Source organism: Takifugu flavidus, chromosome 20 (assembly GCF_003711565.1).
Source record: "Takifugu flavidus isolate HTHZ2018 chromosome 20, ASM371156v2, whole genome shotgun sequence".
Lineage (NCBI taxonomy): Eukaryota > Metazoa > Chordata > Actinopteri > Tetraodontiformes > Tetraodontidae > Takifugu > Takifugu flavidus.
Genome location: NC_079539.1, coordinates 4,356,277 through 4,427,508, shown reverse-complemented (window position 1 = coordinate 4,427,508; position 71,232 = coordinate 4,356,277). Strand labels below are relative to the sequence as shown.

At 45.4% G+C, this 71,232-nt stretch overlaps 1 protein-coding gene across 3 annotated transcripts; it reads left to right on the top strand.

The window, feature by feature from the left end:
- The first annotated feature begins 16,899 nt into the window (after window positions 1-16,899).
- col5a1 (procollagen, type V, alpha 1) lies at window positions 16,900-67,199 on the top strand. 3 transcript variants are annotated; one of them, XM_057018526.1, is made up of 66 exons: window positions 16,902-17,299; window positions 27,645-27,812; window positions 32,442-32,655; window positions 32,928-33,090; window positions 39,599-39,730; window positions 40,067-40,171; window positions 40,249-40,578; window positions 40,726-41,385; window positions 41,481-41,537; window positions 42,516-42,557; window positions 43,094-43,156; window positions 43,262-43,336; window positions 44,392-44,484; window positions 44,599-44,655; window positions 44,740-44,793; window positions 44,960-45,013; window positions 45,091-45,144; window positions 45,248-45,301; window positions 45,389-45,442; window positions 45,781-45,825; window positions 46,367-46,420; window positions 46,544-46,588; window positions 47,140-47,193; window positions 47,286-47,330; window positions 47,829-47,882; window positions 48,671-48,715; window positions 48,829-48,882; window positions 49,005-49,049; window positions 49,345-49,398; window positions 51,214-51,321; window positions 51,749-51,802; window positions 51,973-52,026; window positions 52,642-52,686; window positions 52,829-52,882; window positions 52,955-52,999; window positions 53,076-53,129; window positions 53,209-53,262; window positions 53,343-53,396; window positions 53,500-53,607; window positions 53,760-53,849; window positions 54,134-54,187; window positions 54,347-54,454; window positions 54,544-54,651; window positions 55,527-55,580; window positions 55,661-55,714; window positions 55,796-55,903; window positions 55,991-56,044; window positions 56,121-56,228; window positions 58,325-58,378; window positions 58,459-58,566; window positions 58,703-58,756; window positions 58,868-58,921; window positions 59,049-59,102; window positions 59,202-59,255; window positions 59,357-59,464; window positions 59,539-59,592; window positions 59,670-59,723; window positions 59,808-59,915; window positions 60,021-60,074; window positions 60,172-60,207; window positions 60,292-60,345; window positions 60,420-60,687; window positions 60,894-61,006; window positions 62,546-62,614; window positions 64,479-64,712; window positions 64,927-67,199. In XM_057018526.1, the coding sequence occupies exons 1-66, from the start codon at window positions 17,185-17,187 to the stop codon at window positions 65,071-65,073; spliced, it is 6,084 nt and encodes a 2,027-aa protein (XP_056874506.1). In that variant the 5' UTR covers window positions 16,902-17,184; the 3' UTR covers window positions 65,074-67,199. The 3 variants fall into 3 exon arrangements, with proteins under 3 accessions (XP_056874507.1, XP_056874506.1, XP_056874505.1); XM_057018525.1 differs by lacking the exon at window positions 62,546-62,614 and adding an exon at window positions 62,425-62,493; XM_057018527.1 differs by lacking the exon at window positions 64,927-67,199 and having other exon boundaries at window positions 16,900-17,299; window positions 62,425-62,614; window positions 64,479-64,653.
- Window positions 67,200-71,232: the final 4,033 nt, after the last annotated feature.

Below are 71,232 nucleotides of genomic sequence, written 5' to 3'. Positions count from 1 at the left end.
CAGCTTCCTACAGTGGGGAGGGAAATATTTGTTAAGGCTTGGGATGACCTCCCAAGTGCGGTGGCATCTTTTTGGAAAAGCGCAGTAAGCCAGAGGCAGAGAGGACGACATCTGGGGGAAGTCTGGGGAGGGGTCAGCAGGGCCAGCCTGCCCTTGCCTGGAATGACTCATCTCTTTCCCTGCCAACATCCACATCAGCAATCTCCCACAAGCCCTTTGGGTCCTTTAAACTGCAGCGTGGATTGACGTCCCTTGTCTGCAGCGAGGAATGCGTCCATACCTGCATCTGTGGGAGAGGTCGACTCGCAACATAAAGCCAGAACGACATTAATAATAATCTGAATATAAGCGAGTCTCGACTTGACTTGACTAGAGTTTTTCCATCAGCCGCTGACGTGTCACGTGGTTCCCTACAATGGGACACGATGTATTTTTTCCTTAGGATGGATTCAGGAAATCTTAATAAAATGTGCAGCTGTGTTTTAGCTTAACCTCATATCACTAAATGCGGTGTGTAAAATATTTGAAATAATTTAACTGACATACAATAATTGCAAGGGACACATGAAAGATAATAGAACCAGACCGAGTCGATCACCTGACATCTGGAATGGCGTAAATATGAAACCACAAAGGTGATATTATGCATAATGTTTCCATCGAGGTCGCTCTAATTCAACTTTCAGCTGACTCATTTATTTAAGCAAAAGGTTGCACGTGACTGTTGTGACTGCATCATCGGTGGAAAAGAACCGTCTCGCTGAATCATGGAAGAAGCTACTGCAGGGTAATTGGACCACATTCCCAGACTCCATCCCACTAAACACAAAATGGTTTTCTAAAAAAAACCTCTTAAGTTTCATCTTCGCTGTGTGTGTGTGTGTGTGTGTGTGTGTGTGCTGTGTGCTAAAATTTGGTGGAAATGGAGATGTTGGGATGACAAAAGCAAAAGGAATATCAACAGCTGACCTTTGCGGACCTGCTGCGCTCTGCCTCGACCTCCGGCTGCGTGAGAGGAGATGAGGACGAGCTCAGGAATCCAAACACCCACCACAGACGAGAAGAAAGGGACAGACAATGGACAGGATAATGAAATCTGTCTTTAAAATATGACCTCTAAAGTGGGATCAGTCATTTTGCTCTCTGCTCAGTGTTTTTGAGTGGCTGAGTAAATGTTTGTACAGCAAAATGTGATCATGGATCCACTGGTATTTGACCAAAATTGAACTATTGTTCAGCTTTTTTCTTTCCAGGTTTGTTTAATTAGTAAATTATGTCAGAAATGAGACTCTGGCTGCTAAAAACTGTAGCCAATGATTCAGTTGTGAAAACCACATTATTAAAGTGTCCAACTTCTTTATCTTCTCCCAACACGATCTTCTGGCATCACAAAATGTGGGAATTCCTATTATTACGAGCAGAGTTAACGTCATTGAGAGGAGGTCTCTGAATAATGACCCTTAAAATGTTGCTGTTTACATTCCCCCCCTGAACGATGTTAGGCTGTGTCTGTTTCTTATCCTGGAGCCCAGAGACCTCCTCCTCCTCCTCCTCTTCATCCTTTTACAGTGAGCACCCTCCCAGCCAAAGTATACACTGGTGAGAAAACAGCTAAATTAACTGTCTCAGGCGAGATCTCTCCGACCCTCAAACGTCTGTCCCAGTTGTTCATGATTCCATCTGTCCATGGATGCAGCATCGTCTCCTACTGAGTGATCACCACATTTTTGCTCAATAATTCTGAGGTCAAGATATATAGCTAATATCTACATGTATGTAATATTCCACAACTGAATACCCCCCCGGACCGGTTTGACCTCCAAATCCGCTTAAAGGTGCATAGGTTGGACGGATAGTTTTGATTCGATGTAAAAGAATCATTTGAAAATGACTTGGATGTTATGGAGATCTCCTTCCCACTGGAAAATTTAGGCAAAACCCACCAGAAAATCCAAAAGCCAACACGGGTTTCTAAGAAAAAGAGGCGGAGCAGGAGCAGGAGCGTTTATCCTTCAGTTCATTGTGCCTCCCAATTATTTTCAAATGTCTTTTCTTTTATTTCCTCAAGGAAATGACAGTATTGGAACTTTTCCCAAGTTTATTATTAATTTAGTTTTTTAAATCCTTTCAGTGAGGACAACAACTGAGTGGATTGGTTCTTCTTGGTTCTCATTATCTGCAGCATTTCTTTTTTTTAAATTTAAATTAGAAAAAACACATGTGCATATTTCTATTTTATGCATTTCTAATTTATATATTTATCTGTAGACTGTGTTATTACTATATAACTCTTAAACTGTCCATTTTGAAAGGTTTATGAAGGAGGAGGGAACATAAGAGCAGGGTCATGACAGAACAGAGGTGAGCGAAGGTGTCATAAAGTAGGTGAGAATGGAAAGAAGGAGGCATCTGAAAGGCTGAACAAGGGGTGGGGGGCGAAGTGCAGCAGTGGAAGGAGGAAAAAATGTGGTGGAAAATGCGGGAGCTGTGAGAACGTGAAGGAGAAATGTGTGATAAAAAAAAGGGCAGGATGGAATTTGCTCCCAAAGGCAAAGGCACTGCTGTCAATAAGGTGTTTGACTGTCAGCGAGAGAAATATGTCTTTCGACCTTTTGGGTGGCTCTAAACTGCAGCTCCAGCGTTTAAAAAACACAAATGCAAAAGTGAGTCAGGAAATGGCACTGGGGAAAGAGAATTTTGAGAAAACTGGGCCGAGATCAGCGAGTTTGGCTGCAGATGGCTCTCAGATGGGAGAAATGTGGCGCGGTACGTCAAAAAACAAAAAAAGGCGCAGCAGACGAGAGGCGAAAGCAGAAGAAAAACAAGGAAAAGAGGAAAGGAGCAGAAGAATTAATAGTATTTTTCGCCGTGCACCGTGTATCCCTCACCCTCCCTGTGGACCCAGGGCCCGTGCACATGTCAGCACACTTGTGCGCATATGTTTCTACTATTACATGATAGGCTGCGCAGAGAATATAGGAAAACTGTATGTGCCTTGGGAGGGGGCGGGGAGAGGAGGTGGAGTAATAGCTGGAGCTTCCTCCCCAACAATGAGCTCCACCTTCCACTAATGTATCAGTGCACATGAAGTTTTCCAGTCATGTCTGTGGGGCCCGGCCCAGTCCTGTCTTCCCTCTAGATTACTTATTCCTCTCACTGCAAAAATAAATGGCAGCATAACCTCAAATAAACCGTAACAAATCAGGAGCATTTGTCTCCATCTCTGGTTTTGATCACAGCGTCCATATAACTTCACTGCCGGTCTATTTTAACAGGCCAACATGCACTTCTTCAAGGGAGATGTGGCTTCGGGGCTCATGTGTTATTATCGGCGATCACTTCGTTACAGCCGCAGCAACGACAACCGTTGTCCACACGAGTCGGGCTGTTCCGCCGTTAAAGTCTGGTTAACGGAGTATGTTGTGGTAGCATAAATGAAAGGGGCTCACCGATGCTATTTCTGTGATGTCATCCCATGAGGTCATACATGACGGGATGGAAGGTTTAGCAGTCGTGGAGGCTTCCACTGTATGAAACAATCACTCGCTTTTCCACATTTCTCTCCCCTCATTTGATGCCACCTTGACTCCCTCTTAAAAATGAAATTATGGCGAAATGCAGTGAATTTAAAGGGAAAGGGAGCAGGCTGTGGCCAAAGCAGACACTAAAATACAGTGCACTAATGCTTGCGCTACAATCTAGATGCTGTAGTTTTAACATTTGTGCCTTGTGTTTGGGTGGAGAACTTTTGAAGCGCCTGTTTCATCAAAAAATGTGTTTTTCTTCTACTTCCTGCAGCTGAAGGCTTAAGCTCTGCTGTGTTGAGTCAGACACTACACAGCTGTTCTTACATTCACTACAACAGCCTTGAAGCCTTTCTTGTTTTTAAGTTGGATTTATGGTTGTATGCAGGCTCTTAAGTAAACCCTGGCGCACACTGTGCACATAGCATCTTCCAGAGCGAGCACTTGTGTTAGCTGGCGATATCCGCTCAGCGCTTTTGCCTTTTTTTTTGTTGTTCTGAGGTTTCAGAAAAACACGCATATTTGCAGGCTGAGTTGCATCTGAGTTTTATTAAGGTGTAGTTTGTCTAAAGTTGGTTCAAAAGTAGCAAGAAATGAAACATTCAGTAAACAACAGCGTCGACGCTTGTTGCATTAGCGGGCCGTGTCGCCACCTGACAAACATCAACGACGCAAAATCCTGCAGCACACGCACACAAGCACGTCACTGTTTATGTCGAAATTATTAGCGGTCTCATTTTTTTTGGGGCCTTTAAGTTAAACTATATGTCCCTAATGTTTGCAAACCCCCGAGGGAAAAGCAAGGCGACCATCTCATCCAGCCACTTGTGGCTGATTAGCCTGTCAAACAAATCGTGTGTGGGACTGGATGTATATGAAAGACAGGAAAGAAAGAGAATTCCAGCAGTAATGAGTTTACGTTGTCCGGTTTCAGGATCAGCATGAAATTCGCCCTGATGTGTGCATGGGAGCATTTCCGCATTTGTTTCTGGGGGGGGCAGGGGGTGCGGTGGGGGGAGCGGGGGGGTTGAGGAGACAAGCAGACGGGGGGGAAAAAGGTTATGTGTGTGCCATGTCAACAGACCTTAAATATAGTTTCTACTTTGTATATATAGACAGACCATCCCAAACAAATGTGAGCTGACCTCCCTTTTTAAACTGCCTCTTTATCCAGGAGGAAACATGCACAGGTGGCTCTCAGGGTTGTTATACAGACCCTAATGTATTCAGGCTCTGACGGATTTGTGGTGTTTGGAGGGGACGGCGCTCCGCTCCGCCAGCCTTTGGCGAAGGGTGAGGAGGAGGTAAAGGTTTTGGATTGGATTGTCATAAATGGTACCATTTGCTATGAATTAAGGAGATTAAGGTGTAGTCTTATGGTTGAGTCTTATGGTGTTGTCACAACCTTTTCTCGCTACCCGTGACAGGCCAATGAGAGAGGGTTAAAGTTAGGGTTAGGGCTTACACAGATAAAAGTGAAAACAACACATTCTGATATAGAAAGAGCTTCTAGTGTAGCAAAATTTTAAAGCTTTTGGGCAAGAGCCTTTGGACAAGATGTGGGGTAGACCATGGACAAGTCACCAGCTCATCACAGGGCCAAATACAAACACAACCTCCTTCACACTTGTGTTCTCACCTAATTTGGAGTCACAATTCACCTATCCTTCAAATGCATCTCTTTGGATTATGGGAGGAAGCTGTGATACCCAGAGGGAACCCACATGGATATGGGGACGACATCTAAACTCTGCGCTGACGGGATACAAACCCTTCTTGCAGGAAGGCGACAATGCTAGCCATTGGTGGTGCCCTTGGTAGCAGAAGCTCTAGCAGCACCTCTCTGTTTTCATCATAATGCTGCCCTGTCCACTGTGTTTTCCTGTCTTGATGGGCTCCAGAACCCCAAGGAAACAGAAGATCCTGGATTTAAGTCAGAGTGCAAAGAAGCAACCCTTACCAGTGTGTCCGTCTACCATGGAATTCATACCCTGTTTCAGGTATTCACTGGGGCTGCCAAGACTACACGGGGAGAACAAAAATAAAGGTTGTTTTCAAAGAAAACAGCCACCTCCATGCTCAACGTCACAAGCACCTCGCCTGTTTTGATTTTGCATTTGTGTATATTTGCAGGAATAAAATTTATGCCTGGAAACCTTTCGCTGAAAATGAATCAAATTTCAAAAATAAAGTCAGCCTCCAAGGTGCAAATGTCTACCACATGGGTCTCTTGCACACACTGGCTGTTGGGTTCCTTTTGGTGGCTCTGGTGCTGCAGTCCCTTCCCTGATGTGTCCATCTGCCGCAGCGACAGAGCCTGGCTTTGGTCTTTATTTTGCAAAAAACAACAAGTCGTGATCAGACTTTAAGGGCATTTGCTCGGGTTTCCGTATTAGTCGTTGTGGCGGTTGGGGTTTGAATGCGATGCCATATTCTGAGGATGCAATGAGTCTTCCAGGAGGTCCAGATGGTGACCAGGGATTTATGTTGCCCATTTTTGGCTTTGCACTTTTTAATTAACACTTTTTTTTTTGCATGGGCTCAAACAACAGCGTTCACTTGAGTTCATGTTTAATCAACAGTTTCGGGTTCCTCTAAAAAATGTCCAGACCTGACTGGATGATTATTGATGAGTCATTTTATGCAACAAGTCAGCAGAATATTATATAAATAAGAGAACTTTTGATAAAAGATGCAGCACATCTGTGCTTATTGTTCTGGAAGAAGTTATAGAGCTGTTACATAATCCTTTGGTTGAACTTTAGGCTGCACCATCAGTACTGCACAGCATTTTCTCTCATTAGGAGGGGGGTGGGGCGGAGGGGGGGATTCATCCCTTACTCTGATTGCAGATGTTTGAGAGGGGAATGTTTTGGAACTGCGAAAAACTTTTGGGATAAACTAAAATGTCTACTTTTCTGGCACTTAAATCTGTGCGATTCTCACTTTTGCAATCAAATAAGATCCTCTAAATTCTCACTTATATCCAACTAATAATATACAAACATACATGATTGTATACATTTACATTTAAGCCTAATTTTTACCCTTCATGTGAACCCTAACTGCACGCAGCGTCCACTGCGCTTGCACTAATGTCAACACTGCTGTGCACTATTCCTGATTTATATATGACCTGACAGGGGAGACTCTCCTTTTTAAAGATGCTTATATCTTGATGTGTTCAGTCTTCCGCAAGACGGTTTTCCACGTTCTACTATACTGTGCATTTGCAGGTAAATGAGGATGCCTAACTGGTCTGAACCCATTGAGGAATGTCAGGAAAACTGCGCTCCATATTAAACTCAGTGACCTCCCGAGTGCCAGGAAGCAACAGAAAAGATGACTTTGTCTGTCTGTCAACTGGCAAACATCATCTGAGAGCGAGCCATTGTGCAGTTATTGCTCTGTTAGCCTGGGAGGACACATCTTACTTGTCACACGTCCTTCATCTGAAGGGCACACGTCTGCATAATTACGTCGTACTTTCTCCCAGACCTTCTTTCCCTGCATAAGCGGAAACATCGATGAAAGGCGCCAAATTACAACAAAATGAGCCAAATAAAACGTTTAATCATCCTATTTAATTCACTTAGCTCATGTTTTCTGAAAGCACGGATAGAACGACGTTTTGCCCGGCACCGTTTTTAATGAGTTTCTGGGTGCACATTTTTCAAGTCTGACTTAATAACTGCCAGCAGTTCTGGGTTAGTTGTAAAGAGAAAAATCCATCGTCTCATCCCCCCTCCTCTCCAGTCTTCTCTTCCTTCATCTATTTTCTGAAGACTCTGGAAAGTGCTACCTCACTCATACAATAAACCTCCTTTAAAATGGAGCAATATCTCATGAAACGTTTTCACCGACTGGTGGAGACCCAGTTTGTTTGTTCAACTACAGCTGCTGCTATCTCACTACTGCTGTCATGTTTTGTGCTCAAAGGATGTGGGCGACCGCCGAGTTCTTGGCATCAATCAGAGCACCCAGGTATGAGTCATCTGTGTTTTTGTGTCCGCATTTGATGAAAAGTGCGATCCCTCTCGGAATGCAGGGAAGGGGGTGGGGGCGGAGCCGCGGAGAGAAGGAAAAATGGCGTGAGAGAAATGGAGGGAGAGGGAGAGCGGTGGACGTGGAGGACGAAAACCTGGAGATGATTGTCCTCGAGCAGAAAATCTGGAGTAAGCCGTGGCAGAGCCGTGCACATATGCCCTGAGAGAGCAGCACGCATGACAAGCGCACTCATCAAAGGGCGAAGCTCAGGCAGGCCAGGAACCGTCTAGACACGCTCTTCCCTTCGCACCATCCAGTCTTCCCTCTGTTAATTTTGGCTGCCCTTCACCTGCATTAGTGTATTTTTCTTGTTTCTATTTTCCCCTATTTTTTTTAATTTGCACTCCGTTGGGGGCACATACAAGCAAAACAGCAACTGCAGCAGTTAGAGATGCAATAACATCAGTTATTTTTGGGCTCTCTCCATATGCCCACGACGGCCCAGAACCCCATCGAGACCTTGGCCACCCTCGAACATGGCGGCGATCTACCCAGATTGCCAATGCGGAAACTATAGACCTCCAGAGATGAACTACCCCAGACAGGCTTCCCCCGGGCAGTAGGCCAGAAGTCACACTGACAACACCAGACACGGTACCCCAGGAACTGCTACACTACGGTGTGGGAGAGCAAGGAGGGAGCAGCAAAGGCACGTTTCCACTGCGGGGGTTCTTGGCAAATACTGGGTGTAGGAACGCTAACCGTTCCGTTAACTACACCCTCTTGATGGTCTTGTCTCCAATCTGGGGCAGGACCCCTTGGCAACGTCACTAGTTTGTCGTTGTGCACCACTTTTGACCGCAACGTTACCCAGGCGAGCTGCTAAAAGCAAAAATCAATCTGTCGCTGTGAGCTATATTTGTGGACACATATGAGTGAATAAATATTAAGTAAACAGCACATGTTGTGTTTTCTGGTTTGTGTTTTTGTGTAAATGGAAGTGGATTCTATGAACGAGAGGAGAAGCTGTGTCGGCTCGCTAATGCTCCTCTTCTGCTGGGTCCCGAGTCACATCCTGCTCTAGGTTTAGCCAATCGGTGCTGAACCTCAAGCCCCACCCATGAGTTGTCCAGGGCCGACCTAAGTACCTACCCTGGAGCAGGGAATCAGTTAGGCCCTGTAAAAATTCCTATAAATGGCTGTTCAGGGGAGGTTCCTGCAGTGGTAATGCGCCTATAGTGGAAACCCTCATTTTGCTGTTCAAAGCCTGTGTGAAGGAGACAAGAGGCTGAATCACGAGTGGATGTAGGCTCTACTGAGGTGGGTGGGGGGCTGACCAGTTCTCCCAAGACAGCTCCAGAGTTGCTTCACAACTGACCCATGGTATGAGGGAACCAAAGCCTGGCCCTGGTCGCAGCAGAACCACATTGCATCTGCAGTAGAATCCACCTATTTGATCTGCTGAACGCCAGTGTTTAAAGATTTCAATTTATCAATGAAAAACACAGCTAAAAACACCTTTCACATGGTTTTACTAACAGTTGCACTGCTTACATGTCAAGCTCTGTCCCACACTTCTTCAGCATCAATCCTCAAACTCCAAATGTCTACAAAATATCATAAGTGGGGGAAAATGGAAGAAGAGAATTGAGGGGAAAGCAAACAACAGATGAATTGCTCTCAGTTTAAAGTGGGAAAGTCCCCCTTCATTCCCTCCCTCCACTTCCTCCTCCTCTCTTCCTCCCTCCACAGTGGTTCCAGTCCTCTGGGGGAAAGGTCTGAATGGAAGCGCTGGGCTGAATCACGTTCTGAGGCCCGATCCGCAGCTGAACGCCACGGAGCGCTCAGACATGTTACCACAGCGTATCCCTCCACATGGACGCTTGCTCAGGATGCCCCTTCAGACATTCTTTTGATAAAGAGTTTGGGAGTGTGGGCACAAAAAATGTGTCATCATCCACAAAAAAGCTAAACATTGGAACGTATGAGGTCATTGCCCCCCCGGCACCAACCTTTTCCCCCTTGTCATGGCCTGTGTCTGCCTACATCATCAAATGAACAACCCAGACCCTCCAAACTCTCCCCCTTCCTGCGTCTCGGTGTATCTCTCGCTAAAATCCAAATGTCCGTCCACCAGATGCACCTGGACTACAACTCTCTGACAATCCCTGCTTGAAGGAAAGGGAAGTAGCGGGCATGAAACACGTGCATCCTAAAATTCTCTTAACGTGCGCGAGAGAGTTCGGTTTTGTCCACAGTCCAGAATTTACAGTGTTTTTTTTGCACGCTGCAGCAATAAATTAACTCATAGAACTTAAAGCTGGGCAGTGTGTCTCCTCTTCAGACGTTGTGTTTATCAAGCCCATCGAGCGCCGTGGATGGTTCGCGGCGTTCAGATTTTCCACGGGAGCGCTGCCAAACCTCAATGAGATGGTTTTGATGAATCGCATTAGATGGAAAACGCATTAAAACGCAGTCGAGCAGGGAGATTCTCATCAGAATGATAGGCAATGGAACTGTTGCAGACCAAATTTATGTGTGTACATTTCTGAGAAGAGCTGAGATGCATGTACACATATGCACCATCCCCTCAAGGCTGTATGTATTTCCACATAAGGCTGTACAGAAGTGACGGTTGCTGGTTTAAAACCCTGCACGTGGCTGCTTTTGCTGTTCTATAATGGACTCATTAATGCATATAGAAATCTGGGGAGGTGTGAGATAAGAACGATTCATCCCTGAGGCCTCTACACCACAGGGAAATAGTTTGAATATGTACAACGGGTGCTCCTGGATCTCACAAATCATCTGTACATTATGAACAAGGGGGGGAGAACATCTGCCGTGCAGATCTGCCGCTGAGAGTGAAGCTCAAGCGCCTCAGTCCTTGAGCTCTCTGACCTTTGAGCCATTGGCTCATCTATATTTCTAAAGTTGAACCTTTGGAGCCCAGTGTGACTCAGATTCACAGACAAGAATTTCCTCTAGCGAGGACAGAAAATAGACAAAGAGTTCTTTTTAACGCCTGGAGCAAAGGTGTGGTTGGCCGCATTCCTTCCTCAAGACAGGAGAACTTTACAGCAACGTTGACCATCAAAATCTTGTGCGAGAGTCGACAGCTGAGTGTGAGATGCTCCTACGTGGGTGTCAGCGCACACCACACGTGTGCCTGTTGCGCAACGATGTGCGGGGCTGATGTCGCCGCAGCCCCACAGATCTTTGCATTTGTGTAATATGATGCTTAACTTGGAAAATCGACAATGGCATGAATGCTCAAACCCTGTTTCTGCGAGAGAGGTTGGCGTAAAGGAGATATTATGAAAACAGATGAAGATGGAGCTAGAGTGGGATCAGCCACCTGGGGAGCTCCCAGAACTACTTTTCCCCGAGGGATGTTATACTGGTTACATTGAAATCAGCAGAGCAAACTGGCGGAGCTAATCCCTCTGACAGGTCTGCATTTTGCCTGGTGGTGTCAAAATCCCATTGGAATTCCTTCGTATTGTATAGGTTAAAAAGAGCTTGAAGTTGGCCCCGGTCCCTCTGTTACTTTCCCTCTGTGTGTAAACCGTCTTTTCAGAACCTTTTGGTGGGGGGTGTGAAGATGTTTCTCATTGCAAAGGCTTTTTTAAGGGTCCATATGTGCATTTTTTTTAGCGTGGCCTGACTGAAATCTTCGAGGGGGCGGAGGTTTTTATTACATATGCAGCAGATCATCACGTTAACACTTCCAGATGTTTCCCTTCAGTTTTGCAATGGGAGGGGTGCAGCCAACAAAGCTAACATGACAACATGAGCAGAAGACGCTCTTGAGTCTAAGCTGTAGACATGTTAGCATTTGCTAACTAGCACATAAGGCAAAGCATCGCTGCGGGCGAAGGGGAGAACTTGGAAATTCTTGCTTCTCATAAAACAAAGGAATTTGATAAATTTCAACCAGATTTTTGGTTCACTTCGTTCACTTCACCTTTATGGTGACAACTTGTTGGAAACCCATCGCTTCAGTCATGTCATGGAGGCATTTTGCTCTGAACTGGGACACACCCAGTGAGTTTCCAGCTGGCCTGTGCTCCATTTCAAATGTTAAAATTCTCTGCTCTGATTAGCATATCCTGCTGGCTCTTAATTACTGCAGCCTGCATGTGTTGTTTAATTTATGACACCGACCCCTCCACAAGAAATAAAAGGAGTGTGAGATAGAGCAGGAATGGAACCCAATGCCAAGGGCTGCACGCCACATGTGGGCCAATGCTAGTGTTTTAAAAGTAATTCTTTGCCTGCAGAGCTGAGGGCTCAGTCCAGCTGGGGACACCAAGATGTTTCTCAACTGCTGACACAGTCACTGGGTCCATTCAACAGATAGTCGGTTGGCTACAGCATCGAAATGCGTGAAAATATCATATTCATGCAGTTATTCTGACTGACTGGTTAGCTGACAATCATCACAACACTACAGCAAACAGCTTATGCTAGTTAGTAAGCAGGTAGCCTAACTCGTAACAGATTACACCTACTTGTGGAGCTAGTGTTGAAATTTGCTAGTTCACTGGATTTATGTGCAAACTACATGTGGGATCAAGATACACATGCAAAGAATCCAACTGAAAATGTTAAATATAAAGATAGATTGATAGATTTTTTTAATATATTTGTGCGGTGATACGAGATGTCTCTTTTGTAATGCAGAAAAACATGACTACATCACCCATAACTACACCATAATAACTATAACATATTTATAAGATTTATTTCCAGAGATTTGGGATTTTTCTTCCCCATCTCAGTCTGACCACCAAACCGCTGCCAGCGGAGGATTTGCACTCGACTGACAACTGGAAGTTGCGGAGTTCATGACAACGTGTCAAGTGTGTCTTCTGTCTGCATACGCGTGTATGCATATGTGTGTGTGTGTGTGTATGTGCAGTAGATGCATTTGTCTTCATTAGAAAACGTGTGTATTTGTGCTTGTAGCTGATGAATGATTCTCACAAGTAGCTGCTGAAGAAGGCCTTTAAGCGTTTTATAAAAGAACTTATTCTTATTTCCATTTGATATTTGCAATGTAAATATGATAAAGAAAGTAAAGTAAAACACTTTAATTTATCTTTAATTATATAGATATTAGCAGATATTAGTAGGGGCTGTGGTTTAAATCTGATGTATTGCACAAGGCAAATCTAATGTAAACGTGCTAGTCTATAGCAAGCTCGTGCAAACTTATAGTAGATTGCATCCAGATGCAGAACGTACTTTAAAAAGAAAATCTTTATGTCATTTATCATGTATCAATCTCTTCACATTCCTTCGCTTTCTGCTCTGCTTTATAAATCAGCAGTCTGCCTGATCAATAGAAACACATTTCAGTTTGCCTGTGGGCCTGTGAGCAGGCTGGCCTTTCATTTCTTGATTCTTGTTCTTCCGTCCAGAAACTCTGTTTTGCCACACAATAGCTGGGGGTTTGTTTAGGGGGCAGTAGGCCCCATAAAAGATGACCTTGACCCAGAGCTGTTTCTCTGAGGGCCGGAAGTTTGCAGCAAAGTGCAACCAGAAAAACACTGGAACTGGTTGTATATTGCTGTGTTACGGTATATAATGCAGCACTTTAACCAACCCATCCACTTTTATAGCTGCAGTGGCTAGTTAGCACGCTAACCTGTCCCGGACAAAGATGGATTATGTGTTGTGAGGTTATTTACTCAGAGTGTTCTTCACTGTTTCCCAAAACTGGTGACTGTGATGAATAATAACAAATAAATGGAAGACAGCAAACAAGACTCATCAAAGTGGAAGAAACGGTGTGTTATTCTCCCCCCTCCCCCCCCCACACCTGCGTTAAAGTAAGCATCAGCTCCATCCTTCCCAGTTCAGCCACCAGTTTGTGTAGCTTCGTCGCTCCACAGACCTGAATCCTGAGCCAAGCCACTTTAAATAATGAGAGAAGAACCTAACGAATAGGTCTTGTTAAAAACACATGGGGATAAACTGCCTTCCTTAATTACAGCCACCACTACAGACAGCCGACAGGGCGGAGCTGGGCTCCCACGGCTCGGTTAGGAGACGTGGTTAGTTAGTCCCTAAAGCGACAGGCGACGACTTCTGCCTTTTTATTATTGCTGCAAATCAAGTTAGGGGCTGTGTCAGAAAGGAGGAGATAAAAATCTGAACCAAAAGCATCTCATAAAGTAGATAACAAAAATGAAGATTTGGCTCATTTCTGGAAAGTTTCTAATGGGTCAGCAAAGAACTAAAGACGTTCACAAATAGTGCTGTTGTCAGCATCAGGTCTCCTGGAGATGATCCTCCAACTTCTAGACGCCAACATGAAACCGGAATCATCCTCCAATCAGGCTGAGAGATGTTTGAACAGTGAAAAGGATCATGTAGCTTCTTTCATGGCAGCGTAAATACGTCAAATTCTGCATTCTTTGAACCTCTTGAAGGTTCAGGGCAGCAGTTGGGCAGAAACTCTTTGATTCTTTACTTTATTGGCAGGTTTCTGCAGCACAGTGGGGTTGTTCTTGTTTGAGTAACCGAACTAATGGCTTTAAAACAAAATAAATGGAACCCCTTTGTTCTTTTATTTATGGCTGGCATTGGTATCCTTGGCCTAAGACTTCGTAGAAGATGAAAAAATGCGCTCAACATATGTTTTCAAATACATCTCGAAAAGGTTGGGAGTGCAAACGAAAGCACATGGGGAGATTTCCATGTGTAAAACGAAGAAAACGACTACGAAACGTTATGTAACAAACACAGAAAATATAACAGGTGTTTGGTGATCCGGTGGGGTTCCCCTCTCACAGCCTTCTTGCTCTCTTTGTGTCCCGGATTTGCTTGTGTGCCTGAAAAGACGCACAAAAACAGGAATAAAGCACGTGAACACACACTGCGAGGCTGGATTTTAAATCCAGGCTCTCCCTTTGTCGCTCCCAGATTGTTCATGCGCAGCTCAACATCCTACATTGCAGAAAACTCTAATCTGCGTTTGAAACTGCCAGGAGTGATCCAGTGCCAGGATCCACCGATTTTTTCCATTTTTAGATAAAGCTTCTTGTTTTTAAAATCATTGAACGCAATTGTCCTGCTGGGTCAATGTAAAGTGGCATGTTTATGCACTGTCCCTTTTTTTGGGGGGGGGGGGCATTAAAAAGATTTAAGAAGTTTTAAATGTGTGTAATTCAATGTGAACTATCTTTACAAGCTGTCGGCAAATGAAATGCTTGGGTTTACGGGACCTGGAGGTGGAGGAAGACAAGCAGATGCAAGCTGCTTTAAACTTCGGCCTATAAAGATGTCCCTCTAAAAATCCTCCTTGTATTTTAAGTCTCACACACTGAGATAAAGTGCTTGAGTTAGAAAAGCACAAAGAATTCCATTCAAACAAAAAGAGATAAGTAATAACGCTGAATGAAGCTGTGAACAGTCACATGTCCAGATCTTCAGCTGGATGGTGCCAAAAAGAGGATTTGCCAATAAAAAACATTAACGAAAATAATATGCATTTTTGGCTTCATCTTACTGACAAACAGGAAAAAAAACCAACTGTATCAAACTAAATTCTTAGCTTTTTGTCAAGTCAGTTGCTAGCTGTGTGCTAAAAACATGTGACCTGCCTCTATTAGAAAACTTCAAGTGTGAGAAGTTCTGGATTCAGGTGTGTTTGTGGCAAAGGGATTTAAAAATTGCTTTGATTTTGCGGAATGAACCAGCTTTACAAATCTATGTCAGTGATAAATTCTGGCTAATTTTAGCTTGACATGGTTAGCGGACAACCTTGCACCAGGGTGCAGAAATATTTAAAGGATCCATATTAACGTTATTGCCAAATCACAGTCAAAATACTGTTGCATGTATGTGGCAATGTGGTAAAAACAAAAAAGAAAGAGTTCGAAAAAGCCCAAATTTTGTGCCAGATTAACCTCATCAGCTTTTACAGATGCTCTAATCTTAAACTGTGCTGTGTGACGTGGTGTCAGATGTGGCTGCGGCAATGCCGCTGTTTGTTAACTGAGTTTAAAACCTGACTTTTACTGGCCATTAATGGAAGGCTGAGCACCCTCCGCCCCCCACGGGTGCAACCACATGACAGCCAGTAAAAGGCAGCTGCCATTTTTGGCCATTCCTGGGATGACTGCAGAGGTACCTGAATGTCTCATCTCAAAAGTTCCTTTTCTTTAGCACTGCAGTCGAAAGATATTATCACAATTGCTCTAGAACATGGATAACATCTTGAAAATGATGTAAATATTTAACTATACACAATATTCTTTCTTCTTAGATCAAATCTGATTTAATGTAACCTTGTAAGCACATTATCGCCGTATACAGTAATTGGACTTGAAGGCAGATTGTGATGTGCTGGGTCGAACTAGATGGTGATCTGATTTTTGTATGTTGTGTTTATTGGTTCAAGATTACTGGTAGAGGATATAATCAGAGTGTTTACTTAAATAATGGATATATGCTGTTAGAAGTCAATGTAAAAGATGTAATAACAAAATTAAATTCAGTCCTTATGTTAGTTGGAGGCCAGTGAATGCAACAAACAGTGACTTTGTTTTGGAAATATGATGTTTAGCTTCCTCCTACAGTTCCGTTCTGTTTCATTAAAGAGTTCACGTTTTCATTAGGAAATGTATGAACATTAGCTGGACCTACTGCTAATTAAAAATCTTTTATCTATGTTTATCTGTCCTTAGATAATATCAATATTCCTAATACATAATATGACACTAACTGCATGTGTGTAAAACTCTAATTCTGTTATTCGTGCAGTTTATTATCAGATTACCTTCAGAACATCAATCTATTGATGCTTACACAGCTTTATTTTGTGTAACCAGTATATTCTAAACATCTTCTGTGACTAGTTTTGTTCATAAAACGTTTTGACAGATACATCCCCCTTATTTGATCTTTTTAAGAAAAGAGTTTCTGTATCATGACATCAACTGTTATGCAGATGACATTCGCTTTTACAAGTGTCATTTTTCAACATGACACCCTATGAAAGTCAATTTAACAGGTTCATCATGTTGATTCCGATATTCCAGGCATGAAGCACACATGGAACCGCAGTACTCCAGTTTGCTTTTCCCGCTGCAGATCTCTGGAAGAACAGCGCAGAGCGCAGACAAAGTAGGCGTCGAAACTTTCGCTCGACTTTTCCTGCCAATGACAGCGCGGCTGCGGAGGGGTAGACTCTTCTGATTTGCCCCTCTCCCTGTCCACGCTTTGACTGACAGCCCTGAGGAGGGGGTTAGGGGGTGGGGTGGAGTGGAGGGGCAGTGTATTAGTGGGTGTGTTGCCCCCGTTTGGACTTGAGGGGGGGGGGGGGGGGGGGGGGGGGGGGGGGGGCTTTACGTGACGCCTGAGAGAGGAGGCAAAACTTGTTGAGCGGAGGCGCAGCGCTGCGGCACAGCTCAGCAGAGCAGAGAGGAGAGGAGCTGTGCGGGAGAGACGGCTGACCATCCGTCAACTGGAGGAACGCACACAACAATCCCTTATGGCTGCTTGAGAAATACCGACAAATCCCCCCTTCCCCCTCTTTTCTTTTTCTCGGGGACTTTTTGGCTTTTGACATTGTCCAGAGCAGAAGTCTTTTGCACGTTTAAACTGTTTGCTCCAGGTTGCAAAAAAGAAAAGAAAAGAAAAGTGTATCCACTTGTGGTGGATGCTCCTGGCGGTCATGGATACCCATATAAGATGGAAAGTAAAACGGAGGATAACTGACGCCCACATCACTTTAGCGGTGATTCTCCTTTTTGTCACGTCGCAAACGAGTTCAGGTAAGATGCGGCTGCCTCGGATCTGCGGGTCCAAGCGTGGAAAGAAAAAAAAAAAGTTTTTCTCTGTGGATCAGCGGGATATCCGCCCCTCCTCCTCAAGTCATCACTTTGCATTTTAGTCATGAAAAACTGTCCAAAGTTTCCAAAATTAAAATGCCGCAGAAAGGCAGCAGTTGCAGATACAGATGTATATATTAGCCCAATTAAACTCCATATATTTAATGTATTTCCACATAGATCAAACTTAAATGTGTGTTTTATATTTCTGGAGCAGATCAAAGAGCTTCTTTACTGTAAACTTTTCAGAGGGATGAGCATATTTTTTTATGAGAGGGAGGTGCTGTAGTTCAGAAGTCTGGAGTGGCAGGGTGGAGTCCTCCAAAGGGCTCCAACATCACGATGCAAAGCCTCTTCAGCAGAAACCCCAATAACACACATTTGGCAAAAGTGACAAAGTTTGATTTTAAAGTTAAAGTCTTAAGCAATATTTTTATTGTTGCTCCATCGCCAAGTTTGTTAGGGGGCTTCTGTGGGGGGGTCGGGGGACTTCTTCTGTGTATTATTAGAACCTCAAGGCTGCCTAACATGGTTGGTGGTCCGCCATGAGGGGCTCTGACATGGACTTTGTGGTGAACAGGTGGACTTATATGACATATGGGATGCTTTTCCAGAGCAGACTCAATATATAGCTCAGTCCTTTTAAAAAGGTCCAGATGTTGTCGGCGCATCTTTAGAGGCTAACCTTAGCAACATGCAGCAAACATTGCTGATAAAACTGGCTTGGGTGACTTATAAAAAAAATACCCACTCTTTTCTAAATCTGGGTCACTTTTGTGGACAGAGGAGGGGCTGGAGCAGAGATTCGCTGGCTTGTTGGAAAGAATGGGACAGAAGCCACTTTGATGATTCAAGCTGGATTTAATCAACTTTTTTATATGTGCAAAGAGCCAGCTTTTTGTAAGTTATCCTCAAAAGCGTTGGTGCAATTCCTGAAACGTAACACATGGGAAGTGAACACCCCAACGTCCCGACCCCAGTTTCTTGCATTGTTGTCCTGTCTTCTGCACTGTAAAGATGATTTGGCTGCAGTGTGGATTTAGATTAGATTAGAGGTGTTGCGGTGATATACTTTTTGAAGATATCTTTGACAAATCATAGTTACAGATAGTTAACTAGTTTGCCAGCTGTAAAGATCCCACCAGAGATGACCTCGAGCCTTAAGGGGAACTAGGATCATCTGTGAGCTTGCAGAGACCTGCCTCCTAGCGTCTGCATATACAAAAACTGCCTGTTGAAGCCATCGCTAGGCTAAAAATGTAGCCCAGACTTATTCCTGAAATAACTTTTTTTATGTTAAGATACATAGTCAGATGTAATCCATAAACAAGCATTTACAGTATACATCAAAATTGTTCAAGTTTGTTCATTTTGGATATAAATCAATAAAGTTTAGTGACATAAAATGTTAGCAGTACCTGACTTTCGACCCAGTGTTGTTAAGAAGTTGCAATATGATGGTAAATACATTGTCATAATCTTATCAGTCAATCCAGCATAGACGAGTCTCCATTCACTTGGAGTTGAATTTCTATGTATACCACCATTAAAAGTTAACCACTACATTTTTACATTTGGTTTTCCCACCACTTACATTTTAACGCTAGGCTAAATACCCCACTGTGATAATTAGGCAGTTGATGATTTTGTGTGCAGTTTTCCGGGTAGGTACCATGCAATCTAGTTGTGGTAGGAAACCAGCTTCTGAAAAACTGCTGTGATTGCAAAACCAAAAAATGACAGCATTTTAATTCCCAGCGAATTTGCTGAAAGATGCTAACTTCACCCTATTGGTAAGGCAAACCACAGGGTAGATCCCTATAGGGCTCTTTCACATTGATACTAATAATTTGTCAACATATAAAAATATTAGGTTCTCATGAATGTGAGAGTGTTTTAGCAGTTTAGAAACCAGTGAAATATATTTCTGGGTGGTAGTTTGGTCTTTGGATACAGTTTTTTTCTTGCGCAGCCAGTTGTTTGAAGTTAACGGCAACCTGAGGTCATAGAGGATCATTGCACTGAGCGTAAGTCAAGCTTTATTAGAGAGAGTGAGTCACCGTCCACACTTCTGAGGGAAGGTCACATGGCCCTGGCCCTAATGAGGAGACCTCACCTCAGATCCATATGAAAAGTGGTAATAACAGAGGGCCTGTAAGACACAGAGGTTAAGAATGAAGAGTGGGGTCAGAGTTCAGAGGTGAAGGTCGGGACTTTGGGATTGCCAGTGCTGTTGGGTTTACAGTTTCACTGCCTGAAGAAGAAATTATCTGCTGGAGGCGCTTCTTGTTTTAGTTAATTGTCTGCTGACAAAGAGTTGTGTAATAGCTTTGCAGTGTTTATGTAACGATTGACATGACAAGCGTCCATTTTTCAGACCACAACTGAGCAAAAAGAGTAGGTTTGGACATTTAAAAAAAAATTCTCATGGTGTTTTGTTGTCAGAAATAAGACAACCCTGTAAGGAGAGTACATGAACACACCATCGGTACCAAACGCTCACAGCAGACCACAGCCTGGTTGTGCAGCATACTTAAGTCATCAAAAATACTGTAATAACATTCTTTGAATACCTTGTGCAAATGAAAACAGGGATGGATTTTGGCCAAAGATGCCAATGATAATAAAGTAATGATGTGGATCCTTATTTTAATCTGTAAATATGACCATCATTGAGGTGCTGTGCTGTGCATCAGACACAGATATTTATGTTATCTTTCTGTACATTTGAGAGGGATAAATAGAAGAAGGTCTCGCTGTTTCCTTGAGCACCTTCGCATCTGGATTCGATAAGTTCCATTGTGCTGTCTGCTAAGCCCTCCGAAAGCGCCAGAAAAAATCTCTTCCAGATGTTCTTTCCACATTCGCGGTGGAACGGGGGACCGTGCAAAAATACTGTTGCCTTTTCCGAAAGAATACACCATTCAGTGAACTGGTTTCTTAAAAAAATCCCTACTAAATAACATCTACGCCCTTAGTGCACTAAAATTATGGTAGCTCTCTTGCTCTTGGGGGCAGATGTGCACCTTCTCGGGTCATTTGACGGTCCTTTTTGTTGAAATGAAACGCTTTATGGGTGGGTTAAAGGTCGATTACAGCTGGCCCACGGCTGGTTATTTATTGGTCCTCTAAAGGAATTTATATAGATCATGCATGTGGAGCCAGAACAAACTCTGTAACTTCCTTACATTTTATTGTAGTATTCTGTAAAAAGCTGCAGTAGGAAATAGGTGCTGACAGTCCAGTAATCACCTTTTAGTCACACATTGGCCTGTTGTCCAGGGCTTTACATTCTTAAATCATGACGAACACAATCAGATGAGGAGTGGTGGTGGTGGTGGTGGTTGGGGGGGTGGAGTTGGTGTGCCATCTATTGCTGTGACACAACGGGGAGGACTCTGAGTCAGTTGGACTGTGGAGCAAACCAGTGACCCCACAACTGCATGTGCCCCTTCAGCCTGTAAATGCAAGCTTTTGCGGGGAGGACTCTTTAAAGTAGCAGCGATCGCCTGATAACAACGCGGCGGATAATGCAAAATATGCACCAGAAGTCTCGACCTCTTGTCAGGGTTTATGAAACCCTTTGTGCAGTACAAATACAGTAGTTCATTATTTGCTATATTGTGGAGGGTATACTGCCTACTGTTCCCCTAGATTAATCAAGGGGCAGCTTCGCCGTGACTGCACAATGGCGCTCTGTGCTAATGACACAGCCATGCTTGATTTGGAGCCAGATACGGATGGTTTTCCTCTGAAGGTGTTGCAGCTGAAGCTGGTGTCCGCTTTGCACGCTCCCACAAATATGGATCATTTCAGTTCAAATTACAGCTGAAAGGGGGCAACGTGTTCCGTGTTCCATGCCAAACAAAGCAGAACAAAATGGAGGCAGCGGCATCTGGTGTCACCATTGCCAGAGTGATGTGAACGTTGGAAGTGTCGTCTCCATGATGCAACCGTCCCATTCCAGCATGTTATCTTTTTTTTTTTTTTTTTTAACTGCATGTGTTGTTGCAGCATATTGAAGAGTCAAATTTGGTCCAGGCTTGCAGGCAGACTTTCAGCTGGGAAACAGAACTTTTCTCTGTAATGGCTTATTATAATCGTTCGGCACGGAGCAATGTGTGACTCATCCTTTCCAACCCCATTCCCCCCTTCCCCAGCCTGGGCTCAGCCACAGCCTGGGCAATAGAAATACTCTGGGTAAGCATTTCTTCACTTCTAGTGAAAATAAAGGGTCCTGATCACTGCTTGTCAGGCTATTAATTTTTATGATGTGATGAAATTAGGGCTTAAATGGAAAAGCATCATCTGTGAAAGGTTTGACTTTGCCCAGTCAGCATTTTTTGAAAAAGAATCCTAAATTGATTTTGGTATTGTTGCCCCAAGGGATGAGGTTTAACTGCAAACAAGATAGAAAAATAGGACAAATAATAAAACTAATCAGAACTATTCAGCTAAGAACTTGGCTACTGGTCTTTGCCTTGATTGTAATGGAGACAGGTCTGTCCAACTAGCGGGAGACACCAGGGTACATCCTGAACCGTCTGGAAAGATTCTGCATCTTGGTTTCACATGTGAGGCCATAACAGGAACAGACAGAGACGGATGAGGCAGACACTTAATGATGTTGCTTCATGCTTGTGGGCTTTGCGGTATAGTCTGTCATCTGTTAGCGTAGCATTATTTTAACCTCTTGGTTGCTTTAGCCTTCAGTAAGCTTTTTTAACCAGAAGAAATCGGAAAAAATAAACACGGGGGGCCAAACTGGAAAAAGCTCTTTTTTCGGTGTTGACAATATCTATGCCCGCGTAAGTCGGGTAGTTCTGTGAAGCTGGAAATGAGGCACGTGGATGTGGTTGAGGCTGGCGTCGATCCTGAAGAGTGAATTTATTATTGATTGGTCATAATCTGGACCCGTGTCCGGATTCAGGAACTGGATGTAACTGGGAAAATAAAGGATGAGCTTTTAATGAAATGAGGTTTGACTGTTGTCCAAGAACCAAATGTTCATATGTTGTCTCTCATCTTTTGGAGTATTTGTTGTTTTTATTCTTCTCTCTTTTGCATGGCAGATAACACGATGAGAGATGGAAGATTATGATTCAGAGGATGGAAAAAGCAGTTCAAGGCCGAGACAGGGAAACGTTTTTACAACTACTTTCCATGGTTTTCCTTTGTGTTTTATAAATCTTTTACACATTTATTTTAATCAGGGATGTGTAATGGGTCAGGTTTTGAATATTCACAGCTGCTGATTCCAGTTCCAGTGAGGAGTGAGCTCAGTGTTATTGGCTTTTTTATTTTTTTTAGTACATATGGCCTACTTTGTATTTGTATTACTCTAACCTGAAGAGAAAATTGAAAAAGTTGCTATTTCCTCACTCTTTTTATGCCTCGCTAATGCTAGTTTCTTCTTGACTTACTGAAAATACAGATAGAAGTTAATAAGTATGGGTTTTTGTCCATAACAGAAATATCAATGTAATTTTTAGTTTGTATCCACACAAGTCTTTTGTCTGTCTGTGTCCATCATAGTGGCTTTTATCTATTTCCTGTTGGTTGGGATTAGTCCAATAACCACAGTTTAATAAGCAGATTTGCTTGTGCATTACACAGTGTATTTTTATACTTTCCCTTGTGTTATTGGAAATAATGGGAGACCCTTTAGTTGTTAACATCAATCAGGAGCCACAACTGTGATTTACAGGAGTTTACCCTCATGTGACATATTCTAAAAATCTATTTTCAGCCATTGTTTCCATCATTGGTTCAGAAACATTTAGAGGTCATTGGGTTTGTTCATTCCATTTTCGATAAATTGCCTCCCCAGTGGCTCGGCTATTGTGCAGGATCTCTTGTTCTTGTCTCTGCGTTTGGCGCTGCCATAATCCCTGAAAGTGAGACAGGCTGTTTGATGGCTGCCTAATGTCAGTGGCTGCAGGACTGTTCATCACATCCTCACGAGCCAGCCCTCAAAACCAGACACAGAATGAGGAAAAGTCTATGCTATGGAGACAGTGAAGTCATTCCTCCTGTTAAAGATTTCACCACCAGCTTTGATCAGGAAATGCTGGATTAAAATGCCGTCCTTCTGATACATATCTGTTTATTTGCTTCCTATCTGATCCAGCCTCGCTCTGGATCGATTTGTTAAATGCAAGACTTCTTTTTTTCCACCATCTTATCTCGTTTGTACGCTTCCTGTGATTCCAGCCTTTTTTAGGGTCACATCGGATAGGGAAAATCAGAACAATCATGGCCAAGACAAGGAAGGAAGGCATTCGGTGTATAAACAGAAAGATCTCACTTCTCTCCTCTCATTTCCTCCTCTTCGTTTTCCTCCCTGCTGCTGCGTTCACGTGCCGATCTCAGACCAGGTCACCGGGTCAGAGTTCTGCAAAGCAGCAGACTGGCTGGTTGAATGAGCCGAACAGATGCCAACAGTTGAAATTCTGAATGTCATTAATGTTATTTTCTGTTATCAGCTTTTATTAGTGTCATTTTCTGTTATCAGCTTTGAGTTTGACGTCCCCACCAAATGTTTGACTGGACGCACATGCAGCGTGCTGTTTTCTGGAAAGTTTAGTCAAGCTGGCATTGTTCTGAAAATGCAAACTGACAGTGAAATTTGCACTTTTATCACATGCATCCTGTGTGTGTGTGTTTTCTCACAGGATGTCTGTGCTGTGTGTGTTCTGAATCCAGTGTAGCAAGGATAATGCCTGCAGAATGATTTCCAGGTCTGGTCACATGAAATACAGAAGCAGCCACACAAGCCTGCTTCTTTTTTTTAATTGTTATTTGTTTCTGCATTTCAACAAAATATGTGTGATATGAAAGCATAGTGCTCAAGGAAAAAGATCATTTTACACATCCTCAGTGAGCCTGGAGTTTTTCCTTCCTCCTGTTGCTTCCTTGAGGGTCTGGATTTTTGTGAAGCACCTTGAGTCAATGTTAGTTGTAACAGGTGCTTCATAAATAATGTTAGATGGAGAGAAAACAGGATTTTATTGCATTTTTATCAACTGTATATTATACAGAATATACAATTCAGCATAGATAAAAAAAGATAATTAAGTGTATCCTGCTATATTTACTCAAACGCTCCATCTTCACAGCATTGGGCATTAATTAACGTTTTATAACAGGCTCAGGTAATATAAAAAAATAACTCTTACACCCTCCAAGTGTGTGATGCGCTCTAGGAGGGGGAAGTCTCTCATTGGGCATTCTTGTTTTCAGCTGTGCTTGTTAGGGTCCTCTTTATGGCTGCTAATTACTCCATGTCCTCAGCGCCAGGTCAAGCATGTGTCTGGAGAGACAGGCCTCACTTCAGGAAGGGTTGGAGGAGGAAAAGGAGGAGGGGGGGGGCAGGGAAAGAAAGAAGAATGTTAATCCAACCCCCCCCCACCCCCCCGCCACGTAAAATGTCCTAATTCGCCGGCCGGCACCCCCTCTTTTTGTCAAATGAAAATGGTGCTGAAGCCACTATTTGTGCAAATGGAGGATAGATGGGTAGGTTTGGGGAATGGGATCCACCACAGTGCTGGCACCGAGCCGTGAGAGGGATTATGAATCTGCCGCTCAGGCTACTGCAGAGACAGAAAAGGGGGAGGGGGGCGCCTATTAATCATACTTACTCTTGTTTTTAACTGAGGGTCACCTAAGAACCCTCTGCCTGGTTCAGAAGAGGTCATTGAAATGCTCAAAAAGTTGTGACACAGTATTAGTTCTGCTGCTTTTTGGAAAGGTGAAGTATAAAGCACATAGAGACACAAACATGCCACGTAAACAGGTTGCATGTGCGTGTAAAGAGCCCTGTGAGGGGTCCGTGGTCAGCAGGAGCCTTATTTTTAGCATCATGGTGGCTGAGGTGTTGGTCTGCCAAGGGATCTCCCACACTAAGTGGGTAAACATCTTAGTTTAAAAGGTGGGACTGAGGCCCCATACCTGCGGGTTAGGATGTGGTCAGGGGCGCTTCCGCTCAAAGGTTGACTGCCGGTGACAGAATTCCATGAATGAATGTGTGTGAGAGCAGAGGGACGTTTACGCTGTAGCAAATAGTGTTTGGAACTGAGTTTGACCTTGTCCCTCAGGCCCTCTCTTCTTCTCTTCACGAGTTTAAATTTAGCAGCCACCAGAAAAGGTTTTTGCTCTATTTTTGGATGCAGAGTGGTGTCACAGAAGCTGTCAGGACAAAGATGTATTACCTTAACTTTCACTGTCCTTGTCTCCTGGTTTAAACTGCTAATTGGCCCCCTCTACCTGGTTCACCTCCAGGTGACCTAGCAGAAGCCGCGTAGTTGCTTTAGCTCCATTGGGGGTTATAAAACTGATATTGCAGGTGCCCATTAATTCACACATTGTTGTCATGTGTGAAATAATAAACCATGAAATACAACAGGATATCAATAACATGACTGAGGACACTTGTGTGGCAGGAAGTGGCTCCAGAGGAGATGAAATCGGGGCCGGTTACGGCTGATCGCGTATTAACCTCCCTGAGAGTCAACGTTAAATTCAGTTTCCACATTTTGTACTGACTCCAGCAGTGACCGTTTGCTTTTGTCGCCACTTTCCTCCTTTAATTTTTACAGACGATGTTTTGATGCTACATAAAATGTAACGGCTCTGGATCGTTAAAGTTTAGGGCGGCAATTATGAAAATGATGGGTTGTAGTATCAATTATGTTTGAATATGTGCAGGTGATTATGAGCAACAAATTTGTACAGTGGTAATAAAGGTGTTTTTGACATCCTGACACATCATTACACTGTTGTTGCCCTGACACAGGCTCATTAGTTGAAGTTCTGTCATCATGTGTTCGATAGGTGGTGGTTGGGACTCTGTATTCATTATGAGACATGATGACAGACACGTCGCCCTTGCTCAGACCGCTTTGGTTAATCTAAGGAGTCGGTCCAAGTCTTGATCCATGTGGGTTTTTACATTGACTGGAGGCCCCGGTGCACTGTTGCTGTCTGCACACTTCCACATTCTCTCCAATTACAGAGGTTTGGACTGGATAAGAGACTTCCTTTATGAGAGGAAGAGTGGGCTGGCTTTGGAGCGAGCGGTGGAGATGAAAGCGTGATTAGGAAATTACCCCATGCCGAATTTGTGCGTCTGTTTCTGTGTTTTCATCTAAACAACTCGTGTCTGGGCCTGGTTTGTTTTGGCAGTCTTTATTCTCCATGTTCTGTGTTCGCGGCGAGCTTTATTTTATCCTGTTTCTGTCCTGTTGATAGTAATTTGGAGTCAGGCTCGTGAGGAGGAAGTTTATATTCACACTTACTGTACAGCTGGAGAGGCACACATGCACCCAAAGCCCTCCTAAAAGGAGACCTCTGTTTCAGAATATCAGGGGTTTGTTTAAAGTTTTTTTAATCGATCGGTGCTCCGGGTGAGTTGTGCGTAATGCGAACCAGCTGGACGCTGTTGCAGGGCACCGCAGACTGTGTAAAAGCCTTGACACGGCATCCCTGTGACCCTTAAATGAACAGATCTATTGAAAGGTTTCCTCAGTCCTGTGTGGTCCCTGCAACTCGGCGGCTGTACTTTGACTCTTTACAGTCGCTGTAACAACCCAAAAAGGGCATTCCTTAGAATAGCACTGCTTTTGTTTTACTTGTTAGACGATGTGCTGTAAAATACCTCCTCCGTTTGTGTCCTTGCTTTAGTGCTTTCCCTCCCACAATCTCAGTGCTTATTTAAGTCCAAGTCTATAAACATCTCCTGGTTTCCTTTTTTTTTTTTTTAAAAACTCCCCGCATCTTTTCTGGGATGTGGCTACATGCTAGCGCGCGTCTTTGTGCGGCTCGCTGTCAGCGTGTATCCTTCCAACAGCTGTGTGCCCCGGGTGGTTTTTTTGCATGTGAGGCTGAGGTGCAAAGGTCAAACCCCATGTCACATTGTTCTGACCCAGTCTCCTTCTTGTGGTGGCCTGGTTACAGCTGGGATGACTGGGCGGAAAGTGTCCTAATAGCATGCTTGTGGCCAAAAGAGGGCAGGAGTGGATTTAACCCTGTATGAAATGATGGGTTTGGCTGCAACCATAACGATGGTCCTGTTCACCTAAAAAAGGGAACATCGCTGTTACTTTCTGAAACGCAACAGTCCACAGTGAGTCAGCAGAAAACTGCGGTAATGAATCAGGATTAAACGTGCGTTGCAGACGAGGTGTAAACTTAATGAAGTTGTCAGTCTGGACAATTTAAAGAGCTGTAAAATGCAACTTGAGGAGAACACAACACCCTTTTTTACAGTCGGTCTCTCTTGTTTCTCCAGCGGAACCAGCAGACCTCTTGAAGATTTTAGACTTTCACAATTTACCTGAGGGTGTTACAAGAACAACGGGATTCTGCTCACATCGGAGGTCAACACAAGGAGCCGATGTAGCTTACAGAGTATCCAAAAATGCCCAGCTCAGCGCTCCCACCAAACAGATGTATCCAGGTGAGTACCCACACCACAGATGTTGCACATTTACTTGACTTTTATCTCAGCTCCAAAGTTTTCTCACCGCCACAATTCCATCTGGACAACTTTATGCCCTCCAAACACCCCAACATTACATTCACATGTATCTGCTCCCACCTGGCCCTCTCTTATAATCTCCCCCAGGTTACTGGTTTTACTGGCTCTTAGATTTGCTAATTCTTCTCAGCTATGCTCTAACTTGGTCCAGTTCTTAAACAGATCCTGCATGCGCACATTTCTTTTTGTAACTGTAAGCCCTGCAAAGACAAACGTGGACAGTTCTGACTGTGGACTGGATATATCTATTTGTCACACGCGAGGCAAATCTGTGAGCGGAAACACGGACCAGATGCATGAGAAACACATCTTTGATAATGTAGGGGGAGCTGTGTGATGAGAAAGCAGTGTGCGTGGGAGATGGGAGGGAGGGAGGGACGTCTGGGGGTTCCTACTTCTTCTGTGCTGACGTGGCTTTGGGTTCCTGCTCCATGGCGCTCTGCTTTGCTTTCTGTCCTCTCCTCCCTCTCTGACAATCTCTCCTCGATGTCCTACCCCCTTCTCCGCCTTTATTTTCCCTCGAGTCTCACAGTCCCCCCCCATCATCCCTTTCTCCTAGCACTCCTTCACACAGTAGATTTTTACCAGCGAAAAAAAATCCAAGTGAAACCATTTCTTCTGTCGCCGAGACGACTAGTTCTTTGGTCTGTTTAGCTGAAATGTAGGAGGGAAAAATGCTGGAATGTGGTTAAAGATGAAGAAATGAGGCCAAAATAATGAGAACCCGTCCTGTGAGCAAAGCTGCCACAGAGCTTGAATTGGAAGGGAGCCTGATTCTTGCTCCGCTGAGGCTTTGCAGTGGCCTTGGTGGACCTTTGATCCATGTCATGGCTCTTCTTTTGGGCTTAAAGTCAAGCCACATGGATCTCATGGCCTGCTCTATCATGCTCTCCAATCAAACAAATGCACTTCTCTTTGAGGCTCTGTGGCTGCAGAACACTGTTTAGCTTTATATGCTATAATTATACAAGCGCTGCTTCATTTAATCCAAAAAATGTCCCACACAAACCTGGAAGAGTTCACGACTGAAAGGGCAAGTAAGGTAACAAGAGGAGATGCCTAGCTCCTGAAACACTGGTGGAGGTGGAGAAACGGCTCAGCCATTAGACTCCAGGAGGCAGTTAAACTTTTTATCCAACTTTTTGAGGCTGGTTAACTGTAAATTTGCAACCGAGTTGGGACTTTGGCCCAAAGCCTGGAGGTGAAATTTCCCTCAATTAGCAACAGGACACGCTGCCACCTTAAAGGTAAAACAATGCTACATAGAGAAAAAGAGAGGCACACAAAGTCGTTATATTCTGAACGTACAAAAATGCCACAGTAGCCATGATGGAGAAAACAGTGGCCCGCGACCCTTTAACCACAGCCCGTGATGATGTGTCGGAAAGGAGCGAGTGCAGACGTGCAATCATTGGACAAACATGTGGAAGGGATGATTCATTTGAAACTACAGAGGCCGGGAAAAACAGAAGAGTCCTTTCTTACCTTTGGAATGGGAGCGAGACGTGAAGAAATGGACCAATGGAGCCGTCTTGCTCTGTTTGTCTCTGGCACCTCGCCCGTCGGCCGTCTCATCTAATTGCTCTTTACGTGGATGTAATAATTTCAGGAGGAATATTATGTCTGAAAACATAGCCAACAAAATTCAAACGTCCCGCACTGACTGTGAGGAGCCCTACTTGCAAATTCAGCTGAAATCCGAAGCTCCTGAAGCAAAAATGGTCCTTCTGTTTGCTAAAATATGAGATATGGCAAAGGTTTGGAATGATTGTTGTTTTAGCTTGCTAAGATTTGTGTGTTTTAACACCCATTCCCATTAATACCGGGGACAAAAAAAGAACATTAGTTACGCTCGTCCAAGCTGCAACACAGATGGTGGCTCAACGGGAGGCAGATGGGTGTAGACAGAACTCATAGTAATGGAAATAGGGAGGAAAATATTGTATTTTCCATAACTGCCAACCAGTGGACAGCCGTCATTTCCAAAGTTTTGACAGTCTATGCAGCTGTAACTCAGAGGAATGAGGAACACTCAATCAAGTTTTGATCGCACAGTATCCCAGACATTCTGGGACAGAATCATTGTCTTCTTGGGACTCTGATTTTCCAGTTTTAACCCCAGACAAGCCTTTTCTGCGCCAGCCAATCCCTCAGACCTCCAGCAGATGGAGGGAAATGTGTTCTGCAGGTAAATCGAATCATCTTGAACCCTATTGAGTGTCAGCTTCTTCTTCAACATCAAGTTTCCATGAAGCAGTTCCAGGGATGGACTTGATGAAAAGCCCTCCCATATCCACTGCAATGAACCGCTTTAGTGCAAGCCCACCTTTAGCCTGATCACGTGCTCATTTTTTCAGCCCTTCCAACATGAGTTTTCATTAGAACCCCCCCAGAAGATCACTCACCCGTCCTCCTCCCTTTCCCCCCTTTTTGCACACCCACAGACAACAACTCCCGTTGTCTTCGTAGCAATTTCGCAATCTCGCTGGAATGCTGCACGTCTCGCAGAAATGGAGGGATTTGGACACCGTGTTGACTGAATGACCTCTCACAGGACACGAGGCTTTCTCTGCCATCACTCATTGCTGGTGTAATTCACCGCGCGGTGACTTTAATGGCCGCGGATGGTTCGTTAAGGAGTTTCTGTCGGATACAAACTGCAGCGCTCCTTTTAAAGAAGACTTCGTTTCACCAGCCCTGCTTGGTGCTTTGCTGAAACCACCTAATGGGGAATGAGGCATCACTCATCTGGTGACCTGAAATTCCGGGGAAACCTGAGCTGGTGTAACCCCCCCCCCCCCCCCCCCCCTTCCCCCCAGCCCCCCAACCCGCCATCACAACACACACAGGCTTTGTTAGATGAATAGGAAGGGACAATGAGACAAGCGACTGTTTTTGTTCATGTCATCCTTCCCCCAGTGTTACGATGCGTCTCGGGCAGCATACAGTATAAACCGATGCTAATGCTAACATTCCGTATGTGTGACATTTCATTTCTGTCCCTAATCTGCATCCGCTCGCTTCTGTCTAGTGTCCCTTTCACCCTTCAGCTGACCCTTGACCTCTGGCGAGCTGGTGCCGAGTCATCGTCTCTGCTGCAGACGTGGCCTATGCCAACAGGATGTAGCGACAAACTTTCCTTTCCTTTCTTTTTGTCACATCCTGTCACTTCTGTTTCATAACCTGCGCGCTGTAAAGCCTCCATCCATCCATCCATCCCCGAATTCCTCCGTGTGAGGTTTTGGAAAGGCTGCACGTCTGATCCCCTTCGATCCGGGTTCGTCTCTTCATCCCTCTTCATCCCTGCCATAAATAAGGGTATAGAAGTATCCATCAGTTGAAGTAGTGTCTCATAGGGTGCCAAGACGAATTCCTGAGAGCTCTTTGCCAAGCCATGTGCTCTCCACATGATGTGTTTTCAAGAAAAGAGGAGTCATTAAGAAAGTAGGGAGAGGAAAATGCAAATACACAGTTTGATACGTCTCTGCTTCCTTCTCTCCTGAGCCCCTCCCATTGCATTTTATCATGCCTTTTTTTTTTATTCAGGCCAACAAAGTCACTCCAGCTTAGCATTTAAACGTCTGGCTGCTATTATTCCAAAGGAGTCAGGGGCTTGATGGTGTTGTGAAACCGCAGACCCGCTTCTGTTTTCTGGTTCAAAGGCTCGGCTTTGCCAGTTCTAGAGGATCTGCGACTGGCGTCCAAGTGTTTTTTTTTTTTCTTTCCTCTTGCTCAAACAATCTAAATAGCTGGTCTCTTACAACAATTATGGTTTGGATATTCTTTTTTTGTTTGTTTTCTGAAGGGCAAAGATCAAAAAAGCTCTGCTTCAAGTGTAGTCTGACCCCCGCATTGGCAGCAGCCTTCTCAGATTGTAGGAGCAGCCGCCCTCTCTACCGAGGCCTGAGAACACCCAACTGAGGCAGTCTGTCTGGCAGATGTGTCTCCGAAAACAAAATTAAGGAAATAGCTGAGACGGCTCAGATGCCCATAGAAAAAAACAAGACTCTGAAGCTTTTAACACCAAAATGCTAACGCTAGTTCAACTTCCATATTTGCAGGGCATTTTCCCTCTTATCCCTTTAAGGTTCACTTCCACAGTCGTTTCCAATTTCCAGCCGTCTGCTGGAGCGTCTTGGTGCCTGTTAGCTCGCTCAGATGAGAGAGGAGGGGTTCCTGCTTTGACAAAGTCTCCCAGGATCACATGTTTTTGCCATTAAGTTTCTCATACTTTTGCTGTGCTGGAAAAGTTTCCGTTTCAGACTTTTGACTGTGGTGACCCACCTTTAGCTGCCAGCTGCCCCTCTTACGTTGATAAATCCCTTTGGCATGTCCTCTCAGTCTAATCCATCTCCAGCCGAGGTGGCAACAATTGAACATTTATTTCCCCTGCTGACATCCACGAGCTCTCTTCAGGAAATAACAATACGTTCACAGAATTCTTGAATCAAATGCAGTATTCTCTTCAATCTAGGGCTGATAAATGGCTATGGCTGACCGACAAATCTCACACACTTTGCTCTGTCCAACCCACCGTCCTTCTGCCAGGTGATGCCTTCCCGGAGGACTTTTCCATCTTGGCTACGGTGAAACCAAAGAAGGGTAGCCAGTCCTTCCTGCTGTCTGTCTACAATGAACAGGGCATCCAGCAGCTCGGCCTGGAAGTGGGCCGTTCTCCAGTGTTCCTGTATGAGGACCACACTGGCAGACCCAGCCCTGAGGACTATCCCCTGTTCAGAGGGGTCAACCTTGCTGACGGGAAGTACGTTTGATCACTATTTCTAAAAGAAAAAAACCCAAAAACCCACTGTATACATATATATGGACAAAATATTTGTTTAGTTTGTTTGTAATATTGGTTTGCAAGGTCCTTGAATGTATCTTCTGCTGAAGAACGGGTCAAACTGGACTCTTTCACTATAGAATGTATTTGAATTTGAAATGGAGGTCCATTATAAAAGGGGTGCATTAGCTGTGTGAGTGGCCAACCTGTAACCCAGTATGTGTGTGAATTAAGCTCACCTCCCTTTTCAGGTGGCATCGAGTGGCCATCAGTGTGCACAAACAGACCATCACCCTCATTCTGGACTGTAAAAAGAAGACCACCCAGAAACTGCTCCGAAGCCCCAGCCCTATCATTGATACAAAGGGAATTGTCGTCTTTGGAACTAGAATACTTGATGAAGAAGTCTTTGAGGTAGGTACAGTCGTGGGATTGTGGGTCCTGTTTAACCTCTGTATTTTCTAATTTGAGCTGCACACACGTTCTGCTTTGCTTTGCAACCCATCTCCAGCCAATGTCTTTCTGATCTCCTTCTGTTGCCTTTTTCTTATGCTTCCATGTTTTAGAGTTACACAGGTATGCTCTCCCTACTGAGGCCTTTCAGCTTAGGCTCACAGCAAGGCAGAGAGCCAGAACAGGCCCACAATTATGGTCTTAAAAAGCTTGTAAATATCTCCTTATTGAACATAGACTGGTGTTGGTGATGCTGTGTCCTCAATACCAAAAAACACGTTGCTTAATCTGAGTCTATTCCTTCCAACCTTACATAGCAATTTTAGGGGATATTTGAGCTGTTCCCGACATAAACATGATGTCTTGGAGCTCTCTAATCATGTAGCTGTTGCTGCTACTTCAACAGATTGGGGCTATTGTGCACTTAGCAGCCGTAAGTCAAAATATTAGTTTGTGGTTTCGTAGTTATTTTCTGAAACTTTGCACAGATTTGTTCTTTTACAACCTTTCATTACTGAAGAGAAGCCACCCTTCACCTCATTGTGGCAGCAGATGAAAGAGGAATGTCTGGCTAGCGAGGGAAAGCCTTTTTGGCATCGACACCTTGGGAGCGTTCTTTGCTGACGCCGGATGTAAGGAATGACACATTTGGTTTGGAGGCTTCCTAAAAACAAGCTTTTGTGCGGATATTTGCGGCTCTTAAACATGACCCCGGCGAGAGACCCCCACGCACACATCGACGCAAAAGGCGAGGAATAGTGTTGTCTTTGTCCTGTCGCAGTTGTGCTTATTTAAGGGGGGGATTAGCGAGTGAGGTCGAGGCCCTCAATAATAATTAGTAACAGAGGCTGACTGATGTGACAAATGCTGAGCCAGCTGACCTTTCACCGCTCTGCTGCTTGGTGAGAATAGAAAAAAAATGAAATATGACATCAGCCCCCCACTGCACTATTACTCACTTTGCAATAAAGGCCATTTATTTACTGTACTCTATGCAGTTGTTAGGCTTCATTATACATTTGTTTCCATAAGACTCATACAGCAGAGCACCATATTATATTGCATTTATGTTTGCCTCAAGGCACTGACAGGCCTTTTTATGAGGCAGCGAGTAAATGCAGATGTTTTCGCTGTATGTTTGTTTTATTCTCTCTCTGAAGGCTAATGACCACTAACTCCAGCTCGATGGCAGTATTTTATACCTCACAGTTGTAATTCTACCCTAATTTTGCCGTTGCTTTTGGCAAAGTCCCCGTGAGATCGATGCGATACAGAAGTGGTTTGAGTTCCTAACCGTGAAAACGTGGGAAAAGGCAGATATCTTTGTAGTTAAAGGCCCTCCTGCTGTGCGTCTGCCAGCTGGGGGACATGATAGGCTCCAGTGTGTGCAGAAAATGGAAAAATGTGTCCGCATAGTTTCCAAATTATGTTCTCTCTTTCCTCCTTCCTCCTTTCTTCCCGTGGCTCAGTTTAGTCTGAGTTGTGCTGACCTTTGCCAGAATGAGTTACCAACAAGCGGAGTATGACAACAGGACAAATGGAAAGATTCAGAACAAAAAGGCCAATTAATTCTGTCAATTCAAGACCAAGAAAATAGATGAAAAACATAAAAGTGACTAGAAAATCTTCACCTCTGATATTTATGATTTTGTTTCACATCTTAGGACTGACATAATAGAAGTCATTGCTAATCTTTGCCGCTATTTGATATTGGCTGCCCTCTGGTGGTACGGCTGCAGTACTCTGGGAAAAGCCCCACCTCCCTCATCTTTATTTTGGGTCAGATTTTTGCTGACATGAAAAAAATCACACGTTGCACCTGAGCTCTGCATATGTATCTTGCAGAAACATTGGAGGAACCGTGTTTATTGATAAAATAAAATATAATGAAGCTAAAATGAAGCTTTTATTCATACTCAACGGATGGATCAGGCCTTTGGATCATAATCTATGGCCAGAATCTATCTTCTGAGTTTTACACTCACTGTAAAACAGAGATAATTTAATGTCCCTTTGCTCCAGTTTTCCACAGTTTGGTATTTGAACAGCACAGACGGACAGACAGACAGACAGACCACTCTCAGAAGTAACCCACACGGGATAAGAAGTTAGCCTTGGACCAGGGAAGTGCGAGCAACCATTTGGTGACTCCTATCGCAGAACAAACAAAATTTGGCAGAGAAACATGTGGGAGCACTGAGGTTTTTTAAGCATTGAGGAGAAGCAGTGGGCCGGGACGGAGGCCAGAACTTTTGGGTCGTATTCAGGAAAGAATGAGACACTGTTCCCCTCTGATGTCAGGCTTGGAAGAGCAGCTGTACCACATGATATCATCCAGAGGTTTCCTTGGTATCCACTGATAGGGTGTCCCAGGGTGAACCAAAAAGGAGAAGGGGGTGCCCGTGCATGTGGGCCGAGTAGTGACCAGGTAGGTGTAGAGATTCACCAGAGCTTTACAGCAGTGGGCTTTATTTATGAGCTTTCCTATAATAACCACAAAAGAACTCTCCCAGGAATGTGGTTTGGTCCTCTAAAGAAATCAATTTCTTAATAAATGCAAATTTCAAATGTTTGTAATCGATTAAAGATAAAGTCACAAACATGTAAACAAAACGAAAACAACAAATTAGAAATTTTCTAACTAATGCTAAAAGCTACAGTACATATGGAAAAATGGTTCTCCTCTAATTAGACTGGACAGTATGCTGAACTGTATTTGGCACTTTGAATGACAGAAAAAAGATTTAACTGGTAAAAGTTGGAGGCAATATAACATGGCGAGCGTCAATACATTAGTGTCAGAGATAATTTATGAGCCTCTGCAGATTAAGAACAAAAGCAGCAATCGTGCATTTTTCATGGAGGCCTGTGATGGATTCAAGATGCTTTCTGACACATCTGAATGGCTGAAGCGTTCCAGATGTATATTTAAAACATCAGTCATGAGTAAATACTTTAACTCGAGCGCTCACTGTTGCAAACTTGACTTAAAATCTGGACTACAATAAAGGTGATGTACCTTTCTTCAATCAAGTAACAAATCAAATCCTATCAAAGTCAGCAGTATGATTGGGTATGAAGTACATGTTTCGCTGCTGAGCCATGTAAAATCCAGGTTGAAGAATGAGACATCAGTGTGAGGAACCCCACGGAAGATGATGTTTCCACCGTGGATAATTAGGAGAATTTCTCTAACGAAGGTCAGGTGTTTGTATTCTACTCCCTTATTACCCCCGTTATCCCCTGACCGTGTCAGCAGAACGTGAAGTGTGCCCTCAGCACTTTTTATGTAGATTTCAGCGAATGTCCAAAGCAAACATGCTGGATCTACGTGTGTTAGGTGAGGCCAGCGGCTTCAGTTTCCACTACCCGGAGTGAACGGGAAATGGGAGTAGGGCTGATCGTAGTCCTTTGAGACTCGGAATTATAATCTTAAGGGCTGCCGATGGCTGGCGAGGCATGGGGGGTGGCGCTGAGGCCTCTGGCAGGATGCAAAAACAGGACAATAGCGAAGAGGTGAGGGAATGGTGAAGGTGCTGTCTGGTGAGTGTTGCGGCAGACGCGACTATTGGACTTGGCAGCTGTTGTGAGTGTTGGGATTCATGCAGTCTGGAGGGGAAAAGGAGCTTGCGGGGGAAGGCATAGCCCACGTCTGGTGAAGGTTTCACTCTGTAAATTATTTGGAGCGGTGCTTTGTAAATGTCCGATGTCTGTAAACACGAGGTAAACAATGTTCGCCTGGTATCTTTCTGTTACGGCGCACATTTTCCCGTATGCTGATTTATGGTCTGTGTGCGAAGGCCTGACCGCTGCAATGTGTTGTTTGGCTTCTGTGGTCAGGCTGGCGTGTACCCAGACTGTGGGACTGTCAGTTTGCCGGTGGTGGCTGGCAGCGAGACTCAAGGCCTGGGCCGGAGCTCAGGGCTCGCTGCACACACATGGAGTGAAGCTCCATGCCTTTAAAATGCAGCCAGAGCTCAGACCTCACAGAGCTTTATTTCACTCTGTGCGGCTCCCCCACTCATTTTTTGTGAATATGATTTAAGCCCAGTTAAGTACCGAAAAGCTAGCATGCAAGCTCTCCTCGTGTGATAACCAGAGTCGGTCGTCCCTGTGGGTACAAAGACATAATGAGGACTGGTTCTTTGTCTTTGTTCCTTTAAAGACGGAAAGTGCAAACTCCAGTGGAACCTGAGCCTAAACCCTCGAAAGTCTAGGATAAAAATAAATATTTTCCCGAGTTCTCTCGAGCGTTCGCTTAAACTGTATGGGCAGGAAGGTCAGGGAGCACGTCTGCAGGCGTTGTACAGCTGATGTTCAGGTGAACTGCTTCCACACTGGGGGATTGTGGGTCAGGTACAGCTGGAGTCACGTTTGGCTTCCTGCTCATTAGAGCCCTCTTCTGCCCCCACCTGGACACAACCAAAACTCCCACCAGAGACAAACGTGCAGGAGCCAAACAGGGCGAGGTTTGTCAAGGAGAAAGGCCCAAAACTGTCGGGGTTATAAATAATAATCAGGGAAAACACAAAGCAAAGAAAACTGAACCTTAAGGATTATTCGGGATTTGCTTGTCGGCCCTGATCCATCACGGATCGCGTGATGTGACCTGCTCACAGCACGGAGGATCGTCGGCCAGGAGGAGTCACGGTACGACTGAGTGACGAGGATGCTGTGAGCATCAAGCCACTGTCGTCTAATGCTTCTTTCTGTAGCACCTCTGCTCTGCTGCAGGAGCCTGAATGTCTCTCGCTCCCTCCCAAAAAGCCAAAAATGATGGTGTGTCCTTCAGTGGCTCCAGCAGGGGTTGGACCGGGATCACTGTTTCTCTATATGTTTGGCCTTTAATCAAACATTTCTGCATGATTTTTTGGTCACACGTCCACTTTTTGTGCGCTTTATTTTTCGGCATCGGGTCGAAGAATATGGAATAAAGTTTTTGTTGTTTCGCAGAGCTTGCATAACCAGTCTTATATAAGGTTTGGCAGCAGAATCTGTGAAGAACTGGGTGTTGAAAGGAAGAGCTCTTGCTCCGAAGACCAAGTTAAATCAGATTCTGCTGTATCACATTAGACTCGGGCTAATTTCACAGTTATTATTATTCATTCCTGATCCTAATTTTACTTTCATAAAATGTTAATAGATCAAAGATGCTAATGTACACTATGGTATACAGTTATTGGACGAAATGAACTCACTTTTCTCTGCAAAAGAAATGAATTAAATCAGAAAAACAGACTGTTTTAGCGGAGGTTTGAAGTTCCTGTCATCCCATTGGCTGTCAGCTCTTTTTGCTATGGACCTCAACGCCCGTCCGGTTGTTTCTGCACTGGGAGGATGTTGTGATTAACCCATGAGTTTATGATTACTGTCTCAATTAGGTTTGACCCACTTGGAGCGCACTAACAACTGTCCTGGGGTGATGGACACCTGAACGGGGGAGGGGGGGCGAAACTGGTGTGTTACGGATCCAAGCTTTGGTTCCTGCATCTGGGCTCTGGTTTAATGTCTTTGGGGAAGGAACTGGGATTTGTTTTGATCATTTAAGACAAGGACGCAGCAGGAAACGTCCTCACTGGGTTTGGCTTTGCAAGGTTATTAAAAGATCCAAATCAGGGATGTGCAGTATGTTTCACTGCTGTCTGTTACTGGGTCGCACAGGAACGCACCAGTGAGTTTTCTTTATTCTTAACATTCTCCTTTGGTTTATTAGTTTTCTCAACTCATAATTCTAATACTTGTCTTTTTGGACCACATTTGTTTAATGTGGAATGACATCAATGGGTTTGCAAGTGTGATGAGGGCAGGTTTGAATAGATAAAATGCAGCTGTTTGAGCCACATGTATTCTATTCGGAAACATGTGGCACACACACACACCCACACGCACACCCGGCTCCCCATGTAGCCTGGGGATCCTTCTGAGCCTTTTCCTCTTTGCTCTCCTGCTCTTTCTGACGGTCTCATCCATTTGTTCTTACTAAAAGAACTTCAGCTCCTTGCCACCCTCCTTCTCACCTCGGCGCGCTCCACATGAACACACACAGCCTTGAGTCACGTCCCTCAACATCAGCCACCTGTAGCGGCACGTCTGCTCATGCCGCGCACGTCGGGCGAAACCGCTCCGTTCAGAGCCGGAGCGGCGCAAAATGTTTGAGTTTGCCAAAGCTGCGCCCTGTGAGCATTTGCGTGCACTCCGTGAACTAATTAGCCCCGTGTCAGTTTGGTTCTCGGCCGCACAGGTTTTGTTTGACACTGTTCTTCATCATCTTCTACCCTGAGAGTCCCTGGGCCTGACCTACTTTCTGCTGCGCATGTGGCCGCAGATGTTCCTGCTCTGTCTCTATTTGTTGAAATAGTTTAATCCCCCCACAGAGAACACAGGCCTGGCATCCTTGCATCTGTTGATGGTTTGCCTGTTTATTATTCGCCCTGTGTAACCCACTTCCTATTTTTTCCCGTGTTTCCAGGGAGACATCCAGCAGCTGATGATTGTAGCAGACCATCGTGCTGCCTATGACTACTGTGAGCACTACAGCCCCGATTGTGACGTGCCAGCACCGGAGCAGCCTCAGAACCAAGATCCCAACACTGATGAATATGTAAGTATCATAATTTCCCTGCTGACGGTAAAAACTTTATTAAGGATTGCCCCCCCCTTCCTGTAAAATGCATGTACGCTCCATCTGTTTGCTACTTTAGTGAGTGCTGGAAAAGCAATTTGTCTTCCATCGGTAACAAGTTGCAACAGGGAAATATGGTTGCAGATTCCTAGAAGAAGAAATTCCTACCTTGTATTTCTGATGGATTGCCAAACGGTTGCACATACATCAGCCAGAGCCAGCAGCAAGACAGTGGCTCATATTTTAGACAAACAAACAAACAAACAATCGATGTTTTGAATAATTGCTGATTTCGTGGGTTTTCATCTCATTTAGAACACCGAGGAGGACAGCTACTACTATGAATACCCTTACTATGAAGATGTGGATGACAAGCCATTACTGTCACAGCCAAACGCTGACAGAACGTCCAAGAAAGAGGTGCTCCAACGCTCTGACTCCGCTTTGATGGCAGCTTGTCAGCTGCAGCCATTAACAGTAGCTTTCATGCTTTACAGGAGACACGTGTAGACGTTTCCGGCAAAGTGACCTCCATCTCTACTGGATCGACTGGAACCAGCTCTTCGTCAAGCTCTTCGAGCACTGCCACCGGGGACGATGCCAGCCCTTACGATAACTACGACAGCTACGGCAACTACGAAACCTACTATGACGAGACCACGTCGTTGCCCGACAGGGACACGTCCGAGCGTGTCACCATCAGCACCGACGCCGGTGCCGAGCTGGACCTGGGAGTAGGGGGAAAGACTGAACTGGAAGCTGGGACCGGAACGCGCATTAGCACCAGCGGGGTCGGCACATCGATTACCATCAACAAGACAAAGCTAGTAAGTGAAACGGTGGCGTCCTCATCCTCACCTGCGTAGCCTAGAGAAGAAGGCCCTGCCTAGTTCAGGCCAGAACTTCTTAGTGGGCTTTTTTGTACCTGACTGTCCAACAATCTAGCCAAAAAGCTTGAATTGTTTTCTCTATAGGCCGGAAGCTCCTACGACAGCTACGATGATGGATACGAGTATGGCGTGGACAGCCATTACACCACGGGAGGAGGTGGCGGCAGCAGTACCATTCACATCAGCGGTGGAGTTGATGGTGGCAGCAGCAGCAGCAGCTCGGTGATCATCGGCGCAGGAGCCGACGGCGGCGGCAGCAGCAGCAGCTCCGTCCTCATTGGTGGTGGCGGCGGCAGCAGCAGCAGCTCCGTCCTCGTTGGCGGTGGCGGCGGCAGCAGCAGCAGCTCCGTCCTCGTTGGCGGTGGCGGCGGCAGCAGCAGCAGCTCCGTCCACATCAGCGGTGGGGTCGACGGCGATGCTAGCAGCAGCACAGTTATCATTGGCGGCGGTGGTGGCAGCAGTAGCACCTCCACCACGACAATTGAAAGGTCCGTGTCGGTGGGCGGCGGTTCCGTCGCCGTGGGAGGATCTGCCACTGCTGGAGGAGGATCTGCCAGCGCAGGTGCCGGAGCAGGAGGGTCCGTCGCCACCGGCACGGGCACGGACATGGAAGTCGACAGCTACTACGACGTGGACATCAGCAACTACGACAATTATGATATCTACGACGAGAAAGACCTCGATTATGATGGAAAGAAGGACGGAAACGTGCTGCCTGCTATCACTGACGAGGATCTGCGACAGGTGAGAGATGAGGAGGGCGTGCGTGACAAGGACGAGGAGGGAGGTGGACAAAAACTGATGACTTTTTTTCTTTTTGGGTACGTTTTTGTGTCTAGGTCGACGGTGCTCGAGGCGAGAAGGGACAGAAGGGAGAGCCTGCTGTTATTGAGCCTGTGAGTGCCGCAACCCAGACAACACATTTGAGCAGGATGCGTGCGCTTGTGTGGACACGTGACCCAAACACATTACCTCACGTGAATTCCCAACACCCTGAGTAAGGCCCACCGGGCCTTTCGCCGCACATCTTTGGGCAGGTCACGTGGGTTTGCAGCATAAACATTTGGAAAACAGCCACACTGGGAATGTGATTAGTCTGTAAACAAAGTGGCTCCGGCCTATAAACACTATGGAACATGTAGGGAGGGATGGAATAAAGTGGGACGAAAGGAAGTATTAAACATTTACTGCCTCTTCCAGGCCCGATTTAGACACATTTACATTCTATAAACGCGATTGTCTTCAGTCTTGTGTTTGCAACGGTACGTCAGACGGGGGATTTATATCTGTGGCGTAGGCGCAGCTGGTTAGCTTCAAACAAACGTTTGAACTCCGTTAAGTATCAAGTCCTGTTTATATGTGAGCCTCAACATCTTTCCATGTGTGTCGGCGTTTAAAGGCTGCGCAATACAGGAGCCAAGGGACACCTGAAAGGTGCAATCCTGTAAAAAGGGATAAATATTCACTTTGGGGATATTTCTGTTTCTTTTGTGGAGTTGTATTCACACAGTTACATATATTCACACATGGCCATTTTAGCTTTACCGCCACACCCTTCTGTCTGTTCTGGGATGAAGGTGTAGCCACCAGCATCAGTAAAATGAACTATCGGTTCATTAACAGCGTTTCATTGAGTTCAGAACACCTGAGGGGGCCGTTACTCACTTCAGCCATTCACCCTCGCCAGCGCCGCGAGAATGACAGGCAGGAATGTGCATTAATTCATCAGAGAGCTCGCGGTGGAAAGTCAAGCGGCAGGTGTGTTGGGACACGCAGGGCTGTGAGCTGGACGTGCTTCCGTGTGAGCTGCGCAAGGTCGTGGGCAGACGTGCACATCGTGCCGGTGTCATCTCTTTGTATCTGTGTGTTTTCAGGGAATGCTGATGGAGGGGCCCCCTGGGCCTGAAGGGCCAACAGTAAGTTCAGCTGTTTCTCATTCAATTCTCAACTCTTAATGAATTTATTTCTCCTGCCCCTCTTGCTCAGTGGTAGAATTCTTTATGAAAGATCCCCCCCCCTGTGTTTCAACCACATCCTGTAAAATGTAACTTTGAGGTTTTTGCTGTGAAAATCCCAGGCTGCCAGATTTCTGCTACAAATCAAGTTGTTCTCAGGAAATGATATTGATGGACGCTAAAAGAACAAATTATATTTATACTGTGGAAACGTTTTAGCTGCTCTTATCCCCCCCCCTCCCGGAACTGCATCCCCCCTGCACATAAAGGCTGAGAGTGAAGCCATTCAAGCGTTGTGCTGCGGACAAATATAAAGTGCCTCTCGGATGATTTACAGCCCAACACGCTGTCCCATATTGCCTCATGCATTCCTTTCCCCCATGTGTGACCACTTTGCAAGAGAACAGAGAGAACTCTGCCCAGCATATATGACTGTGTCTTTGTATTGTGTTATTTATGTACAACGTGTGTAAAGAGAGAGGTCTTGTTTGAAATAGGGTCTCCCTGGACCCCCAGGTTCATCCGGTCCACCAGGCACCCCTGGAGATACTGGAGAGAGGGTGAGCACCAGCTCTCGATATCAGACATCAGGATCAAAAAACACCCAAATCTTATTTCGTCCCGTGAGAATAAACTCATGTTTATTTTTTGTTTTTTATTCTAAGGGTCCTCCCGGTCGCCCTGGTCTTCCTGGTGCTGATGGTCTGCCAGGACCCCCTGGAACTGTCCTGATGCTGCCTGTAAGTTGAGATGATCTATCTATCTGTCTGTCTGTCTGTCTGTCTGTCGTGCATCAGTTCAGGAAGCACTTTAGCTTTGGAGCCATCAGCGGCGGCTACACCGCCGTGCTAACAACTTCCGACGCGCCCTGGCGTCTTTCCTTTCGTTTCCTCCCCACTGAAAAAAATGTCCGGAGCCGCTTCTATTGCATCTAATTGTTTGCACAGATGTGAAACTTGTGGTCAGCAGAGCCGTCTGGCCGAACCATGTGGCAGAGGGAACTGGTGTTGTTCTGCTGTGTCCGTTGGTATGGCCTGAAACCTGATCCGTGTTTTTGCAGTCTTTATGAGACATGCATTGTTGTTCCAGCTCTCTCTCATTAGAGGGGTTTTGCAACATGGGAAAACCTTAACACTTGCTTATGCCCTTCTGTTGAGACCCCAAATGGTGCTTTCCTCTTAAAACACCAGTGTGGCTGAACATTTTGTCCAAGATCTGATGATGCAGAAGAACGTCGATGCAGGAACCATAAGCAAGAAAATATTATTATAAATAATTAAATAGACTCTTATCAAGCAATTGCTGGAATTAGTATTTAATCAGCCACGTTAGATACATAGTCAAAAGAAAGTGGAATTTACTCAGTTGTAAAAGTCTGTGTTTTGGACAATTTTACTTCCTGTTGGGTGAGTTGCAGTGAAGTGACTCAGGCTTGAATCTAATGTTTTACTTCTCTTGGGGGGAAGGGGGGCAGGTATATTTATTTTGGGATTGAATTCATTTTCTGTTGTGTTGTGCATTTATAAAGTGTCAGTCATTGTGCCATGTGACACAAACAGTCCGAACGGGCGTGTGTTGCGAAACACTTACAGTCGCCCCGTGCTGCAATACCAGACTATGGCCGCCAGATGTCAGTAGAATTCGGAGCTCATGGCCTTTTGAGGAATGGCTTTGGTGTTGTCCCTGATGGAAAATACAGTAACGAGATATTTTAAAGAAAATATTGTATTCGGAAGGCTTTTGATTACATCATTAGCTAAAATAATTTAGACTTCTTATGTCATTTGCTCCACAGTTCAGAATGAGCGCTGGAGGAGAGTCCGGGCAGAAGGGACCTGCTGTATCGGCACAGGAGGCCCAGATGCAGGCGATCATGCAGCAGGCCAGGGTACCCTTGCTTCTCCTGTCGAAATATCTTGTTGCTATTCATTTTCCCTGCTTTCACACACACACCTGTACATTTTAAATGTTCGTTGGTCACAATGCTGATCCTCTGCTTCAGCTTGCCATGCGTGGCCCCTCAGGTCCAATGGGTTTGACAGGCAGACCCGGTCCTCTGGTGCGTATATATATATTCACCTTCGCCACCTTGTTTCCATGCTGTGCTTAAAGATTGTTTCTCATGTTTTGTTCCTGTCCTCAGGGTCCTCCTGGTGTACCAGGACTGAAGGGAGAGAGCGGAGAGGCGGGTCCTCAGGTGCGACATTCATTAACAAAAGTCAAAATGGACAAACTTTATGAACTTCCATTGGATTTTGTTCTGCTGCGGCAGAGAATAATGCTTATCATTTCAGTATGATCATCCCCAAAGGGAAGTTTAAAGTAACACCCCTGAGTTTAATACCAAGTCCAATTTGTTTTAGGGACCACGCGGTCCTCTGGGATCCCCTGGCCCCACTGGAAAGCCTGGCAGAAGAGTAAGTGTGATGCAAAATGAGATGTTTTACACCTGCTTGAATGCTACTCACACCTTCTTTAACTAATATTTTCACAGGGTCGTCCTGGATCCGATGGTGCCAGAGGCATGCCAGGACAGGCTGGACCTAAGGTATCTTGCCTGGCACATCCTAGTGCTCTACAATTCCCCTTTATTCATAATAAATGCGTATTTTTGAAGCGTGTACCAAAGCTATTCTCCCCCTCCCCCACAGGGAGACAGAGGCTTTGATGGTCTGTCGGGACTTCCCGGTGAAAAAGGAAACAGAGTGAGTCACCTTGTGGCACGACGGAAAGTGTGCACGTGTTTGTTTTGATGCGTCCTCCGGCTAAAGTTCCATGTTTTGCTGTTGTAGGGTGAATCTGGACCCTCCGGACCCCCTGGTGCTACTGGAGAGGATGGAGAGAGGGTAAAGCAGAAGCATTTTGACTCTATGCAGCGTCATTCTGCCATGCTGAGTGACACAAGCAAATCTTTTACCAGCACCAGAACTATCCCTTTCCTCTCCCCTTTTCTCCGGGTGTGTTTGGATCCGTGCACACCTCTGTCCTCTTCTAATCTACCTCAGCTTTTCTGATTACCAGCAGCTGATGCAATCTGATCTCGCCTACCTCGGTTTTCCTTCATATCTCCATACTCATGCACGCACACACACGCGCACGCACCGTGCTGCACATATTAGCCTTTCTTCCATTATCATTCATCATCGCCTCCTCGGTCTGACCCGCTCCCGCTTTTTCCTCCCAGGGAGACGATGGAGAGATCGGACCCAGGGGACTTCCTGGTGAACCAGTGAGTAATCTCATGTATTATCATTCAGTCTCGTGCGAGCGCGCACCTGTGGCGATATTGTGTCAGCGAGGAGCGATATAGTCGGAAATATCATATATCATCTCTGGTTTATATTGAGGTATGCTGACGTTTCGTGTTATTGAGACAAAAGACGTACACGAGTCAGGCATTAGCTCACAGCTAATATCATCTGATGGAAGATGGATGATGGAAATTAGGCAGCTTGTGTCACGTTTTGTTATAATATCATCCAACTCGAGATTGAGTCATTTCTTCAAAGTGGAGGACTTTTATATTGTTGTAGCGTATTTTGGCCACTAGGGGGTGCTGCGTCGACTTGGCTGCTCACGTGAATGACGCTATGTGTTGTTATGTATCGGAAGATACAAGAGAAACTGGCGGATTTCAGAGAATTGTTTAATAGATGTCACAAGATGACGCGTAACAATGTCTTCCTAATCCCTAAAGTTGCATCACGACTGTATATCGACGGTTCTTTCAAATCTGCGATATCTCAGCCACATTCACCTGTTGTTTCCAGGGGCCCCGTGGTTTGCTGGGACCAAAAGGACCTCAGGGACCTCCAGGACCCCCTGTGAGTCCCCTTCCTGTTTTTCCTCTTCCACATGTCACAAAATGCAGATCCAATGTTTTCCCGTCTCCTCGCCGGCCTCTTGTTGTGTTTGTGCTTAATTTTGTGTTCACCTTTTGTCTTTAGGGAGTTATTGGAACAGACGGCCCCTCAGGACCCAAAGGAAGCATCGTAAGTGAACCGCTGAAGTTGCGAGTGTGTTCACAGTCCTTCGAGAGAAAACACACACACCCAAAAAAACCTCCAATCACTGCTGCCACAAGTCTAAACGTCTAATATTACCGTTAAATTGACGCCATCCTAAGACTATCAGAGGACAGCTAATGAGTAATACATCGACTACTTTTGGCTCCTCGCCACTGCCAGTCATTTCATTCCAGGACATTGATGGTGGCTAGCTGGCTAGAATGAGAGGGTACCTGGCTGGAGCAGCTCGTAGCAGGAGGTCCAGACCCCTGGACTCCAGCTACATAACTGATGGCCCGCTGCTTTCATTAGGAAATTGGAAAATCCAAATGCAGAGGATGTATGTGTCTGGACAAAAAGGATAATATAGTAGTGATAGAACATTGGCTGGACCTCAGGCTCCTTTTTCTTCTGTCTGTTTAGAACATTATTTCACTTTAATGGAGCCACGAGTCACCGTTTATTTACACTGAGCATTTTAATCGAGTAAATTAGATGAACGCATTCTGAGATTTATGAAAATGCTGCACTTTCAGGGACCTCAAGGTGAGCCAGGACCTCCTGGACAGCAAGGAAACCCAGGCGCTCAGGTCAGCACTGAACACCTCATCCGACATTCCATTTTTCCTCTCATGTGTTGTGCAGCGATGAACACCCCCCCCCCCTCCCATTCTATCTGCAGGGGCTTCCTGGCCCTCAAGGAGCAATTGGACTTCCAGGAGATAAGGTAGGATAGCACCTAATCTACAGTACGGACGCGACGGGTATGACATATTGAGAAACATGCCCTTGTTTATGCAGGACAAACTGCCAGCATGGTGAAGAAATAAATAAATTCAATAAACCATGAAGTACAAAAGGAAGCTGCCTCATTCAGCTGCATGAACCGAAAGCCACGTTTCTCCCTCACGTTCATCTCGCGATCATGCAAATTCGCTCACATTCCCCACGCGGGGCCAACGAGAGCCTGGTTGAGAGTGCCCACGGATTTGAATCCTAATATATTTTAATTGCAGCAAAAACACACTTGGAGGAGGAGGTTTGGTTTATTAATGAACAGTTAGAGGTTTGGATGAATAATGGAGATATTACATTTTCCCTCAGTATAAATAAATGAGCTTTAGAGGGCTCGACACCGAAATGTTACAGGTTCGCCGCCGCCGCAGGGCTTCATGCTCCAACCGACTGCCACGACTTTCAATAATTTGCCCTCCTCTCTCTTTAGGGACCCACTGGAAAGCCTGGTTTACCCGGAAGCCCAGGAGCGGACGGCCCTCCGGTGAGTTTGTTTGTGAAATGTCCTTCCTTTTCCTCCAAATGTCTCTGTTCAAGGATGGGGGGGTGGGGGGGGTAGTAAAGCCAGAGAGCAGATGGAGAGAATTCTTTGGCCTGAAATGTGCATATCATACTTTACGTTCAGGCAGCTGCCTGAGGGCGGAGTGACCCGCACGTGCACGCACTCATATCTGCATAAATACAGTCGCCCTAATGGCAGATGTGCATGTGCAGGCACCAGGTGGCACCCAAGTGGGCCGGAGACAAGAAAGGCTGTAAAATATGAATGACAGCGCATGGTTTAAAGGGAGACTCTCGCTCAAAGAGAAGGACAGAGAGAGACATCGCACAAGGTCTCCGAGTGTTTTAAAGGCTTTCAGTGTCACTTTGGGGACAAGAAAGATCCATTTTCATACTCAGCTTTTTTTTATGCAGCGATTTGTTGCTGCTTAACCACAAATTCTCCCTCTCAATGTCAATTTCCTCCAGCAGTTTGTGCGCTCTCATAGATCCAAAATGATTGGCTTCCCAGAGTGCTTTTGTGTCGTTAGAACCAAAATAATTCCCTTTAGATGTTGGCTGTTTCTTTTTTTTTTGACTGGAAATTCAGTTACGTCGTAGAAATCCAAAATGAGATCGAGCACCACTAAAGCCTCCCCCCCCCAGTTCTTTGGCTTGATATGCCACGTGGCAGTAAGCATGTAATGACTCCGTTAAAGGGCCCATTGTTGTATTTATGGAGGTGATTATCCGCAAAAGTCCCATAATAATATTGCCATTAATAATTCACAGGGTCACCCTGGAAAGGAGGGGCCTTCTGGAGAGAAAGGACACATGGCAAGTTTTATTTCCCCTTTCTAACTTTCATTTGTTCAAGCACAATATATGTTTTAGCATTCCCGGCCGGATTCAAGTTCCAGCAAGTTGTTAACCAACATCTGTCTCCGCAGGGCCCTCCAGGTCCTCAAGGACCCATTGGTTATCCTGGGCCCAGAGGTGTGAAGGTGAGCTCCACCTGATGATTTGTAGCATCATCGGCTGATGTTGCTAAGCGGCATTAGCATCGTGTTGTGGTTTAAAATGTGCAGATTGCAGGATTGCTTAAGATTTCTGTCCTTGTTCGCAGGGAGCCGACGGCGTCCGTGGTCTGAAAGGACACAAGGGTGAAAAGGTAGGAGAGCCGCGCGCGTGAGGAAGAGAGCGCCACGTCCGGCGCTGAGCGAACAATGAGGGACATTTGCAAAACGCGGCCATGCTAATGACATCGACGCTGAATTTGGCGAATAAAGAAGGGAGCTGAGACCATCAAGGGTTTCTATGGCAACGGCGCGACTCGCCAAGTTCCCACATCTGCGCGCGAGCTAGTTACTCAGCATGCATCAGCGTGAATGTAAAGTGGGTCTTGTGCCAATCATTCGCCTTTTCCGCATCCTCACTTCATCTTTTGTTCCTTATTACGGTGACAGGGAGAAGATGGCTTCCCTGGCTTCAAGGGAGACATGGGCATCAAAGGAGACAGGGTAAGGAGACGTCCATCACATGCGAGCTAGCACAAGCACATCCTCTCACGTCTTAAAATGCCCTTTAGGTAAAGCAAGACATCAAAAATTAAAGTTATTTAGACCTTAATGAGAAGATTTGAGCATTTTAACAAACCCTCCCAGAAAAATATGCAGACTAGGTTGACCGAACTGCTCGTGGGTGTGAGGGAACGGTGGTGGTGCGCGGCCCATGATGGACTCTTGACCTTCAGGGTCTGGGGGTTTATTCCCACCCGGTGACAGCTGCGACAGACTCCAGTGATTAGAAATAAGTGGTGGAGGGGGTGGAGCAGAAAATGAAGGGATGATCATGTGTAATGTGCAAATAACAGTGGAGGAGACACTGAAGAGGGACTACACAGTGAAGTTCCACCGTTAGAACCTAGAAAACACCAGCAATATGCTGAAAGAGTATTTTTTGCCACGCCATCATAAACATTTCCCAGGATGCATTTCACCACCAGCCCTTGGGGTCATTAGTAAATGACACATTACTAATTATAAGTGAAGCAGAGACAGGATTACTACCTGGGCTGGTTCCCCGTGACCTTCAGAGGTATTAAGTGAACGGGACAACCTCTATTGACATGTTGGCTCCTTATGGACTAAGTATCTTTGAGCAAATGAGCAAACACAAGGTGCTGCACTCGCTCCCAGCTGGCAGCACCCGTTTGTGCGGATCCAATTGCTTTTCCGTCAAGCGCTTTCGTCCCATTGCCGAGGTCCCCCCAGAAACAGCTCCTTTCTCTCACCGCATTAGGGATTTCCAGCGTCAGGTAGCGGCGCTTTGGCTGGATTAGGACGATCAAAACGTCCCCTTTACAGGCTAGCGGAGTGTGAGGGGAATCAAGAAATCAATGGCGTTTTAAACCACATCAAACTTGAGAGCCAGACACGGGTCTCTGGCCTGATTTACTCAGGAGACGTGGCGGAACCAGATGAAAGCGAGGATCTGAAGAGTCCCGCAGCTCTGGGGGAGACAGACATGCACCAGAATGTAAATGACTCACTCATAACCCCGCGTGTGATCACGCACCCTCCATCTGAAGCGTTCTCCTCCATGAGTATGAAAGAGCAAATCAAGTATCGTTAGCTCGGCGCTGTTTTACGTGCACCTGATTGGGGGCGCCGGCGTGCCGGTGCGACTCCGCGTCCTTTTAAACAGGTACCTTTCACGCTTCACAGCGCCTCCCCTGCAGAGACGTGATGTCAGAGCGAGTTTGTACGCTGTCGCTTCGATGATGTCCGCCAGGTGTGGCGCACGCACGGAGAGGACGGCCCGCTCTTACAGGCAGACAAAGATAGAATAGCCTCGCTGTTACAATATTTAAAGCAGAGGCGGAATGTCAGAGTTAGTATTTTTAAAAAGCTCTGAACAGGCGCCTGAGTCACGATCGGAATGATGGGACCCAAATACCGTCTGATGAGCGGAGCGAGCCGAGAGTGATTAACAAAATGTGTGACACGAAACGAAACCCCCGGAACCACGTAACTAGGGAAGTGAAAGCCAAGTGTCCAGCTGTAGGACTAAACAAGAACACAAGGGTATTAAGCCAGTGTATTAAGCTGTTATAAACGAGCATACGGCCCTAAATGATTGATAGTTTGAGGAAGACGTTGTGTAACAGTGTGTGTGCAGAGAATGGTATTAATTATGTCATCAAGCATCGAAAGATTTCAGTTTTTGACTCCTGATACAGTCATTTAGATTTTGTTAGGACCAGAACTTTAACATGTCATTGGTGTTGACTTTTATATTGGTTATAAATCGCTGTGCTCTCCTCCACTTTCCAGGGAGAGCTCGGAGCAGCAGGACCCAGAGGAGAGGATGGCCCCGAGGGACCCAAGGGTCGCTCAGGTCTTCCGGGTGATGCCGGTCCCCTCGGCTCTCCTGGTGAGAAGGTATGCATCGTCCTCCCGAGCGGGAGCATTCAGTCATAAACGCAGCCGTATAACTCGCATTGTCGCACGGAACACGAACCCTCTCTCAGGAAGGGATCGAAAAATGGCTGGAAACAGACGTCTCCTCCGACTCTTCCTGACGAACACCGGCACAATCTGGTTCTGAAGAATATGTTTTATTCATGCTCCCTGGGCACCACACTGCATTTGTTTGTTGTCTTGAAAGCTTATTTGTCACGGCGAAGTGCTTGTTTTGACAGTTTAAGCATATTTCCCTGCATTATAGATGAGTGTGGACATTAGTCCGTATCTACCAGCTGGATCCTATTCCAATGTAGAATCAGCACTTTTAATAAATACAATGTCCAATACTAGCTTGATCATACAGTATATCATAAATGAATATACCTGTTTTTCTCTCTTTCAGGGTAAACTTGGAGTACCTGGTTTGCCAGGTTACCCAGGAAGACAAGGACCAAAGGTAACCAGGACCAGCTGGCATCTATTGCTTCATGACAACTCTTTTAGTGCTCATCTTTCTGATATTTTATGCTGTATAGCAATAGAGCAGCCAACTTCCTGCCACATTTAAGATTAAATAGATGTAAATCTTCCTCTCCGATGACTAATTGCTCTCTTTCTTACATCCAGGGATCTCAGGGTTTCCAAGGTTTCGCTGGATCCAACGGAGAGAAGGGAACTCGGGTATGTTAAATAGCGATGAGCTGCTTTCCCAGCTCCATATAAACCAAAAGGAAGTTGCGTGCTTCCAATTTTTTTTCCCAAGGACGCAAAGACAATTTGCTCCTTGATTATCTCTCCCTTTTCAACCCACCCAAAGCATTGTTTATCACTTTGTGCTACTTTAGCATTCAGTCCTGTTGTTGGACTGATGGCCCATTAGCTCGCCTGCAAGAGAAATGGCTCTTTGTTGCAGCAGAAGCAGGATGCATAAAAGCCCCCCCCCCATGCAAAAATCTGACCAAGCTAAGAAAAGGGAGCATCAGGTTTCCCGGCCTTTTTTTCCCCCTGGAACTTGAAAGCCACAAAATTACTTTTTTTACTTCAATTCTGCGCAACCCTGTAATTTCTTATTCTGATTGAAACCAGTTTTATGCTTTGTTCTGTTTCTCTAAGTGTCCCATTCTGCTGCAGTAATGAATCTAATGGAATAGATTATACATGTGCGTGCTAATGCTGACGGAAATAAATGCTAATGGAGGATAAAATGCATAGTGGTAATGGCCTAAATGGGGTTTAAAGGGTAAATCTGTCTACATGATATTGCTTCTTAGTGATGTGTGCTATTTGTGTCTCCAGGGCACAGCAGGAAAGCCAGGCCCACGTGGACAGAGAGGACCAACGGTTAGTCTTCCTCAGCAGACCCCTGCGTAGCACAATTATAGCACATTTATTACTGAAATGGACTTTCACTAAGACAGCAAGGCAGAAATCATCCGTGAGGCATTCGGAGATTCTAAATATATGCTCATTTTTTGGTCTCAAGGGCCCACGAGGAGAAAGAGGACCAAGGGGACCAACAGGAAAAGCTGGACCAAAGGTGGGTAACATATTTTTTGTCACTAAACTTTGTTCTATGGTTCAGCTTTAACTCCTCGTTTGGTCCCTGCAGGGTAACTCTGGAAATGATGGCCCACCAGGACCTCCAGGGGAGAGGGTGCGTACCCCTGCTTGTTGCTATCTTGGTCACAAGAGGATTATGGAGGACTAATTATTCGCTGCTTGGTTTTTAGGGTCTGCCAGGCCCTCAGGGACCAACAGGTTTCCCAGGACCAAAGGGCCCACCTGTGAGTTCAAGGTCTATCTGTTTCATGATGACGTCGCTGAATGTAGGTGCGTTCACACATGTTTTAATGTGCACTTCAGGGACCTGCAGGAAAAGACGGACTGCCCGGACATCCTGGACAGAGAGGAGAGACTGTGAGTAAACCTGTCAACGTGCAACAGCCTGCTGGGCCTGTTGGACGACCGTTGTTTATGTTCTTGTCTGAAACCCACAGGGATTCCAAGGCAAGACTGGCCCACCCGGGCCTCCAGGTGTGGTTGGACCTCAGGTGAGTCACGCTCACTTACTATTCTAACCTTCTGTTAGGCTCTTCTATTTAAAATCTAGCCTTCTGAGGCCTTGAGAACTTATTTCCAGTTTTGTCATTTTAGGGACCGACTGGTGAGACCGGACCAATGGGAGATCGGGGCCACCCCGGACCTCCAGGCCCACCTGGTGAGCAAGGTCTTCCTGGAGCAGCAGGAAAAGAAGGAGCCAAGGTGAACTGTTTGATTTTATGAGCCTTATTAGCTGATTGGCTACCATTAATAGAGATGCTGATGGTTTCCCATGACAGGTTTTTTTTTACAGGATATTTTTTCCAACCGCACAGGCCTTTCCGGGATTAACGGCATTGTGCTTTGACTTTCAGGGTGACCCCGGTCCCGCAGGTCCATCTGGTAAAGACGGCCCTCCTGGTCCCAGAGGTTTCACAGGTGAAAGAGGTCTGCCTGGTCCTGTGGTAAGTGTTGCCTTCAGCACAAATACAGGTTCAGAACCGCATTGAACAGTTAGAATCGCCTTTATCTGCTGAGGTGACAGTTGTGTCCTTGTGGTTATAAATTCTTGTTTGTCTTAACTGGCTAATGTTTATCTCCATGGTGCAAAAATGATGAATACATCAATGCCTTTGTAAGGGAATGGAGACGAGGAGCGGTCTCCAGTCAGCGTCTCAGTCGAGGACAAACACAGACGATGAGAAGTTTCTTCCATTACTGATTTATTTTGTTGTGTTCTGTTCTGCAGGGAGCTCACGGTCTGAAAGGAAATGAGGGTCCTCATGGTCCACCCGGACCTGCTGTGAGTACAATTTACTGCGTTTCACCCTCATAGTTTTCTGTTTTTTAAATAAATGTCTGTTGAGGTTTAGACGCAGCATAAAAGTTCCTGGTAGTGAAAGAGCTTTGATGTCTGCGATGTTTCATCTGACTTTCATGTTGTTCTTTGATGATATTCTAGGGTTCTCCTGGTGAGCGCGGTCCTGCCGGCCCAGCTGGACCTACAGGTCTTCCTGGACGCCCTGGACCTCAAGGACCTCCAGGCCCAGCTGGAGAGAAAGGAGGACCAGTAAGAAGCCTACATTAGAACGATCATCAAGAATCTCAGATGGTGGGTGGCTGATAACAAGAGATGTGTTGTGTCAATCAATAAAATAGGGAGAGAAAGGACCTCAAGGACCAGCTGGAAGAGATGGTATTCAGGGACCTGTGGGTCTGCCAGGACCTGGAGGACCTCCCGGACCCCCCGGAGAAGATGGAGACAAGGTGAGTTCTGTTCAAACACAAGATATTAAACCTCACAGGTGAAATCTTAGCCAGAGATCCTCTCGTCTCTTCAAACACACTGTGGGGAGTCAGTCAGACGGTGCTCGCATCGATCAACAAATCTCAAAAAGGCAAAGCGGCCTCTGTGCGCCCCCGCTGCACCGACAGTCAGGCAAGATGGAGGAATTCTTTGGTTTTGACAGGAGGTGCGAGAGCGACCCTTTAATATTCAGAGGCGAGAACAACTGGTATCCCTGAGATACATTTGCAGGAGGATCAGCCGCAGAGATAGTCGGAGGAAAATCTCTTATCCTTTGAAGAAAGCCACAGTCCTTAACCGGCCTCAGAGCGGCCCCCGTGGTGCAGAGGGACACGGGCGACAGACGCGCTTTGCCATGAAGATAAAAAGGGATTTTTAAGCTAATGTTTGCACACTTTCTCGTCACTGGTCCCATCCAAGGGGATCAGACAACGCAGAGGCCTTTTATTTTAGACGGACTAATATTGACTCACATAGAGTTCCGTCTGTGTCCCGTCTAAAAGAATACACCTTTGGCTATTATTAACCAGATTTATCCACAAGCCTGCAGCCTGCAGAGGCTTTGAAGTAAGGGGCAAAGGTTGTTTTTTATCTCTGGGAGTGCTGGTTTCTGCCTGGACTGGCTGTTTAGGCTGTCGAGGAGCACCAGTGAGTCATGGGAAAAAAGGCCTGTCGGATAACTGATGCAGCCTCAGACAGGTCTCCCAAACCTTTCCCTGCTTATCTGGTTATTGAGCTGGGAAGCGTGGGTTTTCAGTAGGAATTCTTCATCACACGTTCCTCTCCTTCCCCTCCTGCTATAATTAAAGCCGTCTGATCGCTTCTTTTCCTGCAGGGAGAACTCGGAGAGCCGGGGCAGAAGGGAAGCAAAGGTGATAAAGGAGAGCATGTAAGTTGTTGATTGCATTCTTATTTTGTGCAGGAGTTTAAAAATTAGAAGAGTAAATATCTGCTTTGGTTTTTCCTCAGGGTCCACCTGGTCCTACTGGCCCTCAAGGACCTGTTGGAGCACCCGGTCCAGCTGTAGGTTTTTAACATAGACTGCATGCGAGAGTCAGGAGATTGTGTTTCAACCTCTGTGTCTGTTGATGGTGACCTTTTTAGGGTGCAGATGGTGAGCCCGGTCCCAGAGGCCAGCAAGGTCTGTTCGGCCAGAAAGGAGATGAAGGCGCCAGAGGATTCCCTGGACCTCCTGGTCCAGTTGGGCTGCAGGTGTGTGGACCCCAAGCATATCAAAAGGCTGCACTTTGCATTTGTAATCAAGAAAGGACATGAGTGAGTCACGTCTATTCTCCTCAGGGCTTGCCTGGTCCAGCTGGTGAGAAAGGTGAAACTGGAGATGTTGGTCAAATGGTAAGAGTTTATTATTATCCGAGTTATTCTTTGTGAAAGTCTTTCCTCCTGAAACTCCATCCTGTCCACTATGTAGGGTCCACCTGGTCCTCCTGGTCCAAGAGGTCCCGCAGGACCCCCAGGTGCTGATGGCCCTCAGGGACCTCCTGGTGGTATTGGAAACCCTGGTGCCGTTGGAGAAAAGGTGAGTGCTGACGTTTACTGGAGCAAAGGAATTGCACAGGATTCTAAATATCCCCAGAGTCAGATAAACCAATTTCCCTTATGTTGATGCACATCCCAGTTTAATATGAAGTTAATTGCATCTATCTGCTGGCTGCACAAATCATTTTAGCAAAGAAAAGGCCCACAGTAATTTAAACCCGCTATTCTAACATCAGGCTCCTTTGGAACATTACTTTAACACACTGAAGTGCTAAATTTAGCACGTGCAGATTTCACTGGACTCGCCCGACTCTGAGAAGACTCGCACTTTGTGTGACGCAATGATGCCTGCAGATGACAGAAGGCAGCCGTTAATATCCCCCCATCTTTTGAAATGATACCCTTTTAAATGGGACACGATTGTTTTTCTCTTGCCTCAGAGAGCCACAGCTCAACTAATGGACGGGCTGCCATCGCCAGCGGCGCTGTGGCGGGGTGGGGAGGGGGTGGATAAATACTCAAAGGCATCGCGCTTGTAATTCTGAGATGATCAATGCATTATTAAACTCGCTCTCCATTAAATCAGATGCTATGCTATGTGTCCTGCTCTGACCACTCCGGCAGCTCCCAGACTGCAGCGCTATGTACCTTCTCATCGCTTTGTCTTCCAAGCGCTGCTGTGATTTGTTCTATGCGCTTCAGTCAATAGAATCACCTCTAGCTCCTTTATGGCCTCCCCCAGCATAGCCTGTCTTTCCCCTGGGCAAACAAACCTGGCTCTTTTGGCCCTAATCGCTCTCGCGCTGAACCGGCATTTTATTAGCCATCCTGGGGACGAACCAAGCATTGACCTCTTTTTGGGAAAACAGTAAACACTTCCCTCATATTTCCACAATATGCGACTGGCTTTTATGAGCTTGTTTTCCCAGCGCTCAGCAGATTTTTACAACAGCCAAACATGGGCAGCTTGTTGCAGTGGTGGATTTAAAGGCTTTGTCTGGCCAATCAGATGCAGCGCTGCATTAAAACCCACATTCATTTCTGCCGGGTAATGGTTTTAAATCTATTGACTAACTCCTTGGGACTCTTCGGCAACATTCCCATTATAGATGTTGCTGAAAAGTTATTTAATTGTCTGTGCCGTAAATTTAGATAATATATATAAAAAATGTGCCTCTTTAATGGGATTAATTCGTCTTAGTCCTGAGATATGGACCACCCATCTTAATCCCCTGGAATACAAATGAATGTGGTAGATTAAAGGGTGGGTGGATAGATGGGCGCTGATAATCTGCAATTTATGATGTGGGAATTCATTAGACATCTGCAAAATATCTATTTGGTAATTCTGTGGAGGGGAAATCAGAATTCTGAGGGGACAAAGGTCAGAACTTTATAAAACATTTGGGAAAGTTTTATTCAGACTACTAAAAAAGGCAACAGTATGATGGCCAGTCATCATCCAGCATCCCATTTGAATACGAACAACAGGATTGACTGATATAACCAACCACAAATCTTGCTGTATCTGCTCTGATCTGCTGACTCTTCATTTCTATACAGTAGAATCTAGTTTTCAAGTGTACATTTTGGGGTCCTTTTTACAACACTGACCAGTGACTCGCTGTCACCCAAGCATGAAATTAATGAATTCTGTCTCCGAAAAACAACTCTGGCAGCCTGCGTGTGCAATAACCCCCCCGGCAGGGTGGACTGTAGGTTTATGGGACAGTGAGTAATGATTGCACCTATGGTGTATAGGTGAGTCAACAGGGCAACTATCCAATAAGGCGCGAGGCAGAGGACAAGATATATGTGTGTGCTCCAGGGCGAACGGTGAGGTCAGCGGCCTCTCACGCTGCAGCCTCCCAATCTGCCCCCCCCCGACTTGATAGATTGAAATCTCTTGTGTCATCTCTTTCTCCAGCCATTTTAGGTGACAAGGGCAGCCGGGCCCTGAGAGCCACTGTAAATGATGGGATTTTTAGATTCACATTAGAATGAAAAATCACCTCATTGATAAGGTATCTCTCACACACTAATAGACCCCTGCTCCCTCTCTCCCTCTCCCTCTCCCTCTCCCTCTCCCTCTCCCTCTCCCTCTCTCTCTCTCTCTCTCGCTCTCTCTCTGACCAGGGAGATGCTGGGGAAACAGGAGAGCCTGGTGCTCAGGGAGAACTTGGCCCACCTGTAAGTTATTGAACTTGTTTATGTTGTTTATGATAGCCATTATAGAAGAGGAAATCATGAAAGCCTTTTTGTTCTTCCAGGGTCCAAGAGGAGAGCGTGGAGAAAAGGGAGAGGCAGGTCCAGCCGGTGCAGCTGGACCCCCAGGCCCCAAAGGCCCAGCTGGAGATGATGGTCCCAAAGGCAGCCCAGTAAGTTTTCCACCCTGGATAAAACAAATATTCTGTTGCCTAAATATGCATATTTGTTTCTAGGTTGACCTTACATAATGACTGGTATGTCTTTCTTCCCAGCAGCAAAAGTAATTTAATCTTTATTTCTTTTTAGGGTCCAATCGGTTTCCCTGGCGACCCTGGTCCCCCTGGAGAGACTGGTCCTGCTGTATGTATGCCATTAGCTAAGCTGAGGAATAATGCTAATCACTGAATCCTTTATGAAGTCTCTGTTTTCTGGTGAAATTAGCATCATATCGAGTGTTGTCCTTTTTTTTAGGGTTTAGATGGTCCTCCTGGTGACAAGGGAGATGACGGAGAGGCTGGTCAACCTGTAAGTGGAACCACTGGGTTATTAACTGAAACTCTGTGTAGTCATTTTTGATCATTTTATGGAAATTTGTATTTAATACCATGAAATTAAATTTGTTTCACATTAATTTGTGTAAAATTTTTACTAGGGTTCTCCTGGACCAACTGGAGAGTCCGGTCCCTCGGGACCACCAGGAAAGAGAGTGAGTGTCATGTTGTATATTTATTGTATAAATACTAAATTTCTCTCTCTTTTTCTGATAATATTTTGTCCATCTTTCCTTTTTTCTTTCTTCAAACAGGGCCCTCATGGACCTGCGGGTCCTGAGGGAAGACAAGGAGAAAAGGGAGCCAAGGTAGCAAACCAGCAAATAAAGATGTCCTGCTGACACATGACAAGAAACCAAAAAACAAACAAGACTAAAAAGATCTATGTCCATGTATCTTTGTCCTAAAGGGTGAATCTGGCTTGGAAGGACCCCAAGGAAAGACAGGTCCAGTTGGTGCTCAAGGATCACCTGGCAAGCCTGGTCCTGAAGGTCTCAGGGGTATTCCTGGCCCAGTTGTAAGTAAAGCTTTGCTTCATTCTATTGGAGTCAATTATGTGGACAAACTGTAAAAAATGGTGTCCTGTATCAGGGAGAACAAGGCCTGCCAGGTCCTCCAGGCCCAGATGGACCTCCTGGACCAATGGTGAGTCGATTTGTCGCCTTTGCACTAAATCTATTGTGCGTTGACTGAATTCTTATCTGCCATTAATTCTCTCTCAGGGTCCTCCTGGTTTGCCTGGCTTGAAAGGAGACACTGGTATCAAAGGAGAAAAGGTGAGCAACCACTCAATGAGTCGACAAATACTTATCTCTGATTAGTGTCGACGGATGACAAAAATGATAATTGTCTGTCCCCAGGGTCACCCAGGTCTTATTGGTCTGATTGGACCCCCAGGTGAACAGGGAGAGAAGGGTGACAGAGGTCTTCCTGGTCCTTCTGGATCATCTGGACCCAAAGGAGACACTGTAAGTAATGTGTTCAAAAACATTGGTGACTTGATGTTTATACTATTGAGTCTTTAATAGACAGCATCAAGAACCAATCTCAGAACCATAATTGTATCTCCTCAGGGTATTGCTGGTCCCTCTGGTCCACTTGGTCCTGTTGGCCCTCCTGGATTACCTGTAAGACCTCGTTCATCATATGTATTGTGTGAAAGCATCAGCTTTAGAGACTAGACCTGAGATGATATTGATTACCGGATTTTCTTTGTGTCTTTAGGGTCCTCCTGGTCCCAAAGGAGCTAAAGGATCATCGGTATGTGTTGGAGCAATTACAAAAATGAAGAACCAGTAAAAAAGAGATGTGTTAAGGACATTTTTTTTTGTTTCTCATGTCTAGGGTCAAACTGGTCAAAAAGGAGAGAGCGGTACACCTGGACCTCCTGGACCTCCTGTAAGTCCACGCTCCAGACGGATGTTTCTCTCTTTAAATCAGCACAACCATCACTTGTCTGTCCATCTTTTCAGGGACCACCCGGCGACGTCATCCACCCTCTCCCTATGCAGTCTTCCATGAAGGGCAGAACTCGCAGGAACATCGATGCCAGCCAGATGATGGATGACGCGGCTGCGGACGCCAACTACAAGGACTACGACGACGGCATGGAGGAAATCTTTGGCTCCCTCAATTCCCTTAAACTGGAGATTGAGCAGATGAAACACCCTCTGGGCACACAGGGCAACCCTGCTCGTACCTGCAAGGACCTGCAGCTCTGTCATCCAGATTTCCCTGATGGTTCGTATTACCATATATATAACACCGTAGTTAATCGTTAATTAATTCGCAAGCTTGAATCTGATGCATAGGCCTCCGCTTGTTATCTGGAGGCAAAAAAACAAACACGGAAACAAAAGATGCGTTCAGCGCATTCACTCTGTGAGGCGTAACCTTCAGATCCTTTGTGATGTTCTCTAATCGCGCCCCCTCTGCGATTTTTCCAGGCGAGTACTGGATTGATCCAAATCAGGGCTGCTCCAGGGACTCCTTCAAGGTTTACTGCAACTTCACAGCAGGTGGAGAGAGCTGCATCTTCCCAGATAAAAAGTCTGAAGGGGTGAGTGTAGAAAGATTTGTCAGGTTGGCATTCAGCGAGCGTGAAGGTTTGGACTCGTGTGTGCGAGATGGAGACATGGGAAGAGAGGCGCTGTTCTCAGAAGAGGGTTTCTGATTTGATTGACGTGCACCAGATCTATCCATCCTCGGTGTAAACGCCCATCTGGGACTAACCTCTTTGATATTATGTAAATGACGTGAACATTTCCAACAACTTGTTGCAGCAGGAGCTCTGTCGGCGCATACATACATTTGTAATTCATCCTAATGAGATGTTCTGCTCTTCCTAGACGAAGGCGTGGGAGATGACTCAATGAGACTGCTCACCCCTCGATGGTCAATTGTTAACATTTTTTATGCGTTAGGTGTGATGCGTGGTAATTGTTGGGGCTGACATTAGCGCGGCCATTTTTAGGCCGGATGTCATTATAGACTTCATCGCCAAGCAAAGCCCGTGTCAGGTGACATGCACATGAGGAATTTTGGTTCATTATGTATGAGTGTCACATGTGGTCGGGTGAAACACTATGAACACTGTCTTTGACACGCCAGGGCCCATGTCATAGCGCCACGCTATAGCCGTTTTAATGAACCCTACTCTCCGAGCCTCAGAGGAACAAGGCTTCGCCTAAGCTGAAAATAATGAAGCAGGTTTTTTTTTACAGCGCGCTGCTCTCACTTGTGTCGAGTGGGACAAGAAAAGCCCGTCAGTCTCTGCCTCAGACAGCGGACACCCGCTCGCGTTCACGTTATTCTAGTCATACCGACCGCAGCACCGTCGGTAGAAAGTCATATTAAGGACGTACAGTATGCCCCCACCTTTTCTAACCCCCCTCTGAGCTCAAAGTCACCTTCACGGCCTAATAAATTCCATCTCCCAGTGATAAGCCACCTCCGACTCATCAGTCAGAAACACATGAAGCTGTGTGTGACACTTGGGTGTCAAACTCTGCCATCCTATGATGGTGAAATTCATCACTGTCATCACTGATGTCATTAAACTGGTCATTTCCACAGCTTCAAATGGCAAAACAAAGTCAAATGTGCCTCGTCTGCTCACACAGAACAGCAGGGCCAGCGGACGCGCTACGAGAGCTTCTCGCCGGCGCTAATTTTCCTAATTAATCACCGTGTACTCATGAATGTTTCAGCAGCAATTAGGTGCCAGATACAGTTTGTACAAAATGGCGTGACGGAATGCTAAAAAATCTTCTGATCTGGATCTAGCAGGTCTGGCTGATCCTACTGAGTGCTGTTTCAGGTCTGGAGGAGCTGCTCGGAGGACAAATAAGCAGAAAGAATGGGGATTACAGCAGAGAGGGGATTCTGTGTTTCTGTTAGACCTTTTTCCTCTTCTTTAACGTTTTTCCTCCACCTCCTTCACCTCCTCTGTCTCTTTGTCAATTCCATCACCACCAGTCTAGGGTCACGTCCTGGGCAAAGGAGAGTCCCGGTTCCTGGTTCAGTGAATTCAAACGTGGTAAACTGGTAAGCCAGACTTCCCCTCGTCCCTCCCCTGAATGCTTCTTATATTTTACAGAGCAAAATGGCAAAATGGCCCAAAGACTCGCCAGGCACATGGTATAGTCACTACAAAAGAGGTTCCCTGGTAAGTGGTCCTGCCTGCAGTCCTGGCTCAGGCCTGGACTTTGTGTGCCTGATGCGCTGCATGGCTCTGGCTCTGCCCTTCGAAAGTATGCACAGCACATATACGCTGGCATCTTTGCAGGTTTGAATTACTTTGTGGCCTCTGTGAGCATGAGTTGCACTCAACTTTCAGTCCAGCAACACTGGAGATGCTTAGAGAACAAACAAGGAGATTCAGGGGCCAATCAGGCAAAATTTGATGCATTTAAGAAGCGCTAGAGGATAAAGGCCATAGCTTCTAATGCAACTCATTAATTAAGCTCGACTTTTTCAGAAACTGGATACCTCTGAGGAATTTCTGGACTTCCTCAAGGGATTTTTTTTCAAAAAGGGCTCTTCTGTAGGCAAGAGTCGAACATAAGGTTCAGTACAAGAACATTTTAATGGCTTCAATTTTAACCAAACCGTTTGGCAGTAAGATAAGATATCTTTTGTACATCATTGTAAATTCTTGCCTGTATTTGCTCCCCATTCACCCCTCTGCCACATTAAGAAAGCATCTCCACTTGACTGCATGCCTTGACGTGGCCCCTGACTCAAGACGCTACAACCTCCCAGCACACGGCTGATTTAACATGGGAAAAAATATTTATATTTATATTTATATTTATTTCCTTGCATTTCCATTATATTTCCAGTGGACCTCAACAAATTCTCGCCTCAGCAGGTCTTGCATCCTCCTCACACGGAGGTAAAATAGGGCACTCAACCTCTGCGCCGAAGCAGTTCGCACACACTTAGATCCCCAGAGTTTCTCTTAAAGGTTATTTACGTCTGGCAGGGTAGCTTTGAGTCAACCAAGTCAGGCATTCAGTCACCACCCACGGGCTTCTGGGTCCTCAGACCCTGTTGACTTGCAGCTGTGATGATAAAAAGGTAAAAGTTTTGCTCGCGACATTGGGCCGGGTGAGGCATGAGGAGGAAGTGGGTGATGAGAAAAGCACCAACCTGTCAAACTGACTCTCGCGGCCACATTGCAGGATGGCAGCCTCATTATTTATATCTTGTGATTAATGAACTAATTATATCACTGATTGGCATTTCGTCGGCGAAGAGACGACGAGCTCGTTCTGTTAATGTCAAACTGTTCTCCGGGTTTCTACGCGGATGCATGCGTGCGTGTGTGTGTGTGCGTGTGTGCGGGCGCGCGCCTGAGCATTGGCATGGCATGAAAACTGCATGTGCAAGTCCTGATTGTCTGAAAGACAAAGCGACCATGTGGATCTAATGGATTCCTGACGGTTGGTATGCAGATTTTCAGTCACTCTGACAAAAGGAACCATGACTGTTTAACACAAAAAAACAAGCCACTCGGGCTTCCAGAGAACTCTAATGAGCTTCAAATAGATCTGTTTCTGACACGAGCTCAAGAAAGGGAAAAAAAGACTCTAGATTAATAGCTAATTAACTTTTAATCAAGGTAACATTTTGTGTAATTACAGTTTCATGCAACGTGCATATTAGATACCTCTTTGCATAATTACGTAATGGCCATTTAAATTAGGGATTTAGTCCTACTGATTTTTCATAGGAGCAGATTTCCTTACAGCTTCCAGGCACGAGGCCTTGAACAACAATGTACACCAGTCTGCCGTCTTCATGTTGTATCGCCTAATCATAATGATCAGCTATCCGCTGTCTGTGCCGTCTGCATCATCGGACGACACTATTTCCCTGGTATCAAAGCGAAACAGGCCATGGAAATACAAAGCAATCAACTGGGAATATAAATTCTGCTCCCTAAATCCTTTTTAGGATTGTCAGCGTATTCCCCCTCGCCAAACACTAATCCGTCACGCTCCTCACGTCTGCGCTCCTCTCCACAGCTCTCCTACGTGGATGCAGAGGGTAATCCCATCGGCGTGGTCCAGATGACGTTCCTGAGGCTGCTGAGCGCGGCCGGCAGGCAGAACATGACCTACAACTGCTACCAGTCGGTGGCCTGGCACGACCAGGATGAGGACAATTACGACAAGGCCATCCGTTTCCTGGGCTCCAACGACGAGGAGATGTCCTACGACAACAACCCCTACATCCAGGCCTTGGCCGACGGCTGTGCAGTAAGTCGCCTTTTGCGTTTTTTTCCTTTGGTTTTCATCGACAGCAACCTTTCGCCCTGTTTCGGTAGCCTGGAAAAAGCTCATTAGAACATTTGAAGTTAGGAAAATTGAGTTTGCTCAAGCTGTTTTGGTTTCATTTTCAAGGAGGTTTTGGAATTTTTGGGGGGAGACAGCATGTTCACTCTCCTCCCCTCCCTTTTTTTCTCCGCCACAGTTGAAAAAGGGCTATGAAAAGACAGTACTTGAGATCAACACACCTAAGGTGGAGCAGGTGCCATTCGTGGACATCATGTTCAACGACTTCGGTGGTCCCACGCAGAAGTTTGGATTCGAAGTGGGCCCCGTCTGCTTCATCGGCTAAGACTGTTTACTGAGCAAATGGAGATTTTTTTTTTCGTTTTTGTTTTGTTCAAATAGCATATATTTGTTTTCTCAGAAAAAAGACAAAAACCAGTGAAAAAAGAATAGGACAATTCTATTTGTAAAAAAAAGTACATTTGTTTCCAGAAAGCAACAAATCAAGGCGAAAATGCAATGAAATTCAATATGAATCGAGAAAAAAGAACCTTGAACCTCAGTGTGCCTTTTTCATCACATGCAAGTTTTGAAACTGGATGCCAGACTGCCTCCTTCTCCATGTCATCACCCTTATTCCCCCCTTTTACCTAAACTTTAAAGGCAATCCTGAGAACTGGAGCCATTCCCGCTGCCCTGGACTCCATCTGATTTGGCTCTTTCTTTGGCTCTGATTTGACCCCCTCATCTACTTGGCCTATTTTCTTCTCCTTTTGTTTGTTTGCTGGTTCATTATGGGAGCTTCGTTTGTGCATAAATGTCTTCCCATTCTCCCGGAATGGCTCTTATATATATATAAATATATATAAATATTTTTTATGTTTGTAAGTACATTCTGTATATTTTTCCTAGTGATGTTAATTTCTTCTGGCTTCAAAACATGCATGTGACTTCATTCCATGTGAGGTAGGAAATCATCTAAATTTACATCCAAGGGGAGAAAAATCCGACTTGTAAATTGACAAACGCAATTAAAAATTGGGAAGTCTTGTCTTTCTCTGCAGTTGTGGAGCCCATCCTGTTGTAATTTAAGAACAAAATGGAAATAAAAGACACAAACAAGCTCTGTGATATTACGTGACATGTTGATTTGTGTAATGGAACCTTAAGAAAAGATACATTCCTCCTTTTGTGCCCTTTGAACCAAATGCTAGGTGGCAATAGCAATAACTTAATAAACAGCTTGTTGTTTTTTTCCTCAAATCTGTCTGACTATGCAATGGGGGTGGGGGTGTCACATTTGATGCAAACACAAAGAAATTAAAACCTATAGGTGCTACTTTCTCTGTTCTGTGGTGCTACAGTATATATTTTTCTATTTTTGTTGTCTGAATGAAAGGAATATTGTGGTATTATTCCACCACCAGCGGCCTCTTGACTTTTCCCCACCCTGTCTGAAGCAGGTGGATGCTGCATAATTCTGCTTTTTTTTTTTTTTTGCCTTTTTGTTACTCAGCGCTGGTCTTTGCATGCCCTTTCTCCACGTACGATGGCCATTGTTATCTCCCGCTTCTGCGGACCACACAGACGCGTTGGGATGAGGAGAGGATGCCAAGGCGGCACGGTCGGCTCTGTGTATCGCTCTAAAGATGCTGCATTGTGCTGCAGGGATCATGGATGCAACATCAAAACTGTTGGATTGATACACGATGGCGCCGCAGCCAGTGTGGTCCAAACCCTTCCACCAAAGTATTTATCGGTAGAAAAGTCGGAAAGCAAAGTAGCCCGACATCAGCAGCCTCCAAAGAAATTGCTTGTTGCTCTATTGTTTTTTCCCTCTCTCTTGTTCAAATTATGCACTCTCTGCGCTTATGACCACTAGTATAACATGACATTTCTTGCAGCCCGACCTTTTGTTTCCGTATCAAACCTACAGATGTGTGACTTGAACCCTTTCCGTTGAGATTAACACTCGTAGCTCTTCAGCTGTTTTTATTATGCAGTACGCCCAAATGGAACACTTTACGCTCTTAATAAAAACGCCAAATTTTTGTACATTTTCAGAGCCAGCGACGATGCTGCCATTTTGTTTCTGTTTTATAGATTCGTCTGTCTGTTATGATTTTTTTTCCACAGTCTTGTCAAACCTGTGTAAGGATAAGAGAATAGAAGTTATATTGGTTTTGATGTCAATAAATTCAAGATTACTGTGGCCACAAACTCTCTGTATGTCTTTTGAAGCATTAAAACATATCTGTATGCATGAAACTGTAAAGTTTTCTCTCTTGTTGTTATAATTTGGTAGAGTCACATGACCTTTAGCCCGCTCCTCGCTCGCCGGGACGCATGACTCCAGCTGTGAAGTGGAGAGAAAAAGGATGAGCCTGTAACTCTACCAAAGCCAATGTTCATTTGTAGTATATTTATTGTACTATTTAAAAACTTCAAAAATAAATGTTAAATGACACCATAGTGTAAGTGTAAGAGCCCCCCTCTTTACATGCACACGGGCAGACACACTCAGAACACGTTTGTGCACGTGCAGACAAACCCTCCTGTACTTGTGTGAATTGTGTGTTGCAATAAACGCTCACTGAATGACTGTTTTCTGATGCTGCAGAATAAAGGGCTAATCTATAGGTTCGGCCAGGAAGGTGTTCATCATTAAGGACTCCTCCATTGATTGCTTAATTGATTGTTTCCAGGTGATGTGTGGCAGCCCAGGCTGAAGAATCCACCAGGAACCCTCTGAACTCTCAATTCTGTCTCTCCCTGTTTCTTTTTTATTACACAATGGAAATATTTATATTCAGTGTGTGTCATCCCCCAAAACTGCGTGCACTGGCGTCTGCGGAGGCTGAAATAAGTTTGAAACCAGCCCATGTACCAAAAATGTAGATAATCTGTATAGCTTTGATGGGATCAGAGGGGAGATGACGGCGTCTCGTTAACAGAAAAGTTCAAGCACGGCAAAAAAAACAGAGAGAAATGCAAGAAATTTCAAGCACTGTAGTCATGGCGATGATCAATATTTCATTTGGTGTTTACCGAGTGGATTCTGTATGATGAGATCGAGTTCTGGGGCCATCCTGGGTTACAAAGCAAAGAGGTGATTCGAAAAGCACAAAATTACATGTTTTAGACACTTGAGGAGGAGAAGTGAGGCATTAAAGTAGGGACTGAGGGGACTGAGCTCCTTTCAGTGGTAACAGCAGGTGAGGCGTGAAGACGGGAACACCCAAGTGACCCTGGATACTGAAGCATGACCGGAGGGTCATTTCACTCGAAGCAAACGCTGAACTGAACAGCACAAGAAGAAGAATCCATTTGTTTCTCATACTTGTCTGCACTTCACTCATTCTCATGCACTTGTGAGTACTTTGTTTGCCCATTTTATCAAGTATGCTTCAGATATGTCACATTTACTTGGAACAGACGGCAAGTTATCCCACAATGCACTTCCCTGCAGCCAGCAAATTAGTATTGAGACTGTAAGCACCACCAACCCTGAAATCCACCCAAGATACCACCTGAGACCTTTTTTTTTTTTTTTAAATCAACCAACATTGTTGCTGAAGTGCATGTTTAAATGGTGTTACTACACTGGAGTGTGTTTTGAATGTGTATTTTTGGAATTTCTCATTGTTCTCATGGACAATTTCCTGTTTTATTTTGAAATCCAATTTCATTTCTCATTTCATTTACCTTTTAAACCTTCCAGGTGTGCTTCCCATCTGTGTGATTTCCGGGCTGGCTGTCTTCACCTGTATCCTGGTGCTTAATTAGTCTGGTCTGTGGTCGCCCTGGCAGGTTGTCTGGTGCCTGCCTATATTACTCAGCTCATTATTATACTCAACAATTGTTAAAAACTTTCTTGGGCCCTCCATTTGAGTCCCCACTGGGAAAGCCAGTTTTATGCCCTTGGATCTTCAGCTAAAGGAGCCACACAGCGCAAGGCCCCGACACCACTGACCTACATCCATACAAATCAGATCGCAGGCACAGCGCTAACACAGGGACTGCCATTTTCTGACACTAATAACAGGCTCTTCTCTTCTCACCAACTCCCAATCGCAGAGTTGAACGCGTTTTAGAATATAATTAGCGCTGCCCCCACAACCGCCACACTCTTTTACATGACTGTGAGCCAATGCGAGGACGCAAAAAGTTTCAAATCCTTCACTTTTAAACAATGTGACTTGAATATTCACCTCAGCGTTTCGCAAAGTTTTGATTGGTGACATGCTGACACGAAACTCCTGGAATTTAAAAAAAATAAATAAATACACTTATTGACAGAGCTGAGGGAGACAGGTAGGTGTCTGTCAAGCACAGAATGTACGCGCCCACACAGCGCCGAGCGCTCCAGTAACAGTGTGGGCGTGATCGTGCTTCGAGGCGAGCGCCGTGGAAACTTTTGCATGCATTACCTACAACATTAGAGCTTCAGAAAAAGGGGAAGCACCCTCACGCCTGCAGCCGCCAGCGAGCGGCACGCTGCCATTAATGAGGGGATGGGTTCAACACAGCGAGACCTTCCTTTTGATAAGATGAGGGATGAGAGCCGGCACAAATCTGAAAGACAAAAGAGGGGGAAGGCAGTGATGAGAATCCGAGGGGATGTTTGATGTGTAAATCCTCCGCTGATGTTTTCCCTGCAGAGATGCAGGTAAATAGCACATGAGATTCATATTTGCAATAATATTCAAATAGGTGTCAGCTGGATCCATTAAAATGCTACAAAGGAGTTTTTTTCTGTTCTGTGAATCTTCTTTGCTCCTCTCGGCTGTGCTCAAGAGGGATGCGAGCACCTGGGATGCCTTTAAATCCTGGTCCTCAGAGGAGGCTCCTCGTGTATGGAGACCTTAAAACATATATTTAGACTGAATCAGAGCTCACAGTTTAATAAGAATGAGGTTGTTGTTTTTTTCCGATCGAGGTGGGGGAGAGGATGAATGAAGCCCTTGCCAGAGAAAAACGGGCAGCCTTATCAAATGGAATCTTCTCTCAGCAGGAGAAGCTTTGTCTCGCTCGTGTAAAATGTAGCCGTTGATTTAATTAGATCATCTTGTATCACAGCCAGGAGGAAGAGCATATGGCTGGGCGCTTTCTTCCCCCCTTCACTCAAATACAGTCAGCTCTATTCTATTTTCGGGATCGGAGGAGTATCGCCTTTGAAGCCGCAGGTCTCCTGCCCCCTGCAGAGAGACGGGGTCAAAGGGAGGCGCGTGGTGCCGGACCCCAGCGGCAGCCAAGGACGGGCCCAAGTTAAGAGCCTTGATTACGTCTGGCAGACGCAGCACGGGTGCAGGGATTTTAACCCCATTTCATCAGTCAAGAGACAAACAAGGACAGAGTAAACAATTAAAATAAAGGCAGAGAAGAATCAGCTGAATGACCTGAGATCAACTCATTAAATCATCCAAGTCCACTCAAGAGAGAAGGAGCTGATTGTAAGGTTGCATCTCCATCATATGGGCAACTGTTGGTTCTAAAACATCTAAATGTCTTCTTTCCTTCCGAAAGGACACAAATAATCATCCAAGCCTGTTTCTGTCCATTTGACTGTGATTGTGATGGCATCAGGGCTCATTGTTTGAGATTGAATGTCCTCCTTCAATAAAATCTGGCCATGTCAACTGGTCCAGCGAGTCTCGTGGTAGATAGCTGGGTGCATGTCATTAGAGAGAAAAGTGAGGTCATATGCAAAAGGAGGCTGAAGGTTATGGGCTCAAATCACAAATGAAATTGATATTTTATGCGTGCGCCTGTGAGCGTCTGATATTTCATTCCACGCAATCAGTTTTTCCTCCATCGAGCGCTTGTCATTGGGGGACTAGTCTCTTGTGAGCACACAGGTCTCATCTGTACTGATCGGGGGGGACCAACGACCCACCAATATCACGTCATTCAACCAAACGATGACAAACGAATCCATCAGCTGGTGAAATCGGATGGAAAAAGGACATTTGACAATTGGACGGATGATCAGTCGATAGACTCAGGTTGATTTTCAAGGATTGATCTCATTGAAGTGTGTGTGTGAATGGGCAGAAGGGTCTTTGGAGCCAGCTCCTTAATCAGAAACAAAAATAATTACTTGCAAAACATGCTAGCTATGTTTGCATTTGATGCTCTGCGGTGACTCAAAGGATTATAAATCACTGAAGCCGCGGTATTAATTACTCTCCATCACTGAACGCTTTATTCGCACATTCTGACCAGTCAATTCCTCTTCAAAATATAAAAATCAAATGCCAGAAAATGCAAATTCAAAGTCCTCGGCCTTCATAAAGAGGATGTTGTCATGCGGCTGTATGTCTACACTGATTGAACGCAGCGATATTATGCGGAACATATATATCACAGCACCTCATATATCCTTTATGACCTATCTGCAACATGCAAACAAAAGGGACCCTTGAGGGATGGATTGCAATAACCAGGCCTGCTCCTTGATCTGGCCTTGACCACTTTCTGTGGCTGATATATGTCATAGAAACAC

Excerpts from the sequence above, each read along its gene's own strand:
- col5a1 (XM_057018526.1), top strand. The coding sequence starts at position 17,185 with ATGCTCCTGGCGGTCATGGATACCCATATAAGATGGAAAGTAAAACGG. Across the intron at positions 39,731-40,066 it reads ATCCCAACACTGATGAATAT|AACACCGAGGAGGACAGCTA; the intron begins GTAAGTATCATA and ends CATCTCATTTAG. Across the intron at positions 48,716-48,828 it reads CTGGAGAGAAAGGACACATG|GGCCCTCCAGGTCCTCAAGG; the intron begins GCAAGTTTTATT and ends CTGTCTCCGCAG.